The 63540-nt window shown below is 36.1% G+C and overlaps 2 protein-coding genes across 2 annotated transcripts in view; both read left to right on the forward strand.

Annotated features, from left to right (window-relative positions):
• The first annotated feature begins 37264 nt into the window (after nucleotides 1-37264).
• On the forward strand, nucleotides 37265-37939 carry LOC131034135 (aldehyde oxidase GLOX1-like). The gene has a single exon (XM_057965530.2). It carries the CDS (start codon nucleotides 37265-37267, stop codon nucleotides 37937-37939), a length of 675 nt encoding a protein of 224 aa, XP_057821513.2.
• Nucleotides 37940-63214: 25275 nt separating this feature from the next.
• LOC131034134 (aldehyde oxidase GLOX-like) overlaps nucleotides 63215-63540 on the forward strand; it is a 7343-nt gene continuing 7017 nt past the window's right edge. Inside the window, exon 1 of the mRNA XM_059209446.1 lies at nucleotides 63215-63540. This exon is cut by the window's right edge and continues 370 nt beyond it. Within this exon, the coding sequence (XP_059065429.1) occupies nucleotides 63374-63540 (167 nt within the window). The 5' untranslated portion in view covers nucleotides 63215-63373.

The raw sequence follows: 63540 nt of genomic DNA on the forward strand, positions 1-63540 counted from the left end.
GTATCATCTGATTATGGGTAAGGTTTCCCATCGTGGTTTTTCCCCTTACAGGGTTTCCACGTATAAATATTGGTATTATGTGTTGTGGATGTTATTGTCTGTCTATTTCATGCATTAATCTTTATCGGTACTGTAATTAACTGATAAAACTGTCAACCAACATAAAAGATTGATTTACTAGTATTAAGCATTAAAGTTGGTTAATTTGTTTTTGGTTTGAATTTGTTGGACAACTGATTAAACCCCTGCCCCCCCCACTCTCAATTGTCTCCGGAACCTAGCAATTGGTATCAGAGCCTAGTCCTATTTTTGTAGAAGTTTAACAGCTTGAGGAGATCCAATGTCTACTAACTATTTCAGGAAGGACAGTCCTAAACTTGATGGAACCAATTATGGCATATGGAAGATCATAATGGAGACACATCTGAATTGCATTGGAAAGGACATCTGGGATGTTACAAAGAATGACTATACTACTCCTACTCAGAATCAGCCTAATCCACCTAACTTGGCTAAAGATGAGGAAAATGATTGCAAAGAAAGAGAAGCACTTTTGAGCGCATTATTAGATCAACAAATCATGGGATTATCAGATAGATCAACTACTAAAGCTATTTGGGATCATTTGGAAACACTAAATGAAGGAGATTCCACAGTCAAAATTGCAAAACTTTAAAGCTACCGGGTCAGGTATGAAAATCTTAAAATGGAAGAAGATGAAAGGATTTCTTCTTTTATGGAAAGAGTTAATGAAATTGTTTTGGGTATTAAATATTGTGGAGGAACCTTAAGTGAAGATGGAATTGTTTCAAAAGTTTTAAGAGGATTGCCACTGGCATACAAAATGAAGGATACTGCTATAAATGAGTTAATAACAATGCCTAATACATCAGTAACTAGGGATACATTGATTGGAAAACTTTCAACTTTTGAAATTGAGGAATTTGGTCCTATTGCTACTATAAAGACAGATTTAGCTTTTAAAGCATCAACATCATCTGCACCATCATTTGACAAGTCTAATTGGAAAGCCTTCTATGCAAGAGAACTTGAGGAAAGAAGGAAAGAAAATGAAGAACTTGAAAAACTTGAAGCACTATTTGCAAGGAAAATGCCTAAAGGTCCAGTTGGAAGTAAGTATGAAGGTAAAGCACCCTTTAAATGTTTCAACTGTAATAAGATTGGTCATATGACTTCTAGATGCCCTGATAGACATGATAGACTAAGAGAAGAAGCTAGGAGAACATACAAGCCTAATCCTAAATATTAGAGATACAGATTTAAGAAAAATAAAGATAAATCTTGTTATCTTGTTGATGAAGGAATCACTGATGATTCTGATGAAGATCTGACAGACAATGGATGGGTTTTTGTTGCTATAATAGAAGATCAACTGGCACCTACTATTCAACCGGTAGAATAGACCTTGGTAGCTAAAATTGAAGTTAAGGACGAATGGATCATTGATTCAGGGTGCTCACATCATATGACTGGTGATAAAAGAAAATTCTTGAACTTTTAGGAATATAATGGAGGCTTAGTAAGATTTGGAGATGATAAAGCTTGTTTGATCGAAGGTAAAGGTACATTATTTCTTGATGGTAAGCATAATACTAATAATGTTTACTATGTGGAAAGTTTAAAGCATAATCTTTTGAGTGTTGGTCAATTTGTTGAGAAAGGATTTCAGTTACAATTCAAGAATGGAAAATGCAAAATTATGAATAGAACTGGTTTGGAAATTGCAACCAGTAATCAAACTAGAGGTAATATCTTTCATTTGAATAACAGTGAAAAGACATACTTGATTGCACATATTGATGAAAGTTGGCTATGGCATAAGAGACTCTGTCATGTAAATTTTGATTGCATGGTAAAAGTCAATACTACAAAGGTAGTTAGAGATTTACCTAAGATTGTCAAACCTCACAATCCAGTATGTAAGGCATGTCAATTTGGAAAACAAGTTAGAGCTACTTTTAAAAGTATTCCAGAAAAATCAAACAATGCTCTTGACTTAATTCATACTGATTTATGTGGTCCAACTAAAGCTAAAAGTTAACAAGGTGATAAATATTTCATGCTAATCATTGATGACTACTCTAGAATGTGTTGGGTTACTTTCATAAGCACTTGGGAAGTTCAAATTGTTCAAAGAAATGGTAGAGAATGAAAACGGTAAGAAAATCAAATGTCTGAGATCATATCAAGGAGGAGAATTCACATATAAGGAATTTAATGCATTCTGTGAAGTGAATGGAATCAGAAGACAACTATCAGCACCCCGGAAACCATAACAAAATGGAGTTGTAGAGAGGAAAAATACAACTACCTTGGATGCAGCTAGAAGTATGTTATCAGAAGAAAATCTACCACATGTGTATTGGAGAGAGGCAGTAAGCACTGCGGTCTATACACTCAACAAAGCTCACATCAAAGGAGAAACTGGTAAAACCCCTCATGAACTATGGTTTGGTATTACTCCTACTCTTAAATATTTCAGAATATTTGGAAGCAAATGCTATATTAGAAAAGATGAGTATATAGGCAAATTTGATCCTAGAAGTGATGAAGGAATATTTTTTGGTTATTCATCTAAGAGTAAGGCATATAGATGTTTTAACAAAAGATTGCAGAAAATTGTTGAGAGTACAAATGTAAAGATTGATGAACAATTCAGAGGAACTTCAAGGTATATAGACTTTGAACCGGAAACAAAAGTTCTGACAAATAAATCTACATTGAATCTACTAGTACAGAATGAAGATCCAGTTACACCGACATCATCTGAAAATTCCACTGTAACTAAGGAACAACAGCAAACAAAGACACCTCAGTATGTAAGACTGAATCACTCTGAAGATCAAATAATTGGAAACAAGTATAAAGGAGTTATGACAAGTGGAAGACTAACAAATGAAGATTTATGTCTTATTTCTCAAATTGAACCATCATCAATTAATGAGGCATGTGAAGATAAACATCGGATTAAAGCTATGGAAGAGGAACTAGAACAAATTGAGAAAAACAACACTTGGACATTTGTTCCCCGGCCTAAAGATAAAAATGTGATTGGAACCAAATGGGTATTTAGAAACAAACTTAATGAAGATGGTAAGGTAATCAGAAATAAAGCAAGACTAGTGTGTAAGGGATATTCTTAGAAAGAAGGAATTGATTATAATGAGACCTTTGTACCGGTAGCTAGAATTGAGGTAGTTAGATTATTCTTGGCTTTTGCAGTACACAAGAACTACAAAGTATATCAAATGAATATTAAATGTGTATTTTTCAATGGAGATCTTGAAGAAGAAGTTTACATTGAACAACCTGATGGATTTTATTTGATAGATAACAAAGATATGGTTTGCAGGTTAGGGAAAGCTTTGTATGGGTTGAAACAAGCTCCAAGAGCTTGGTATGCAAGATTGGATAAGTATCTTTTGAAGATTGGATTTTCTAAAGGTAATGCTAACAACAACTTATATTACAAAGTGACTAATGATGACATCTTGGTTATAGAAGTTTTTTTTGATGATATAATCTTTGGAGGAGAAGATGGATTATGTAAAGACTTCTCTATTGAAATGCAACAAGAATTTGAAATGTCTATGATTGGAGAAATAAAATTCTTTTTAGGATTGCAGATTTCATAGACTGATAAAGGTATATTCTTGAGTCAATCCAAGTACTTGAAGGAGTTATTAAAGAAATTTGGGATGGAGAACTCTAAACTGGTAAGCACGCCTATGACTACAAATAACAAATTATCACTAAGGGATGAATCTAAACCCGTTAATCTGACTAGGTACAAATCTATGATAGGAGTTTTACTGTATTTGACACAAACAAGACCTGATATCATGAATGCAGTATGTATTGTTTCAAGATTTCAGAGTAATCCTAGAGAAAATCATGAATCAGCAGTAAAAAGGATTTTTTGGTACTTACAAGGCACTACAAATCTTGGATTGTGGTATCCTAGAGATGAAAACTTTGAATTATGTGCATACACAGATGCAAATTAGGTAGGAGATGTGGATGATAGAAAAAGCACCACCGGTCGAGCATTTTTTCTTGGAAGCGGATTAATTTCTTGGTTGAGTAAGAAACAAAGTTGCACATCTTTATCAACAGCAGAATCAGAAAATGTTGCAGCAGCAACTAACTGTACACAAGTACTATGGCTTAAGCAAATGTTGAAGGATATAAAGGTAAAATACAAGGAACCATACATGTTTCTATCAAACTGAATTTTCCAAGGGAAAATGTTGAAGCAAAAGAAATAAAACTGGTTTATGTGAATACTAAAGAGTAGATTGCAGATATTTTCACTAAACTTCTACCTAAGGAGACTTTTGAATATCTCAGAGGCTAGCTTGGGGTCATACCCCCACCGGTAGAAACTTAGACAGTTGATGATAGTCATCAAGCAACAGAATTAATGGAGAAATCTTTTACTCTGAATTTGATGAGAAAGCTACTTCTTAGGGGGAGTAGTTGGTATAGTGAATTGGTTGGTATTTTGTATCTAAAAAATTGTCTTTATATTGCTTTGGCATTTGATGTCAAAGGGGGAGAGATTGGTATGGAAAACACAAGAAAAACATGTCACTCCCATGGGGAGAGATTGTTACTTTGGGGAGATTGTTGGTTTTTGGTATTTCACATTTTTGTTTTGGCACTTTGATGGTTTTTCCATCTTGTGTTGCCATCAATGCCAAAGGGGGAGATTGTTGGTATTTTGGTATGGTTTTGTCATTGATGTCAACACCTACTAACACTTATCAACTCTAGCACTTCAGAGAATTAGCAACATTCATCGGCAAGCAAGTGACTTATGCATAGTCACTGGTATCTTGTATATCGGCACTTGGAATGGTATGGAAAACACCTGGTTATGTTGAAGACATCGTTCGGACACTTTGTCTTGGATATTTGTTCATTGGCATATTCCTATTTGCATATTTATTGTTACTAGCAAATAGATCCAAGTTACACACCGGCGGGTTTATCTTTTCCAGATGAGCACGACACGCTATGGAGATGTCTTTATTATTGTTTTAAATGCATCAAGATGACATTTTGAATCGGTTATTGCATCAGACATTGTTTTATTTGTAAATTGATTTTATTGTAATATCTTTTAGAGCTAACCTACTAAAATTGGTCTTAGGTTATGATATAAATGTAAGATCTTATTTGTAAGATCGAATGAGGAATGTGAAAAAGAATTGTGTGAGGGTATATGTGAGAGTAAGCAGAGCTATACACGCAAACATCATTTGAAGGTTGAAGGAGGTTTTTTTGTAAAGATAATCAAAACTACACCTGTACTGAATCTAGCATAGTAAGATGCTAATTTGAGCAGTACATCCTTATTGGATTTCATTATCCAATTGTAGTCAGTGTGACTCCTATTTGTGTTTGACTAGTGAGCTCTAGGTGCTTTGCCTTTCTGCATGTGCAGACCCCATTTCTATACACATACTATCTGTAGTAGTATCATCTGATTGTGGGTAAGGTTTCCCACCGTGGTTTTTCCCCTTACAGGGTTTCCATGTACAAATATTGGTGTTATGTGTTGTGTATGTTATTGTCTTTCCATTTCATGCATTAATCTTTGCCGGTACTGTAATTATCTGATAAAACTGTCAACCGGCATAAAAAATTGATTTACTGGTATTAAGAATTAAAGTTGGTTAAGTTGTTTTTGGTTTGAATTTGTTGGACAACTGATTCACCCCCGTGCCCCTTTCAGTTGTCTCTGGGACCTAACAGCTTAAAGGTCAAGTGGAGATCACTTCTATGTCCAAAGGGGCATTGTCAATGGATTTGTCTTGTAAGGAAGACATGTCAAGGGTTCCTTGTGATGGCCCTTGGCTGATAAGAAAATCAATGCTCGCTTTTCAAAAATGGACACCTAAGATGGACCTAAATGAATCCTTTTTTGTACAAGCTCCAGTTTAGGTTAGACTGTCGGGCGTTCCCCTAGAGTTCTGGGTTGAATATGTCTTTAAAGTAATTTCTAGTTCCTTTGGGGAACTCTTATCTATGGATCCTATCACAACTGCTAGAAGAAGACTTACATTTGCTAGGATATATGTGGGAGTTATGCAATGCATAGATATGCCCTTATCCATCAAGATTAACTCTAGATTGGGAAAATGGAACCAACCAATGGAATATGATATTGTCCCTTTCGCTTGTTTTCAATGCAAAAAATTGCGGCATACTGCTAGGAAATGCCCTCTTTAGGTTGTCAAAGAGAAAGAAAAGAAAGAAAAGACAATGCAATGGAAAACAAAAAACCCTGTTAAGCAACCTGAGATCTCTGAAAAAAGAGAAAATGATTGAAGAGGCCCAAAGTGTCATCATCCCTAACATGGTAGAACAGCAAGAGAATATTAATGTGGAAAACTAAGAAAACCTTTACTTGAAGATGGTAAAGAGGATCAAATAGGCAAAGATGAGAGAGAACGACAAGATATCAATCAGGAGGATCGTTGAATTGATAACTTGTAATATGGAGAAATATAGGTGGTGTTACATGAAAAGGAGGACGTAGATTCAAATCACATTATGGAAAACACCACCAAAGATGGCCCTAGAATTGACCATGAGGAAGCCCAAAAGTGTTTGATCCTTGGAGGAATCTCATTGTCAAAATCACAACAATCAGTGGAGATGGTGAAATCCACCTTCTAGCAGTCCCCAACAACCTCACTGCTTAAGATAAGTGCTAAGTGGGCTGATATTGAAGATGTTGCCCAGAAGATAACCACCCAGAATATCTAAGAGGAAGATTGCTAGACAAGTGAAGTAGCAAATCGAAAGAGGAGGGGAAAAAAAGGGCCAAAATCTAACCCTCAGGCTACTCCAGTTAAGACAAGAGACCAGACCAAAGCCAACATGGGTATTAACCCCTGTCCTCCTAAGAGGAAAAAAGAAAACCAGATCAGAGATGAAGAGGCAAGCAAGAATATAGCAGATGGCACTCAATTGACCATCTATGAGGTATGTTTCGTAGTTAGAAAATGAAAATTATTTCATAGAATATACTTGGATTGAATAGTCCACATAAACGTGATGTTCTCAGAAATGTAGTCAGATAAAATCAACTAGACATTTTTGTTATCCAAGATACTAAAATAACAAAAGAGAAGGTAGAGAAGATAAATTGTTTTAAGGATGGGGAGCTCTTGGTGGTAGCTCTGATGGTGCTTATGGGGCATTGCCATGTTTTGGAATCTAAGGCAGGTTTAAGGGGAGCTTGTCAAGCAAGATAGCAATTTGGATTTTATCAGGTTTCATTACATTGGGGATGGCACCTCTTTTCTCCTGACCAATATTCATGCCTCAAATAATAGACTAGGTAGAAGTAAATTCTGCAAGAAGCTCAAAGCTATTCGGGCTCTTTACAAGGATGATATGTGGATAGTTATAGGGGAATTCAACACCCCTATCCATGACAACAAGAAGTTTGGAGGCGTCCCTTCTCAGTTAGATAGCAGAATGGATCTTTTGGAATTTATCAGCAACCAGGGTCTGCATGATATTGATCTCAAAGGGGCTAATTTTACCTAGATGAATAGGAGGACGGGGGAAGAACTTATTCAAGTCAAGCTTGACAGGGCCCTTATTTCTAATGAGTGGTTTAACCATTATCAGTTCTCCCTATCAACCATCTCTAGGATTGGTTCTAACCATTTTCGTGTGGTTTTTGTTGCTGAGAATAAAAGAAACTTCCCATTTAGATTTGAAAGGATGTGGCTGGACCATCTTAACCTTGAGAAGGCCATTAAGATGTGGTGGTCTATTGATGTCAAAGGTACTGTTATGTATAGAATGTCTAAAAAAAAAGGTACGTGAAAGATAATATTAAAAAATAGAACAAGGAGGTTTTTGGGGATCTATTTGCTGCCAAGTCTAAAACCCGGCTGGAGCTCAAGGAAATGCAGGATAAAATCCAAACTAGTGGATACAATGAAGTATCAATTAGGGTGGAAAATGAAGTGCTTGTGAAGTACCATAAGATTATTAGAAGAGAAGAAGAATTATGGAAACAAAGGTCTAGATTTCTATGGGTTAAAGCTGGGGACAAAAACACCAGATTATTCCATATGACTGCATTGAAACCCAAGGCTACAAATAGGATCTCTAAGATAAGAATTGGGGGAATTGAAACTAGGACGGTTGATGAGATTGAGAAGGAAGTCAAGAACTTTTTCATTTCCCTTCTCTTTGTGGATAGTGATCTTCATGGTCATTCTCAGAGGGCCCTCTTAGAGAACATTCCTTCTATCATTAATGAGGTTCAAAATAAGGGTTTGGTGGCCATCCCTTTTGAGGAGGAAGTTAAAAAAGAGGTCTTTTCTTTTGATGGCAATAAAGCCTCGAGCCGGAATGGCTTTCCATTTTCCTTCTTTCAAGCCTTTTGGGACATCCTCAAAAGTGATGTGGTTAAAGGTGTACAAGAGTTTTGTGGAGCTAGAATTATCTTAAAAGATCTCAATGCTACTTTCTTGGTTTTTGATCCCCAAATGCCCTGGGGATAATTCTATGGATAAGTTTTGTCCGATAAGCTTATGCAATTCTTTCTATAAAATCATCTCTAAGGTGGTGACTAGTATACTGCTAAGGATCGTTCCTTTGATTATTTCACCCCAACAGAGTGGATTTGTTTCTAATAGACAAATCCTTGACTCTATCATTGCTATCCATGAAAATATTCATTCGCTAGTGGATTCAAGGAAACAAGGCTTTCTAATAAAGTTAGACCTGTCAAAAGCCTATGACCATGTTGACTGGAGCTTCTTGGGTAAGGTGGTTGGTGCTTTTGACTTTGGTGCTAGGTTTATTCAGTTAATTAATCAACTTATCTCGACCTCTTCTTTATCTATTATTGTGAATGGTGTGCCTTCCCCCTTTTCTAGGGGCATCAGGTGGGGGGATTCCATATCCCCTATTCTCTTCATAATTTTGACTGAATATCTAGGTAGATTTATTAGCAAATCTGTTTCTCAAGGGCTGAATCTCCCCCTCTTATGGTTTTAGAGCTTGTACCCACCAACAATTTGTAGATGATACCATCTTAATGGGTACTTCTTCTATCAAAGAAGAGTCCAATTTTAAGAACCTTCTGAATACTTATAGTTCAGCCTCGACTCAAACGATCAATTGGGAGAAAAGTTATTGTAGACACCTAAAATTGTCCAGTCTAATTAAATAAATATTTTATTTATTTAATTATCTAAGCTTAATTCTTCTATTAATTAAATAAATCTTTATTTATTTAATTAATTCATTTATCCTCTTCTAGCCTTATTTCTCATTTAAATAAATACATTTATTTATTTAAATTATCATTTTCCTAAATTAAATAAATATTCTTATTTATTTAATTGATCCCACTTCTTCTATTAATTAAATAAATCTTTATTTATTTAATTAATTCATTAGCCTTTTCTACCTATGACACATGTCATTCATCTCTTAATTCATACACTACCTACCCCTTTCATTATTTTATTATTTCTTTTACCTACCCTCTAATCATAGCCGACCTCCTTTTACACCTCTCAATCTTATCCCTCCATTTCATATAGTGTCTTCTATATAAGGAGATGCTTCCTTCATTATCAAACCCTAATGACCTAATAAGCTAACTACTTGATCAATCGACTACACTACGATCCTACTTGCAACCACATTCCGTTCTTTGTTGACCTCTTGTGCACATAAAATCTGAGAGAAAATATATCAAGCAAGATCAATGGAGATAGGAAGAATGGAGATCAAAACCCTATTGGACATGTGATGGTATAATCTTTGTGATTTCGTTTGATTTGCATTGTCTTAGGTAATCTTCATATGTTATGGTGGATCTTTGTTGATTGTTAGGCTAGGGTTTTGTGGTTGAATTCATTTAGCCTTTCAATATCGTTATTATTGTTATCCATTTTCACCATATACATTTTGGCATGCTTGGTGGGACTCTTGTCCCTTTTGCATTTAACCTTTGGTTGCAGATTTTGTGTTTGAAGTTGCAGATTTGGCATTTCTGACAACATTTTCAACATTTTCGCGTCTGCATACTTTTGGATCGCGTTTTTGATTTTCTGGCGCGTCTGCGACATCTGGAATCGCGTCCATGTTTTCGACAAAATTTTGTTTTGCAGGTTTCCGAAAGGCACGTCTGTGTTACTGAAACGTGTCTGTGTCATTTTTATCCGTGTCTGTGTCCTGGAAACACGTCTGTGTTATTTGGGAGCATCTGTGCTTCACAGAACAGCGTCTGTGTAATAGAGGCCCGTCTGTGTAGAGGGTAACCGCGTCTGTGTTCACCAGTTTTGAAATTTTGCATTTTTCATTGATTTAGTTTTTGGATTTTGCATTTAGGGTTTCAGAGCTGGTTTATTTTTGGACTAACATTTTTAGATCTAGCTAACAAAATTGGTGTAGCTTGTCTTGGAAGCAAAATTGTTTGGTTGAAGGCCCCTATTTTCACAAAGTCTTTTGGGTTTTAAAATTTACCTAACTTGTGTGCATGCAAGAAGGGGTGATTATTTCAAACAAATCCAAACTACTAACAACTCTTTGTTGCAAATCCTTGGCGAGGGTTTTTGGATTTTTATTGTGTGCCTTGTTTTCATAGACTAGCAAACACTTCCATTGGTGCACTAAAATTGAATCATTGTCTTTTGTGTCTTGAGCAATAGGCTCTTTTTGTTTAATCTTTAGAGGGCCTGTCTTCCCGTGTGGTCATTAGGACTATTAGTGAGAAGATAACGACCCAAGTGGTAGCGAGGAAAACCCACCTCATCCGAACCACTATAATCAAATGTATTCATGGTGAAAACTATGAATAACATGTGCTGATTAGTTCATACCGACACTATGTCTCCCCATAAACCCGTTTGATCAAATTTATTTGATCAATTGTAAGGCGTAACCCCTACCGGCTGGGAGCCTTCTACATTTACAGAGCTGAAAGTGCCGCAAGTATGGCCACATGAGCGGATGCCCTTACTAGCACCTTTTTGTTTTAGAAGCCCAAATCCTTCTAGTTGTTGGGGCACGAGGTCGGACCTCTGGTAGCGGCCCATACACATACGGTTCTTAGTGGAGATACAAAGTTCGCCATGGGGAGTTTTCATGGGGACTAATGCTTGGCTGACCCGAGAAGTGAGTGCCGAGGGTGGAGCCAGTGAGGTCAAGCATCTAAGTATCCACTCTGAATAGCGTAGCCTCGGGGGTAAAACCCCATGTGGGATCAACAACTATTGTCTTGGCCAGCCATAAGAATTGTGCTTGACTTATTTTAAACATTCAAAACATTCAAGACCAAACAGCAAAACATTGTGTCTTTTCTGTCTTCAAGTGTATGCAAAACATTTTTACATCAAACAACACACTTTTCTTGGAGTTATTTTGGAGTCTAGACACTTGCAAACATTGAGTCTTTATCAATATTGTGTCCTCTTGTCACGAAAATCAGTCAAACAGTCAGATTTGGTCACAACAAAACAACTTCACAGATTGGAAAAATTGCACAAAATTTGCAGAAACGCGTCTGTGTTGGGCATAATAGCATCTGTGTTGTATAGCTGCGTCTGTGAAAGACAGAATCGCGTCTGTGTTCCAATAGTCAACATTGCATTTGACAAGCAAAAAATCTCATAAGCGCGTCTATGTTAAACAGAGAAGCGTCTGTGTCGGGAAACCGCGTCTGGGAAGTATACAAGCACGTCTGTGTCCAGAATTGAAAAACTGTTACAGTTTCAGCAAACAAATAGTCAGTTTCAGAATTCTTGAGCTTCCTAGGTCATTTCTCCAAGGTTTCATTTAGCATTCAACCTGTCTTTGAGTCTCACAAAGTCCATCATTGCTTTACATCTCACATTACATTCACATTTGTCTAAACTTGAGTCAAAAGGTCACTTACTTGTCCTCATCATACTTTGTCAACACACTACATACAACAACACTTTGCTAAGTGGTCCCTCATCAAGGTTTCTTACCTTTGGGTCTCATTTGGTCTTACTTAGAGTCAAGGTCAACTTACCTCATCAAGAGAAACTATCCTCTCTTTGAAAGTCACACCTACTCTACTACATACATACTTGGCCTTACACTTTGGGCATTGCAAGTACACTTCAGATTCATTTACATTCCATCCAACTCTTGGTCTTCCATACTCTTTCCATTTTTCATCTAGTCTCTCACATCTTGGTCAATGCCTAGTTCATGGTTGAAACCCATCTTCAAAAATCTAGGAGAGAAACTAAAGAGGCTCAAGAGTCCGCAAACATGAGTTCTTATGAGTATGACAATGATATCTTTTTCAATTCTGACCATACTACATTACTTGACATGGATGTCTATAGAAACATTCCAAATGTTGAGAACATGGACACTATAAACAACAATGCTACACAAAATGACAATGTGGACAACTTTTCAATACATTCAGCAGATGTGGAAGAATCCATCATGAATCCCCATTTCAATCGATTGGTTGAGGAAATAATGAGGAGGGATAGACAATACTTCTTACAAATGATGGCACAAAGTGGAGCCAAGATACCTCATGATTTTGACATGTCTCAAATAATGGAAAATTGACCTTTGCAACAACCTCACCCCAATATGGATCAAAGGAGACCTAATAGTGGAGGAAATAGAGGACCACACATGGTACCTGAATCACCATCAGCTTTGCTTCAAAAACTAGAGGTCCCACATACACATGGTCAAACATATGATACTCACCTTCGCAGACCATTATGGAAGTCTTATGGAGAAAAATATGCTCAATCACATATCAATGCTAAGGATCAACCACCAAAGCAATTGGATGTTCAAAGGCATGCTCAAAATTTGGACACAAGGAAACCTCATGTCAAATTTGGGGGAAACACAATGGAACATGACATGCCTGTAGAATATGGTATACATGCACAAAATAGATATGGTGTTCCTCAACATGAATCTATACCAAGTGGTCCATATATGAAGCATCATTATAGACCTCCTCCATATGAACATGTGTATGATCAATATCATCCATATATGCAACATGCTCCTCCTCCAATTGGTGCCTCAAGCATGGGATATGGTCCAAGAAGTCGATCTCCACCTAAGCAATTTGGAGCAACAAATCATGGACTTACAAAAGAAAATGGAGGACATAAATACACCAAAGCCAACATACACAATGAGAGACATATGTCCTTATCCATTTGACAAGAGCATTCCAATGCCTCCTTTTCCTACACACTTTGTGATGCCTAAATTTGATAAGTATAGAGGAAAAGGGGATCCTAAGGCACACATAAGACAATTTTTCATAGCTTGCATTGAGGTAGCAGCAGAAGAGACATATTTGATGAGATTATTCCCACAAAGCTTAGGTGATCAAGCTATGGAATGGTTCTCCCAACTTCCACCTAGAATTAAGTCATGGGGTGACTTAGCAGAGGCATTTATTCAACATTTCTCCTACAACATAGAGACAGACATATCAGTCACTACTTTGTGCAATACTAAGCAAAAAGAGGGAGAATCTTTTGCATCATTTTTACAAAGATGGAGAAATCTAGCTAGCAGATGCTCTTGTGAAATTCCACAAAAACAAATGGTAGAGATGTTCACCCAAAATGTTAACAAAGACATTGGCTATGATCTAAGAAAAACTTGTTTGTCCACCTTTAAGGATGTCATTGAAAAAGGCTTAGCAACAAAAAAGGTCCTTATTGAACAAGGAGTCATTAAGATATTCAAGGAAAACAAAGATGACTTTACAGGAAAAGACAAGCCAAGATTTTGGAATAAAAACAAGAACACAGTCAATGATGGTGTTGTTGATGCCAACACAGTGCGACCCAAATTCATTTTTTCTGGATCAGGTTCTACAACAATCAAGTGAATACTCAAACAAATTCTAGATCATGAAGGAAGTACACCCCATTGGGAGAACCACTTGAGTCAGTTTTCAAGAAGTTACTGGCAAACAAGGTGATCACAATTCTAGATTTCCCACCATATGATCCAAAGGTCAAACCAAATTGGTGGAACAATGATGAGTATTGTGAATTTCATAAGAGCAAGGGTCATAAGACAGGAAATTGTCATCGACTGAAGAACATCATACAAGATCTCATTGATAGAGGTGATATTGAGATTGAGGGACATTCATCCAATCAAGAACATGAGGTGTTTAAGGAACCATTCCCAAAACATGACAAAGGAAAAGCTAAAGCCATAGATGACCAAACCAACTATACTAGAGCATCCTACAACTATGATTCAACTATCAATCACATCTCGATGGACAATTATGTCTCTACTATTATCATCAAGGACAAAGCGCCTGGGAATTTTGCTCAGAGACCCAAGATTGTCCTAAAAGGTGTTGGATCTTCTTCTGAACCTACCTCTGAATGTCATGTTACAACCCATCGAGGTAAAATCACTTTGCAAGGTGCTCCAACTAAAAACACTGCTTCTTCATCAACCAAACCTGAGTATGACCTTGTAGAACAGCTAGGGAAGACACCCGCACTCATCTCCATTCTTGAGCTCCTACGCATATCTCCTGCACATAAAGCCATTCTTGACAAAATCTTGAGAGATACTGTTGTTCCTACTGATCTGAACGTGGACCAGTTTCAAGCCATGGTGGGATATCTTTCCATTCCACACTCCCTTACTTTCACAGAAGTTGATGACGCCTCTGTAAGTCAGCCGCATAATGCGCCATTACACATTGAAGCCTTCATACACAAACATTGAATAAAACGAGTCCTGACAGATGGAGGAGCAGGTCTGAACATTTGTACATTAAGCACTATCACCCAATTGGGATATTCTGATAAAGCTATGAATTCTACAAACAAAATCACCATTAAGGCATATGATGATGAAGAGCGTTCATCCAAGGGTACAGTCATCTTACCTCTCAGAGTTGGGCCAGTTACAAAGGATGTGGTCTATCAAGTCCTGGATTTAAATCTCACTTATAACATATTGTTAGGACATCCTTGGATCCATGAAATGAGGGCAGTTCCATCCACATATCACCAATGCATTAAGTTTCCTCATAATGGAGTGGAGGTAACAGTTAACGGCGATCCTAATCCATTCATATATTGCAATAACCTGAAATCAAAGACTGAGACCATCATTCCTAGTAATCGGGAGGTTGTTCCTTCGTCGGCATACATTGATCTTGAGTCATTAAAACCTTCAACATCCAAACAAGGTGAGCTTAGAGGCAAGTTTCGGGACAAAGGCATGGGGGAATATACTTTCAATCAGACCATGTACTTAAGACAAGTCATGAGTTCCCCAAAAGAATATGGAAGACCACATCCTAACAAGCAAATCTCCATCATGATGCTCAAATGGGACCCTACTATCTTTCAAAGATGGGGTGAACTAGAAGAGGAAGGTTTATACCAAATGCTTTTTAGAGATACTGAAGAGGAAACACAAGATCACGTCAACCTACCCTGTGAGAAATATGGCAAAGGCTTCAAAATTCAACAAAAATTCGGGTATGGTGGAAAAATCCCTCTGGGGTTACGAAAGGAAGGCATCATTGAACCTTTACAACCTGAATTGACTTTCAAGAAGGAACGCTCGAAAGGACTTGGTTTCTTAACTTCCAAGGTTCACACCCAAAGGACAGAAGAAGCCTTACAAATCAAAGCTGCCAAAATTCAACAAGAGAATTGCTATTCCACAGATTCCAATGAATGGGAATGGGGTTCCGACAAGTCTTCCAGTGACTACGAACTCACCGAGACATTCAGAGAGCCAGATGAACCCACAGAAGAAGAGGAATTTTATAACAAATTCAGAGTTGGTCAAGAAACAACCCATGAGGAGTCTACGCAGTCCTTGTCTCAAGGTTCTAGGTTGAAATCACATAGGATGAGAACACCTGTCCCAGAATGCGTTACTAGTGATGATAATTGGGATTCGCTCGTGATCGAGACTGATGAGGAGAGTGCCATCGATTTCCTCGATAATTACCTTGACATACCTGAATATAACCACATCTTCACTCTTAGCCCCGCTAACCTCGAAGACATTAACGACCTTCCCCTTGTTCACCACGAACTCATTGACTGGGATCATGAAGGACCTGCACAGTTGGATACATTCCAAAACGATGAAGCTTTTATTGACTATCTAGGCATACGGGATAATCTTCCCCCTGGAGACCATAAAGCAGGATACACTATAGAACTCAATAGCGTGGCATATTTTGGTGAGGGTGTCAGACCTTCCAGTCGCAAAAATGTGAAAATAAGAACAAATCAAGGGTCTTATGGCGAAAACCACACTGTGGCGCTATCTGACCCCAAAAAAGTAAAAAGAAAGGACGTATCTAAAGGTGAAAACCTCTATGAGGCACCTGAAGATGGAAGGCTCGACATTCTCCCATCATCATATGAGGAAAAGTCATCCCTGTTGGTAGAGGAGACTATCAAAATGAACATCGGTACAAAAGAGGTTCCACACAACATATTCCTAGCTCAATCACTAACAGAGTCTGAAAGGTCAAAATTCATAAGTTTCTTCAAAAAGTGACAAATCAACTTCACCTGGTCATACGTTGATATGCCTGGATTGGATCCGGATTTGGTAATGCATCCTCTGACAGTCAAACCGGGGGCAAAACTAGTAAAACATAAATTAAGAAAAATGCATCCACAAGTGGCATTACTAGTCAAAACAAAACTTGAGAAATTACTCGATGTCGGATTCATACGCCCAATTGATTATCCTGAATGGATCTCCAACTTGGTACCTGTCAGTAAACCAGATCATAGCATCACAATTTGCACAGATTTCAGAGACATCAACAAAGCTTGTCCAAAGGATGACTTTCCATTACCAAACATTGACTTGATTATTGATCTCACAGTAGGTCATGAAATGCTATCATTAATGGATGGATTCTTTGGCTATAATTAGATAAGAATCGCACCTGAGGATCAACACAAAACATCATTTACTTGTCCATGGGGAACTTTCTGCTGGAATGTCATGCCTTTCGGGTTAAAGAATGCAGGTGCTACATATCAAAGAGCCATGACTACTATCTTTCATGATCTCATGCATGTAACTGTGGAAGATTATGTTGACGACCTCTTGGTCAAATCAATAGACAGAAATACACATTTGGACATACTTTCAGTTGCCTTTGATCGGTTGGAAAAATACAAAGTAAGATTAAACCCTAAGAAATGTGTCTTTGGAGTAACCTCTGGGAAGCTCCTAGGATTCATTGTATCCAAAAGAGGAATTGAAGTGGATCCAGCAAAAGTCAAAGCTATCTTGGAAATGCCACCACCAAGAAATATCAGTCAACTGCGATCCTTACAAGGCAGACTCCAGTCCATCCGAAGATTTATAGCACAGCTGGCAGATAAGTGTAATCCGTTTCAACACCTGCTACATAAAAACATCAAATTCAAATGGGATGACAACTGTCAATAGGCTTTCCAGACACTCAAATATTATCTTCTAAATCCGCCAGTTCTGATGCCACCAGTTCCAGATCAACCTCTGTTACTATACATATCAGCTACTTCAACAGCACTGGGGGCACTCTTAGTGCAACAAATTGCTGAAGGCAAGGAAAAAGCAGTATATTATATCAGTCACACATTGGTGGGATACAAGCTAAACTACACACCAATTGAGCGCGCATGCCTCGCTGTGGTCTTTGCTTCACAGAAATTACGACATTACATGCTTATAAGACAAGGTTAGTTGCAGGGATAGATCCATTGAAATACCTTCTCAATAAGGAAACACTTACTGGGCGACTGGCCAAATGGGTTATGATACTGAGTGAATTCGACATCGAGTATGTGGACAGAAAAGCAATAAAAGGACAAGCCATTGCAGATCAATTAGCAGATGCTCCCATGATCGATGATGTTCCACTAAGTTCAGAATTTCCAGATGAATCCATTTTGACAATATCACATGCAAAGCCATGGCAACTCTACTTTGACGGCTCATATACACAGCATGGGGTAGGAGCTGGCATCCTCTTTATAACTCCTCAAGGGGATTCTATACCAAAATCATACCGCTTATCATTTCCTTGCACTAATAATATAGCGGAATATGAAGCATTAACAACAGGATTACGAATTGCATTTCAATGGAAGATCCAAGAACTTCGTGTTTTTGGGGACTCCCAACTTGTTATCTGTCAAACAACTGGTGATTATCAAATGAAAGATGAAAAGTTAATGCCTTATAAACAAATGGTGGATGGTCTGAAACAACATTTCGCAAAGATAGACTTTGAGCAGATACCAAGAGAGCAGAATCACGCCGCAGATGCCATGGCTACAATTGCTTCACTGATCGATCTACCTCCAAGTGAGACTCGCTATGAGTTCTTGGTGGATAACCTTTTGGTCCCTTCATATGAAATCATGCCTACTGAGATGCTATGCATTGTCGGTCCTGAATCTCAGTTATATGGTTCCATTTTCACATACCTATGAGACAATACTTTACCTCCTGATCTATCAAATAACCAACGTCGCACTTTCATTCACCAATCCTCTCGATATGTCATTTTAGCTAATATCCTATACCGGCGAGGTCTAGATGGCACTCTTCTTAGATGTTTAGAAAGCGACGAAGCTCAGATTGCATTACGAGAAGTGCATGAAGGGATATGTGGTCCACATGCTAGTGGTCCTACCTTGGCCAAGAAACTCATCAGGACTGGATATTACTGGCCCAATATGGAGAAAAACTCATATCAGTTTGTCAAGAAATGTAAGCAATGTCAAATTCATGGAGACCTCATACATGCGCCAACACAAGAACTTCAACCACTTGCGTCTCCTTGGCTCTTTTGTCAATGGGGACTCGATCTCATAGGCAAGATTCACCCTCCTTCTTCCAATGGTCACAAATTCATTATCACTGCCACAGAGTATTTTACAAAATGGATTGAAGCCGTGCCTCTCACACAAGTTACTGGAAAACAGATTGCTACATTCATCCTTAACTATATCATTTGCCGATACGGTATTCCTGTTTCCATTATCACTAATAACGGGCATCCCTTCAAAAATTAGGATGTTCCCGAATTCTATGACCGCTTCCATATCTCCCATCGTTTCTCCACACCATATTACCTCCAAGGTAATGGCCAAGCTGAGGCATCTAACAAAACAATCCTTAAAATCCTAAAGAAGATAGTTGACGATGCTGGTCGTAATTGGCATATCCAACTTAATCTTGCACTTTGGGCCTACCGCACAAGTGTCCATACACCTACAGGAGCTACACCCTATTCACTAGTCTATGGTGTTGAAGCCATCTTGCCTATTAAGGTCGAGCTACCCTCTTTACGGGTCTCTTTGCAAAATATCATCTGTGAAGAAGACTACAGGGTCTCTCACTTACAAGAGCTGGAACTATTGGATGAATGAAAACAAACTGCTTTTAATCATCTCAAGGCTTACCAACAATGAAAGAGTCGCAGCTACAATCACAAGGTCAAGCCTCGCACATTTGAGGTAGGTGACTCAGTTCTCAGAGAAAATCCTAAAAATCAACAAAACAGAGAGAAGAAGGGCAAGTTCGAACCAAATTGTCTTGGTCCTTACATCATTACAGCAGCATATGGATCTAGTGCATATCAGCTCTCAACTACAGAAGGTGAACCTTTGGAGCATCCTATCAATAGCATGCACCTTCGCAGGTTCTACACATAGCTCTTTAGGGTATCCTAATTCAAAAATACAAAAAAATAAAAAAATTCAAAAATTCAAAAAAAAATTATAAAACAATACGTTACTTGGTGAAAACCTGGCAAACAGGCACCTTGTGACACAAAAAAAAAAAAAAAAAAACATTGAAAAATTGAAAAAAGTAAAGAGAAATAATTTCATCCAAAGGTGAAAACCACTTCGGTGGTGCCCTGGGAAAGTACCATGGTGAAAACTGAGTCACCAGCGCCATGCGTAGAGACATTGCTCCTCCCTCCTTCAGGATTCTCTTTCATCCTTTCACTTTGCACACACTCACAACCTATTCATCCATAATAAACTTACCCATTCCCATCATGGCTTGTTATTGATCTACCCAAGTTTGGTTAACCATTCATAATAAACCATCCCTTTTCCTCCCTTTCCATCCATAATAAATTAGATCCTATCTATGGCTAAGGCAAATCCTACGTCTAGTAATGGGTGTGGAACTGAGAACATCACATGTTTTGAGGAGTATAGTTTCTTCCAGCTTCCTTCAGTCTATCCACACACAATCCGCAATAAAGCAGCATTTGCATCACAGATCTGCAATAAAGTTCTGTCTTCTCTGCAATAAAGTATCGGTTTCATGGATTTAGTCAGTTTCAGATGAGACACAATAGCAACAATGGGCTTCAACAAATCAAATCTTTCAACAGACTCAGACAACATTATGGTTCAGTGCTATCTATCCTTTTTGTGAAAGTAAACATTGTGACCACAATCAACTAAGACTTATACAAGTGACAAGAGACACTAAACTTGAGGACTACAGTGGGTGTTGGTGTCAAGTCTTGGTTTTCTTTTGATTTTATCTTTCTGGTGACATGCCTTTTAGCTTTTCCAGGATGTCTTTGACTAGAATGGCGAGGATGGGGTATCGTCACCTATTTGTATTTGCTGTCTGTGGATTGTCTCTTAGTAATGCTATGACTTGTCCAAGGATATGAGGACACTGTGAGTCTAGTGTGAACTGGGGCATTCCTTGTTTGTGACTGTCTTATCTCCATGCAAATAGGTACAATGACTTTCTGGGTCGAACATATGCCTCGATTGTCATAACCTATTTTGCCATAATAAAGCTCAATGATGATAATGCACAAGAAGCTCTTTCACTTTCATATCTTCTGTCTTCCATCCCCTTTTCTTGATTGACTTCCATCGTCCTTCTCGAGTCTGCGTAGCCTGCTATCACATGACTGAGTATAATGACACACCAAAAACATTTGCATTTCATGTAGTTTCACCTGCATTACCACATATAAGCATTTCATACATACATATAGATATCACAACTGCATCACATCCTGCACACAACACCTGTTAGCACAATAATCATTTGCATTATCATATTCATCTGCACTTCATACATTTACATTTGCATCATGCATAACATTTTAAAATATAAAAAGAACAAAAATATATCGCATTGCATCATATACATATTTGCATCCATATCATAAGCATCACATAAGAACATCTCATCACATAGGTACACATGCATATAGCTACCGCAAAGATGCATCATTTCATATATATATATAAAGTGTCATAATACAATGATGTCAAAATCATATGGCTACAATCACCCGCAGGTGTCTACAATACAAACATGGTACAAAACTGATACATAGGGAGCCCTCTAAGGCTATGATGAACTCCCTCCCTCGGAGCCGCCTGGCCTCGGTGGAATCTGAGCCCCTGAAGGACCCGCCCCAGGATCATCCCTCCTGTCTCCTCTATCTGGTGGTGGTGGAGGACCTATGACCCCACCACTTGATGCCTGTCTCCTCCGGCTCCCTCCCGTAGTTGTCGCTATACGCGACGGTCTATGGAATCTCCTCGCCTGCTGATCTGCTGGCACTACACCATAGTAGAGGTCCCTCCAGTAGGCTATCTCCTCTCCTGCCCGTAGGACATAGGCATATCTGGCCCTTATGTCCTCTGCTGCCTACCTCCCAGCCCTCAGTGCTGTCTCAGCCTCTGTGTAGTGTTGGATAGCCTGATCCTTCTCTCGCTTAGTATCCTTGAGCCTAGTCCTGAGCCGATCCCTCTCCCTCTCCAGATCCTGAATCTCATCTGCCTGGCCCTAGCAGATCTCCCTCAGAACTAGCAGCTCAGCCTCCACTGAGTCAACCCCCTCTGCCTCTGCCCTTGCCTGTGGCTCCTTCTCTGTGGGTGCCTGCCCCTGTACCTGCCCCTGTGCCTGTACTGGAACCTGTCTCTATCCCTGTCCCTATATCTGCACCTGCCTGGGTCCCTGTGCTACTAGCACCTATAAAGGCAATCCACCGTGACCCCTCACCACCAGAGGCTGCCTCTCCTCTCCACCCTCCCTCCGAGGTGCAACTTGCCTCTCTCCAACTACTCCTCTCCTCCTCCATCAGCCTCGACCCCCCTCGCCTCCACCATCATCCTCGTCACCACCACCATCTCCCTCCAGTGCCTCTCCTGGATCTGTCAATCGGGAGAATGGATTCTCTGCCCAATATGCTGTATACTCAGCATCCATCCCGGCGTCCTTGATCTCAGGCCACATGTCCCAAGGTAGAGGTATCATCTCCACCAGCTGAGTCACTGCCTGATCATATGACAGTAGCGGCCCAAATTGTGCCTGATCTCTAACTGTGCGGGCATACATGCCTGATCCTCGGGGCATCCTTTGAATCCGACCAAACTATTGGCCAATCCTGTCTACCAACTACCTCTCTAGCACATAGGGCATCTGCCCAATCAAATACCTGCTCCAGAAGGTGTACGGTAGCTCAACTGCGTCATCCTCCCACTGCTCGCAGCCTAGATAGGGTCGCCATATGACCTCATCAATGTCATCAATCACTCGCCGCCAGTACTCTAGCCTGCCAATCCATGGCTGTGATGTGATCATGTCATATAAATGTACAAAGCTGCGTCCATGACCCCTACCCCTGAAGTGTATCAGTCACGTAACTGACAGATGCTCGTAGGCCCATACCTGCAGTAGTGTTACTCCGCAGCCCAATCCCACTGATCCATGATAAACAAACTAATGCAGCTCGTAATACAAGTGTGCAAACACACATGGTCCCCAGGCATATCTGGTATGTTGTGTTATCAGTGTCTCTAGTGCTCCCCCTAGCCCACAGCCAATCCCCATGTCGCCCTATCCGGACATAGGAACCCATTGATCACTCCTCCGATCACTGCCAACAATGCTAACCCTGTGGCTGTTATGGTGTCCCATGCCACGTGTCCTGCCCTCATCTCTAATCCAGGGTCCTGAAATACCCATCTCAATGCCTCCTTGTCTCCATCTCGATCGTATGGGATCAGCTCCCCATTGATCAGTATCCTCATAATCCTATATACATCCTCAAAGGTGACTATCATCTCACCCATCGGCAGATGAAATGTGCACGTCTCAAAGTGCCATCTCTCAGCTAGCGCAGTCAGCAAACCCATGTTTGCCTAGAACTGAGGCACATACAGTACATGTCTCAGACCCATCTCATCGATAGTAGCTCTATCCTTGGCTGTCAACTCAGGTCACAACCTCTGCATCGACGGGAATCTCTCCCATGACTCTAGCATCGGCAAATACTCCTATAGTCAAACAACTCAATCATGTCAGTTATAGTGGCATTCACTGTTTATCACAAAATGCTACTTGCTATCTAAATGCATATGGTTATCTATCCTAGTGACACTCACTGTTCATCACAAAGTGTTACTTCTACCCTAGTGACACTCACTGTTCATCACAAAGTGTTGCTATTTATCCTAGTGGTACTCACTGTTCATCACAAAGTACTACGTGTGTGACACTCCATGTTCGTCACAAAGTGTTACTCACATTTGCACTCCCTGTTCATCACAAAGTGCTGCTCATATTTCAGTACTTCCTATTCATCACAAAGTACTCTATCTTGGTACTCACTGATCATCACAAAGTGCCTTGATCTATCCTAGTCTTCCTATAGGACCTGCTTGAGTGTATCCCCTCAACAGCTTATCCAATCGACAGTGTATGTTCATCACAGAACTGCCGATTTGACCTAGAAGATGCAAATTCATACTTTTCAAACGCAAATGCGCTTACATGACATAAACGCGCTCAAAGACTGCATAGACGCGCCTGAACAACACAGATGCGCTTGCTTGGCACAAACGTGCCTATGCTCTGCATAGATGCGCCTAGTTGACATAGACATGCCTTCTTGGCACAAACGCCCCTGAACAACATAGACGCTGCCGCATTTGACATAGACGCGCCTGGCACAAACACAGATGCGCCTTCTTGACCCAGACGTGCCTGGCACCAACGCAGATGCGCCTGGACATTTTTTGACACTTTTTGGACCCTAGTCTAAGCGCATTTATTACCCTATTCGACATGCATTAATGACAAAATTAAATGCGTCAAAGTACGAGGAGGTTTTGTGGTACTCACTGGCTCTCCTGCCTCTGCTGGCCTCTGAAATCGGCGAACGCGGTCGAATCTGTGAGTGAAAGCCATCGCTACTGACTACTCCTGCTCTATTTTTTCTCTACAATATGCTCTTGTGGATGTGTAGATGACAATGAGGATGTATTTTCCCCCGTGGTCTATCTTATAGACTACCCCTAGCCCTCGTCTCCCGAGTCAGTCTTCTTTATCCCGTGACTTTGTCACTTTATCCGGTCAATCCATTCTAGCCTCTCTTTCTTATCGAGAGATTGTCTGCAATCTTTTCAGACATTTTCATCCAATCTCTCGAGGGGGCATATCATTCCCATTCTGGGGCAACTCTGTATCAGTTCATCTTATCTTCTTTGAAACAACACGACAAGTCACATTGTCTCAAAGAGGGGCAAAATGTAGACACCTAAAATTGTCCAGTCTAATTAAATAAATATTTTATTTATTTAATTATCTAAGCTTAATTCTTCTATTAATTAAATAAATCTTTATTTATTTAATTAATTCATTTATCCTCTTCTAGCCTTATTTCTCATTTAAATAAATACATTTATTTATTTAAATTATCATTTTCCTAAATTAAATAAATATTCTTATTTATTTAATTGATCCCACTTCTTCTATTAATTAAATAAATCTTTATTTATTTAATTAATTCATTAGCCTTTTCTACCTATGACACATGTCATTCATCTCTTAATTCATACACTACCTACCCATTTCATTATTTTATTATTTCTTTTACCTACCCTCTAATCATAGCCGACCTCCTTTTACACCTCTCAATCTTATCCCTCCATTTCATATAGTGTCTTCTATATAAGGAGATGCTTCCTTTATTATCAAACCCTAATGACCTAATAAGCTAACTACTTGATCAATCGACTACACTACGATCCTACTTGCAACCACATTCCGTTCTTTGTTGAGCTCTTGTGCACATAAAATTTGAGAGCAAATATATGAAGCAAGATCAATGGAAATCAAAACCCTATTGGACATGTGATGGTATAATCTTTGTGATTTCATTTGATTTGCATTGTCCTAGGTAATCTTCATATGTTATGGTGGATCTTTGTTGATTGTTAGGCTAGGGTTTTGTGGTTGAATTCATTTAGCCTTTCAATATTGTTATTATTGTTATCCATTTTCACCATATACAGTTATGTTTTCTTCTTCAACACCCTAGAGGACAGACATATTACAATGGCCCAGATCTTTGGGTGCCAAATTGGTAAGCCTCCTTCTATTTACCTTGGTCTACCTTTGGGTATGAAACCTTTGGAGTTGTTATAGAATAGTCTTGTTGATAGATTCAGTAGGAAGATAACTGGTTGGAAAGGTACCCTTCTTTGTCAAGCTAGAAAAATCCAAATTTTAAAATCATCTCTCCAGAGTCTTTCGGTCTATGCTTTAAGCCTCTTCAAAATCCCTAGAAAATTTGCTGAAGCTATTGCAAAAATTCAGAAATCCTTCCTATGGTCTGAGGTTGAGGAGAATAAGAGAATGGTCTTGTTGCCAAACAAATCTATAGAACCTATCAAGGAAATGGAGAATGGAATGATATCTGGAAGGCTAAGTACTTACAGGAGGTTCCCACCATAGAATATTTCCTTGCCTCTAATAAGATACCAAGTGGCCCTTTTATTTGGAACAGTGTTATCCAGGATAAAGGTATTGTTAGTTTAGGGAATGTCTAGGCCATAGCTAATGGTGGGAAGGCAGATTTTTGGGATGATGCTTGGATTGGAGGAGCCCCTCTTAATAAGTGTGCCAATCAGATGCTCATCCAGAATTGTAAGGAGAAGTTTGGTGCTAAAGTGGCTAATTACTGGAAAGATCAAAAGTGGGTGGATGTCAGCTCTATTGATCCCAACCTAAAGCAGGTAAACTTAATGATGAACCATGCAATCTTAAAAACCAGAAGAGAAGACCATATGGTGTGGAGCGAGACCTCTTCATGGATTTCTTCTGTTTCATCTACTGTCTTTTTTCTGGCTCAGTCCCAAGACCCGACTCCTTGCTGTGATTAGGCATGGTATCTAGGTTTGACTCCTAAAATCAATATCTTTTTATGGATTCTTTTGCAAAATAAAATTCTAACTACATATAATTTAAGAAAGAGGGATTTATGCATCCGCAACAGATGCTATCTTTGTCTCAATAATGAGGAATTAGTGAACCATATTTTTATACACGCATCCTTTTGTCCTTCCTATATGGGGGATGTTTTTTGAACTTTGGGGTTTGAATTGGGCTTTCCTAGAGGACATTCAAGACAGTTTCAAGAGCTGACACTACACTACTAATAATCCGACCATAAAAATTTTATGGAAGTTTTCCTTTGCTCATATCCTTTGGGGTATATGGAAAGAGAGGAATAAAAAAATCTTCAGGAATGATATTAACACCTCTGAAGTGGTGTGGGCCAAGAAAAAATATAATTGTGTTGAGAATGTGATGGCCAGGGGAGAGCATTGTTATAATAATGAGGAGGACTTTGATGTTCTCAAGAGCTAGAATATCCCAGCCTACATGGGCACCAATATCAACCAAATCAAAAGAAGTATGTGTAGCTGGTCTTTTCCCCCTACTGATTGATTTAAGGTTAACTTTGATGGTGCTGCTAAAGGTAATCCAGGACCTATTGGTTGTGGTGGTGTTATCTGGAATGGTGTTGGCTTTTGTACTGGGATGGTTGCCTTTCCCTTAGGGATTCAGACTAATCATCTGGCTAAAGCTATGGGCGCCCTCCAAACTATTAAATTAGCTTATAATTTGGGTGTCAAAATGTTATGGTTGGAAGGTGATTCTAAAAACATTAATAATTGCCCCCTTGGTAAACACCAACCCTCATGGATGATTAAATATCTTTGATTTTGCCAGGGAGTTGTTTGAGGGGTTTGATAAGTGCCACATTTCCCATGATTACAGAGAGGCCAACAGGTGTGCTGATTGGGTTGCCAATGAGGCAATACAGAGTGAGAAATTCAAGATCTGTAATTGCGAGGGGGAGATCCCTCATGTGGCATGTGATATCTTAACTTATGAAAGATTTCATGGTAAGCAATGTCAGATTTGAAATCATTTCTCGAGATGATAGGGGAGGTCATGGTAGCAGGAGTCAGTTTTGTATGTAGATGAGAAGGAGGTAAATTAATAATTGCAGGATCACTTCACATGCTTTATGGGTTCGTTTTTTCCTATCAAACAAAAGTATTAGAAATTTCCATAGGCTTATAGTGGTTTCTCACAGAAAGTTCATAGCGAAGAAAGGTATTTGGAGGAAATTATAGTTGACAGACATCAATAATAATATGGGTGGAAATCGCAAGAGATGGGAGGCTACCATTATTGATAAATGGAGGAACTGTCCTCAAGTCTAGGTAGTGCTTCAAGCTGCCAAGATGATTGATTTCATGGAGAGAATGCAAGAGAAATGACCCGAAATTACAAGAATTTTGAAAAAGGGTTGGAATAAAGGCACGTTGACCATTAGCAGCAGAATGGTCAAGGTGACTGAAACTATGATCGCTGAGGCTACGGGTCTTCCGATGGAAGCCATCAAGTTCTATAGGGATAGGAATATTTCAAATGCGGTTGTGAAGAAATTTCTGAAGGATGAGGAGGATAAAACTAGATTGGTGAAGGGTAGCCTTACTTACTACTCACCAAAAGTAATTAAGTTAATTTGGCAAAGGCTTTTTCTTTCTATTATGGAATTTATCATGTTAGATGGTAGATTTACTAGGGTTTACAGCTATCATTTTGTCATTCTTAACCATTTTCGGTATAAAGAGAAAATTTCCATTCCATATTATCTTTTCTACACCCTAAACGCTGGGATAAAGGATGCAATTTTAAACCCCAATATATGTGTTATATGTGTTATTCCCTATCCTTGGATGAATTTCAATAAGGTCAATCCTATTAAGGAAGCGTAGTGAGGGTAGATCCACTATTGCTTGTCACGAGTAGTGTATTTTTTATGAACTAATGAATGTTTCATCAAGTATTGTTAGTCCACTTATCCCCATTGGAGAATGATGTAATAAGGGAGGTATTGGTAATATCACATCATTTCCATTGGTTTGTTGGTTTGTCATAAAAATATTTTTTAAGGAGTGCTTTCTTGTAATATGATTTTTTAAACAACTCATCTATTTTCCTATAGTATAGGAGATAACAATTTAATAATTGAATAGAAGTACAATATTGTTTTATGTATAAAAAATTATTTTTGACTTCTATAAGCTCAACCCAAAATCTTAAACAAACTAGCTTTTAAAGATTATATTCCACAAAATTATTAGTTTGAATATTAAAACCCCATAACAGAAAATCAATTAGTGTAAATCAATCATAATATAACCTAATTGAATCAACCTAGTTGATATTATCCTAATTGATATTAACCTTATTGATTTAACCGAATTGATTTTACCTTAATTGATATTAACTTAATATCAATTAGGTTAAATCAATTAAATTGATATTAACAATATCAATCATATTAAGTTAATACCAATTTAATTAAGTCAATATCAATTAAGTTTTATCAATTAGGTTAAATCAATTAGGTTAATATCAATTAGGTTAAATCAATTAGGCTAATAATAACTAGGTTAAATCAATTAGATTGAATATATAAGTTTTTTCTATAGAATATTAAAATATTATTCAAATTGATATCAATTATTTCATTCATCATGATTGGATGCAAAAAAATTATTGTGGAAAGTTAATGTGTATGAAGAGTTATTTTTTTAATTATTAAGTTAATATCAATTAGGTCAAATCAATCATAATATAACCTAATTGATTTAACCTAATTTATATTAACCTAATCGATTTTTTTTTAACTAACCTAATTGATTTTGACTTAATTGATATTACCTTAATATGAACTAGATTAATTGATATTAACTTCACATCAATTCCATTAATTGATATTAACTTCATATCTATTAGATTAAATCATTTAAATTGATCGTTGAACTATACTAATTAAATCCACCAAGCAATGCAGGAACATTGGATTTCAATTTAAATTAATTTTTGTCATGTGGTAGCAGTGAATTTAAGCCACCTTTTGCAGCTATGTCCGTGACCATGAGAGTGGCCCGCAAATGTTAGCCGCCTGCAAATTCTTTCTGTCAACCACAAAATGACAACATGCCTCCAGGTGACCCTGATGGTGGGTCCCAAAACGTGTCTCATCGCATCAGCCCGCAAATGTTAGCCCAACCACAAAATGGCAACATGCCTCCAGGTCAGCCCGATGTTCAGTCCGAGAACGTGGGTCGCGTCTATACTAGCTCCAAAATAACAATATGGATTAACTAACACGTGTATGAAAGGTCCATTTTGGAACCAGAATAGACACAGCCCAGAACGTGTCCCATGATGCCATGAGAGAGCATAGGAGGGATGTATGTCAATGGGCTCCGCATGCATGGCGTTTGTACGACAGTGCCATTTTGGAGTCAGAATTGTGACCATTTATTTATGCATTCTGTATGAAAGCTATTGTGTGCATGTGCTATATCATTGATCTGGATAATGTTAACCTAATTTCTGAATTTGTGGTTTCTAATCTACGCCTCTCTTCATCTTTACGATTTCTGTTATTTAGCTTTAGGATTTTTCATTTTCTTTGCATTGAGGAGCTCGATCTTTAAAGGAGAATCAAACTCCATGATGTCTAGGGTTGAGAGGAAAACTTATTTTCTTCGCCATTTCAATCAAACCAAAGAGCAACAATCGTGCGCGAAACAAGTTGTAAGGAGAGCATTTATATTATTAGGACGATGATCATATATGAACTTGACGAAGTGAACTCTCAAAAAGCTATTTTTCAGTTTTGAATCTGTAAGTATACGTAATTCTTCTAATGGTTAGTATATGTGTCTGACTGTATGGCAAAAGAGCCAAATCTCTACTCATGAGTCGTGGAAAATCTAACCTCTATGCGTGACAAAACCAAAAGTCTTTGAGTCCATCCCCTATTCTGAAAGGACAGAATCTTATTATTCAGGGTTGAGAAGTGATAGGCAATCGTGTAGTGTTTTCTATTGAGATACTGAATTTTTAATTTCTATAAGCGAACCGACTGGTATCTCAGAGTACAATAGGGCACTGGTAAAAGCAAGCAGTGTAGACATGTCCAGAATATGTATCTAAAATCATAATCTTAAGTCAATATATCTTTAATTGAATTGATTAATGAATATGAGGACATTTATTTCTAAGCATTCAGGGTTTACAACTTAGGCTGATAATTGAACCTATACAATAAATTATACCTTGTCCGTAAGTGCTAAAATATTGTAAAGATGAACTTCATAAAATGTGACAATTAATTAAATTATACCATATGATATTTTCTAATTATAATATGGTATCAATGTACTTTAACTACAAAAATTAAAGTATAATGTTAGTATTTGAAGGATTTATATTATTTTGATTAAGTTGGTTTTGAAGTGACCATAAACATTATGAATAATAGGTTTTGTTAAGAACTTAAGTTCATAAGATTTGTAAAGAAATAGTTGATCATTAATATAACAAGAACAATCTAAGCTGCTCAAATTTTTGAGGGAACTTGAGACTTAATACAATGAGAGATGATCGCTACATATAATATTTGGAGTACAGATAACAATATTCACCAAATAAAATCCACAAACTATAATGTACGGTTGAAAATTAATTAAAATCATCAACACACATAACTTGCACAATTGAATCATAGGACTTACACTTATATTGTCACCCTAAATTGAATAGTTTATAGTCATTATAATAACACTACACCACAAGAACAATTATGATCAACATAAATCTCCCTATAATGCCTTGAAGCATTGATGCACTCCCTGAGTGAGAATGCACTCCAAAAACGAATAACTTTCTAGCAATTGTTAAGAAGAAAGTCTGATCTTTAATCTTGGACACATTTATACAACTTAAATCCAGTTCCAATATTCTATAATATTTTGAAAAATGGGACAAGTATTTCCTCCCAAAGACATGTTATCCTCAAGCAATATGAATTTGGGTGCTCAATACATTCATGCTAATGAGCTGAATCATGACGTAATGTCCACATAATTTTGATCTTGTAATTTTCCAAATTTGACTTGAATGAAGCAATGAAGGCAACCAGCTACCCAATTTTTTATGGTGATGATTGAAAATATACACACTCCCATAAGACCAAAAGATGACCAATGTATTTGCAATAATGTTTTTGTTGTGCCACTCTGATCCCCAAATGATGATAACCCCTTCAAGTTATAGGGTTCCTTACCATTGTATAGTAGAAAGTAACCTTAATGATTTTGAACTAATTATCTTGTAGAAAACTACAACAACCAAAATTCCCTCCAAAATTCATCAAAAATAGTAGATGAATCGTTGCAATGATTACTTTTTATAGCTTATATGTTCAAACCATTTTATAAATTTAGCATGGTTCATGAAAGCTTTCCAAATATCTATAGTCTAGTAGCTAGGCATCATCATGAAAAGTAGTATAAAGTCAGAAAAATCCCGCAATTTAATAGTATTAAAAGGGTAGAATGGTTGTGGTACTATAAAGATCTTGCACAAATCAAGGACATAAAAATTGAAAACAACCATATAGTTAATAAGAATATCTCAACAATAGCATCACATTGAGGATAACTCAATACTATGATTGAATACCCCTGCATGGATCCTTTGGCTTTGAAATTTATCTCTATAATGTAACATTCAAGGAGATGTGATCAATTTCTAAAAATTATGATGTTCTATATTCCACTAATTGTAAGTCTCCTATTGGGGTTGATCTTGCAATGTGATGGTTAAGTTGTGGCATTGTTAATGGTGTCACCAAGGTTCAAATCCCCTTTCAATGAATTGTGAATCACCATGGTGTTAATGAAGGTTGATAGGTGTTATTAAGGCCTATGCCAAGTCCCCTTCTAGGCACTTACGGTCTATGTGCTTCTATTGGATGCTCGCGAGTCTTGGCTTTTGTTGTTGCATTAATACCAAAGACGAGGTGTCCCATTTGTGACTTCACGGATTCATAGCTCTAGTAAGAAAACATTCACTAATCAATTTTTTTTTATATTTTTCGTGCTTGTATTGACCATCTTATCACCTCCTTTGTCTCCATTGCTTGCTTTGATTATTCGAAAGTGTTGCTTAGATTCACTATTCAGGGCAACAGAGGTTGTCATCTGCCAAGGGTTTTTTCGAGGCCTAGAATAGACTAAGGAAGTTCAATAAGCTCCACGAAATTTTTATGTGGAGTGTCAATAGTTTCTAAGTCCAATGTATTGAAGTACAAAAAAGAAGATTAGGTTCTCTTATACCAATCCTATTTTTATCAAGGGATTTCAATTGAATTTTTCATTATAACATTGTATCGTACTACTTCCTAAACAATGAATGGAAAACACCCATCATGACATTATGTTGGAATAACTTCTATATAACAAATGGGAAACTAGGAAATGGAGAAAAATGTTACCTTTCCATGGTGTAAACAAGGATTTAATATCAATATGGACTTCTCTGTAAGGTTGACTGTGTTGTGCCTCAGAATGCTTGTCTTTAAGAATGCTTATTACTAAAGAGTGTTAAAAAAATTCGCATCACTTTCAATATATCACTCATTAAGAATGTTTCTAGATGGATTTTCAAAGTTTTAATGACATGGTTCTTATAGGTTTTGTCGATTACTCTAGGTCATTGTAGTTGCATAATTACTAGGCACTCCCTATGGGTTCTTCCTTGGCACCTACAATGTTTCATCATGCTCAAATCAAACTGACAACTAAAATATTTATATATGTTGAATTATAAATTATTGGATAAGAGGCCAGAGTTATCACATGTTCATTTTTACTTACAATAGTTTATCCATAAAATTTCTCACTTTCTATAAATTTTAATGTTGACTTTGAGATTCTTATCTAATTAGGGTACAAGATTTCATTTAAAAATGTACTCTTGGTATTTTTCACTTATGAAGTCAATATAGAATATTATGTTTAATATTCCTTCTTTCTGTAATTTTTGAGGTTTTAGGTCATCCAAGAAAATTTATTCAAAATGACTCAAAAAAGATTATTTCAAAGTATGCATTGAATAGGGAATGTCTAGTTTTGCTAGAAGATGTTGCAAGAGTTCCTTCTAAAGATGAGGCATTTGGAACTTGATATTCTATTGCATAGTGGATGATACATATTAGAGGTAGAAGAGTGCTTGAAAAGTTGTGTAAAATTGGTGTGGTGAATTATGTTGCTTCAAACAATTTTGATTCAGATGAATAAGATTTAGATGACAATCTTATTTTTTTAAACTTTTTATGTAGTATTTTTTTCAATTTCTTCCAAAGATAGGATTTGTAGGTGCTCAATTTTATTATATTAAAGGAAAGATTAAAATGCATGCACGATATGAATTTGTTGTTTGTTTCATTTCTTTTCCGTAACCAAACTAATGTAGTGGTAGTAAAGTGCAAAAAGATAGCCATATTAATATAGTGGCAATGAAGTATACATGTATATCTGAGAGGTTGGCAAGCATTACTTAGATGTTTTTCTTTAATTACAATAACAAATCACTAAGTACTATCCAAGTTCATGGCTCTCATTGCATGGGAATTGTCTTTCGGTTTTGAAAAGACATTAAATTGGTGGCTTTGATGAGGAGATGAAAAGTCTCATTTGAGTCTTTCATTTTTTATGTATTGTAAGTTTGAATTCTAAAAGATTTTGAAATAATTGATTTGAGTATGACAAGTCATATAACTAAAAAGATAAGACTTAAATTTCCAAGCCTCGTTTGTTAAGATAACGCGTCTTTTAAAAGGCCCACACAAAAGAAAAATATTGGCAATTTTTAAAAGTAGGTTTTCATACTTGTAATCCAAATTCTAATATAAAACTATGTTGGATCTTAAAAAACTTGCATAAAATGATGGACTTAAAGTATATAGAAAATTATTGATTTCTTATCTCATATTTAGAGAATTTTGCATTAATTATATTTTTATAGTTTTTAAATATAGAACCTTTCTAATTTCCACCAGGCTCATGAAGACAATTAAAAAAATCTTAGTAGTCCACATCCTTTTATGATAGATATATGCATCTAATATTCAAATAGTTTGTTATTTATATCAAGAAAAGATTTACATGTTATGATGGAGGATGAAGCTAACACATCAAATGCATGGGATAAGATGGAGAAGCCTGTAATGTGAGAGCAAACAAATTTTGTTCCATTAAAACCCTAGCATGTTGCTCCATCCAAGGGAACCCATAAATGCCATTGTTATCTATTATTTTGAATAAATTTTGTGAAAAATAGAAATAATACGCAATAGAGTCTAATAGTCTAATTTTAATTTTTCCAATCAATATTTATTTTCCCTTCTTTGTTGTTATCTCCAACCTATATAACATTTTTTTGTGGTTTCCGTTCATTGGGTTTTTTCCTTCTTTATTGTTCTCTCCAACCTATATGATTTTTTTTGTTGCCTTAATTCATTGTTTGTCTGCCATTTTTAATAAGAACTGAGAAATACAAATACAAGATACTTTTTGCCACATTCAAAGCATCAACAAAAGTGTTTCTTTGGAGAGGCAACTATATTGAACAGTTTAAGAGGCATTTATCATAATATTCCTATTTAAAATATTTGACTTAGATTGAACTTGTGGTTAATAACGGAATTTCAAGCGGGGCCAAGTGGATTCATTTGTCTTAGAAGGTAAGCTACATTCTACATTATGCCTGAACAGAAAATCTAGTATTATTATTATGTATTGTATTTGTAGTGGTGTAAAACAGCACTGCAGATAGAGGACGTGTGGCCATTCTTATATTGTAAACACCAAAATCAGAAGAACAGGTCGATTGCAATCGACAGTAACTGTAATTAGTTGTGCTCGTATTTTTTAAACATTTGTTAAAAAGATTATATTTTCCAGATATATAATAATATAATCTTCGAAATTGTTACAATGCTGTACTGCGCACAGTCGAAAATAACAAGCATGTGTGACAGCTTGAAGTTAGAAAGCAATTTGAAAGTGATGTTTATACTTCCATTAGTATTCCAATAAACTGGTTTTAGTTAATATAGCCACCATTACGGTTAAAATACATGAAAACTTGGAGATTTATATTGCAGTTCAACTTCTACAGCAAATAAAAAAATCATTTTGTCTTTTTAATGGGTAAACCTCCTTTTATGGTTCTACATTACGTCTACAAAAGTATAAGATTAGAAAACTGTAATAGTTTTTTCTTTTTGTAAGAACTTGACAGACCTATTTTTTACATAATTTTACAGAATTTCTTTGACAATATTAATTTCTTCTGTATCATTATTTAATATTGATTAGATAAAATATAAAATAAATAAGAGGTACAAAGGAAAGGGGAACATCATATTACTAACTCTTCTTAATATGCAACTTTATCAGGTAGAGATATGTACTAAATTTCATATTTTAGTTTATGTCGTACTCTTGGTGGATATGTTAATTGTCTATCTTTTAGTGGAGCAATAATTGGATATTAATAATCTCAAATTGATCGAGATCTCAAATGCAATTTTTATACAGTGAAAAGTGATGATGATGGAGTTATTGTAAAACCATGGAGATCGAACCACAAACAATCTAAGTCCTACAATGAAACATCCACCATACACCAATGAAAATACCTAAGATCATATAAATTATAAAAATAAAGCAATATTACCATTCACATGTCAAGTAGGTTTTCAATCTCCATTGTCTCCTATCTCCATTGAGCTTGTTTAATATATTTGCTCTTAGATTTTATGTGTACAAGAGCTCAACAAAGGACCGATTGTGATTGATATCTTGATCGCAAGAGGGCTTGATTGCATAAGATTATTAGACACATCGAGTAGGGTTGATATGATTGAAGCATCCTCTTATATAGAAGACACTTTAGGAAATGGAGGGATAAGATTAAAAGGCGAAGAGGATAAATGGCCAGCTAGGATTAAAGGGTAGATAGATGAATACGAAAATAATGGGACGGTAGGTGGTGTACAAATTAAGATATGAATGACATGTGTCATGGGTAGAAAAGACTAGTGAATTAATTAAATAAATAAAAATATATTTAATTAATAGAAAAAGTAGGTTTAATTAAATAAATACAATATTTATTTAATTTAAGAAAAAGATAATTTAAATTAAAAGAAATATTTATTTAAATTAGTAAAGTGCTAGAAGAGGTTAAATGAATTAATTAATTAATAGAAGACTTGGGATAAAATAATTAAATAAATAAGTATTTATTTAATTAGACTAGACAATTTTAGGTGTCTACACAATTGATATATTTTCCATCTGTAGAACTGGTTTTCCCTTAAGGGTTTTTCCAGGGACGATTGTCCAAAAATATTGTGTCCTTGTGTTACTTATTTCTTTCCGTATTTTTAGTAAAGTTGCAGTTGTGTTATTTTTCGATATTCAGCTGTAAATTTATTTTCAGCAGTTAAATAATTTTTATGAGATAGAAGATTAATAATCAATGACTGCAATAGAATTTCTACAGGGCTTTCTCCTACGAGTTCGTGCCGAAGAAAGCTGGAGAAAGTTATTATAATCTGCCATTTTTAATGCAGACCTTTGTTGTCAACGTGGAGAATAATCTGTATCCTTTTCTTCATCTCTCCTCTGACGGGAATTTGTTCATCTTTGCCAACAAGGACTCCATATTGCTCGACTACAAAACAAATCGTGTGGTAAAGAAGTTTCCCACGATGTTAGGAGGGGCCAGGAATTACCCCTCCTGCGGTTCGTCTGTTATGCCGCTATTGACTGCCTCTGACGGGTTCAGAAAGGTTGAAATCCTCATCTGTGGTGGTGCTCCTGACAACAGCTTCACGTCTGCAAACCAGGGAAATTTTCTCCCTGCGCTTCAGAGCTGTGGATGAATTGTCATTACAGATGCAAACCCTGGGTGGGCAATGGAGAACATGCCCAGTCCAAGGGTTTTGAGCGACATGCTCATTCTTCCCAATGGAGAGATTCTCATTATAAATGGGGCAAAACAAGGAACCGCCGGGTGGGAACTGGGAAGGGATCCAGCTCTAGCTCCGTTCCGCTATAAACCCAATTCTGTTCCCGATTATCGATTCTCCACTTTGGCGCCCTCCACCATTCCAAGAATGTATCATTCAAGTGCAAGTGTTTTGCCTGATGGATGGATTTTGGTCGGCGGATCCAATCCCCACGTTGGGTACGTTTTGTCTGGAATTCCTTATCCGACAGAGCTCCGTTTGGAAGCATACAGTCCTTATTATTTGAATAGTTCTTATGTGGTCTACAGGCCTACTATAGTCGCCTTATCTTCTTCTTCACTAATGTATGGCCAAAAGTTCACTCTGCAGTTCACTATTTTCAGTTACACTGCCTACAATATTGCGTTCCATTTGTACGCGCCTTCTTTCACAACTCTTTCGTTTTCAATGAACCAGAGGCTGGTGATTCTAGCTGCAAATTCTTCGAAATCAATGGGAGGAAACTACTTTACAGAGGTGACAGCACCTCCAAATTCCGTGACGGCCCCAGCAGGGTACTACATGCTTTTTGTGGTTAATAACGGAATTCCAAGCGTGGCGAAGTGGATTCATTTGTCTTAGAAGGCAAGCCACATTCTACATTATGCCTGAATAGAAAATCTAGTATTATTATTATGTATTGTATTTGTAGTGGCGTAAAACAGCACTGCAGATAGAGAACGTGTGGCCATTCTTATATTGTAAACACCAAAATCAGAAGAACACTGCGTTGTTTATCACCTCAGGCCGACTGTAATCAACAGTAACTATAACTAGTTGTGCTCGTATTTTCTAAACATTTCTTATAAAGATTATATTTTCCAGATATATAATAATATAATCTTCTTAATTGTTATCAAATATTTTTTCCGTTGATAACCGTTCAATTTATAATCTAACCATAGGAAACTAGGGACCACAAAACAGAAAGGCAGAGACAAAAGTTGAATTCAAATGGGGATGTTTTTCTTAGAATATCTGGTTACAATGTTGTACTGCTCACTGTCGAAAATAACAAGCATGTCTGACAGCTGGAAGGTAGAAAGCAATTTGAAAGTGATGTTTACACTTGTAGTAATATTACGATAAACTGATATTAGTTAATATAGCCAGTATCACAGTTGAAGGACACTAAAACTAGGTAATCCAAACATAAATTGAAGTTCATTATAAAATAATTATATAAAAAAATTGAGATAAAACTTTGAAAATTTATATTACAATCCAACTGTTACAGCTAACAATTTATCCATCTGTCTTTTAATGGCTAGATTAGAAATCTGTAATAGTTTGTAGTTTCTCTAAGAACTTGAAAGACCTATTTTCTAGATAATTATAGAGATTTTCTTTGACATTATTGATTTCCACTATATCCCAATTCTGTGATGGCGCCAGCGGGGTACTACATGGTTAATAATGGAATTCCAAATGTGGCCTACTGGATTCGTTTGTCTTGAAGCTAGGTTACATTCTACATTATGCCTGTACAGAAAATCTGCTATTATGTACTGTCTTTGTACTGCCCAAAGACAGAATATCTTAAAAACCAAAATCAAAAGCAACAGTTCGTTGTCTATCACCTGAGGCCGAAAGTAATCAACTATAATTGTAACGACTTGAGCTCGTTTTTTTTTTTAAATAACCTTCCGTCGAAAATTTGTATTTTCCGGAAATAATGTAGAATAAAATCATTGAAATGATGAGAAATATTTCTCTGTTGATAACCTTTAAATTTATAATCTAACCATCGGAAACTAGGGACCACAGACCACAAACGCAGAAACAAAAGTCGAATTCAAATGAGAATGTTTTCTTAGATTGTCTGGTTACAATGCTATACTACGTACAATCGAAATAACAAGCATGTGCGACAGCTTGAAGTTAGAAAGCAATTTGAAAGTGATGTTTATACTTCCATTAATATTCCAAAAAACTGGTTTTAGTTAATATAGCCACCATTACGGTTGAAATACATAAACACTAAGGACTGCCAAAAAAAATTATAGTTTAATATAAAATTTCTTTATATTAAAAAGTAAAGATAAAAATTGGAGATTTATAGATTTATATTGCAGTTCAACTTCTACAGCAAATAAAAAAATCGTTCTGTCTTTTTAAGGGGTACACCTTCTTTTATAGTTCTATATTACATCTACAAAAGTATAAGATTAGAAAACTGTAATAGTTTGTTGTTTTCCTAAGAACTTGACTGACCTATTTTTTACATAATTTTACAGAATTCCTTTGACAATATTGATTTCCTCTATATCATTTTTTAATATTGATTAGATAAAATATAAAATAAATAGGAGGTACAAAGAGAGGGGAACAACATATTACTAACTCTTCTTAATATGCAACTTTATCAGGTAGAGAAATGTACTAAATTTCATATTTTAGTTTATGTCATACTCTTGGTGGATATGTTAATTGTCTATCTATTAGGGGAGTAATAATTGGATATTAATAATCCCAAATTGATCGAGATCTCAAATGCAATTTTTATACTGTGAAAAGTGATGATGATAAAGTTATTGTAAAACCATAGAGATCCAACCACAAACAATCTAAGTCCTACAATGAAACATCCACCATACACCAATGAAAATACCTAAGATCATATAAATTATCAAAATAAAACAATATTACCATTCACATGTCAAGTAGGTTTTCAATCTCCATTGTCTCTTATCTCCATTGATCTTGTTTAATATATTTTTTCTCAGATTTTATGTGTGTACAAGAGCTCAACAAAGAAAGGATTGTGATTGATAGGTTGATCGCAAGAGGGCTTGATTGCATAAGATTACTAGACACATCAAGTAGGGTTGATAATGAAGGAAGCATCCTCTTATATAGAAGACACTTTAGGAAATGGAGGGATAAGATTAAAAGGTGAAGAGGATAAATGGTCGGCTAGGATTAAAGGGTAGATAGAAGAAATAAGAAAATAATGAGAGGGTAGGTGGTGTAGGAATTAAGAGATGAATGACATGTGTCATGGGTAGAAAAGGATAGTGAGTTAATTAAATAAATAAATATCTATTTAATTAATAGAAGAAGTGGGAGAAATTAAATAAATAAAATATTGTTTAATTTAGGAAAAGGATAATTTAAATAAATAAAAATATTTATTTAAATTAGAAAAGTGCTAGAAGAGGCTAAATAAATTAATTAAATAAATAAAGATATATTTAACTAATAGAAGACCTGAGATAAAATAATTAAATAAATAGAAGTATTTATTTAATTAGATAGGACAATTTTAGGTGTCTACACAATTGATATGAATTTTTTAAATACTTTAATATAACATGAAAAATAAAATTGTTTCCAATATGTATGAAACATGTTATTAAAATGTGGTAGTAGCATAGCAATGAGCAAGGGTAAGCTCCCATGATATATTTTGAATCCAAACTACTTATTTTCTTTCTTTAATGTTGTGTACTCAACCTCATAACAAGATAACGAAATAGGTGTTCATTTTCTAATATCCCATATATGGAGACTAGGAAAAGAATAAAAAAATAACAACCTAAAGATTTATTGCCATTAATATCACCATCTTAATTTTAATCTCTAAAGCACACAAAACAAATTGATGACTTACAATTGGAGTGTAGGCTATAGGGAATATTTCTATGGATGTACCCAAAAAATTATTTTACACCCAATGAATGTGTTTCTTTTCGCTCCTACATAAATGTAGAAGCTAGTTTGGTTGTAGAACAAATATTTGGTCTGGTATATATTTAATAAGACAAGCTACAAATAAATTTTGTATAACACATAACAATTGTTGGTTATTTATGACACAACTCAAGGGAGACAACATGTGGGACCGGGAGAAGAGAACGACTTTGAATTTGAATTCAAGGTAGGGCGCGAAACCCTATATTGGAAAGCAAACCATGGGGAGTGGGGAAAGGATGATTCCCGGGACTGCCCAGATTCCTCTGAGCCGAATGGAAAGGACCTAGTGGATGGGGAGCCACACACAGGTGACAAGCCTATTGATCCTGATGGTGAAAATGGAGAATCACGTGCTGGAGACAACCTAGGGTAGGGACCTGTTCGAAGGGACAACGCTCGGTCTTTGACTTCTCTATTCGGTGTCAAACTGAGTGGAAAGTCCTCACTCCCTCCAATTCATAATATATCAGACCTAGAAAAAGGTAGATTTTCTATTGAAATTCCAGACCCAGTTATTGAGCATAATATTAACCTTATGGCAATGACATTGGTTGGAAAGTTTTTTGGGCCTGAGGCCAAACATTGATGTTGTTAGGCTGTTTGCTAAATGCAAATGGGCACTTATGTTGGTATTTTGGTATGGTTTTGTAATTGATGTCAACACCTACTAACACTTATTAACTCTGGCACTTTGGAGAATCAGCAACATTCACCGACAAGCAAGTGACTTATGCACAGTCACCAGTATCTGGTACACCGGGAGGATATAATATTCACCGGCACTTGGAATGGTATGGAAAACACTTGGTTATGTCAAAGACATCATTTGGACACTTTGTCTTGGAGATTTGTTCATTGGCATATTCGTATTTGCATATTTGTTGTTACTGGCAAATAGGTCCAGGTTACACACTGACAGGTTTATCTTTTCCAGATGAGCATGACACACTATGAAGATGTCTTATTATTTTTGTAAATGCATAAATTGACATGTTGAATCAGTTATTGCATCAGACATTGTTTTATTCGTAAATTGATTTTATTGTAATATTTTTTAGAACTGACCTGCTAAAATTGGTCTTAGGTTATGATATAAATGTAAGATCTTATTTGTAAGATTGGATGAGGAATGTGAAAAAGAATTGTGTGAAGGTATATGTGAGAATAAGCAAAGCTATACACACAGACATCATTCGAAGGTTGAAGGAGGTTTTTTTGTGAAGAGAATCAGAACTAGAACAGTACTAAATCTAGCATAGTAAGATGCTAATTTGAGTAGTACATCCTTATTGGATTTAACCATCCAATTGTAGTCAGTGTGACTCCTATTAGTATTTGAGCAGTGAGCTCTAGGTGCTTGGCCTTTCTGCATGTGCAAACCCCATTTGTATACACATACTATCTACAATAGTATCATCTGATTGTGGGTAAGGTTTCCCATCGTGGTTTTCCTCCTTACAGGGTTTCCACGTATAAATATTGGTATTATGTGTTGTGGATGTTATTGTCTTTCTATTTCATGCATTAATCTTTACCGGTACTGTAATTAACTGATAAAACTGTCAACCGACATAAAAGATTGATTTACTAGTATTAAGCATTAAAGTTGGTTAATTTGTTTTTGGTTTGAATTTGTTGGACAACTGATTAACCCCCTCCCCCCCCCTTAGTTGTCTCTGAAACCTAACAATTGGTATTAGAGCCTAGTCCTATTTTTGCAGAAGTTTAACAGCTTGAGGAGATCCAATGTCTACTAACTATTTCAGGAAGGACAGTCCTAAACTTGATGGAACCAATTATGGCATATGGAAGATCAGAATGGAGACACATCTGAATTGCATTGGGAAGGACATCTGGGATGTTACAAAGAATGACTATACTACTCCTACTCAGAATCAGCCTAATCCACCTAACTTGGCTAAAGATGAGGAAAATGATTGCAAAGAAAGAGAAGCACTTTTGAGCACATTATTAGATCAGCAAATCATGGGATTATCAGATAGATCAACTACTAAAGCTATTTGGGATCATTTGGAAAAACTAAATGAAGGAGATTCCACAGTCAAAATTGCAAAACTTGAAAGCTTCCGGGCTAGGTATGAAAATCTGAAAATGGAAGAAGATGAAAGGATTTCTTCTTTTATGGAAAGAGTTAATGAAATTGTTTTGGGTATTAAATATTGTGGAGGAACCTTAAGTGAAGATGAAATTGTTTTAAAAGTTTTAAGAGGATTGCCACCAGCATATAAAATGAAGGATACCGCTATAAATGAGTTAATAACAATGCCTAATACAACAGTAACTAGGGATACATTGATTGGAAAACTTTCAACTTTTGAAATTGAAGAATTTGGTCCTATTGCTACTATAAAGACAGATTTAGCTTTTAAAGCATCAACATCATCTGCACCATCATTTGACAAGTCTAATTGGAAAGCCTTCTATGCAAGAGAACTTGAGGAAAGTAGGAAAGAAAATGAAGAACTTGAAAAACTTGAATCACTATTTGCAAGGAAAATGCCTAAAGGTCCAGTTGGAAGTAAGTATGTAGGTAAAGCACCCTTTAAATGTTTCAACTGTAATAAGATTGGTCATATGACTTCTAGATGCCTTGATAGACAAGATAGACTAAGAGAAGAAGCTAGGAGAACATACAAGCCTAATCCTGAATATTAGAGATACAGATTTAAGAAGAATAAAGATAAATCTTGTTATCTTGTTGATGAAGGAATCACTAATGATTTTGATGAAGATCTGATAGACAATGGATGGGTTTTTGTTGCTATAATAGAAGATCAATCGGCACCTACTATTCAACCGGTATAATAGGCCCTGGCAGCTAAAATTGAAGTTAAGGATGAATGGATCATTGATTCAGGGTGCTTGATGAGCTTAAAATATGCTCATAATTTGGATGTTATGATAAACTTTTAAATGCCTTTACTGTTGTTATTTCATGGCTGTTCAAACTTTGTTGAAACCTTTTATTGGGATATCCTGTAGCAAGATACTTTTATATTCCTGCAGCTCATTGTGTTGACTTGATTGCATTTATCGCCCCGTTGACTCCCTAAAATGACTGGTATATCATATACAGTTTTTGAATGATGAAGTAGATTTAAATGTGTGATTAATGAATAGATATCGTGTATATGCCATACGCCTTTTCTTTTGCCTGTTACCTTTTGTTGCAGGTTGTTGAAGAATGATCGAGTCAAGTGTAGCCAATCTCAGCCTTGCAGTAAAGTCCATTTCCTGCACGACTTCGAGGGAGCTCCGGCGAAGACTCTTTGACCGAAACCATGGGAAAGAATTTTAATGACAGTTAATCTGGAAAGAGTGGAGCGCTAGATTCTCTCTGGACCGAGTTGAATGCATAAATTCATTTATGAAGTTTGTTCCTTGATTCGGGGATATATTTTACTCCCACGTATTTCCTTGATGGAGTTAGTTAGTTAGTTGCTCTCCCGTTTTTAAATAAAGCTCTCCTCCTGCGAGAAAAAAAAGAGGGAGATGATAGATAGAGTAAGATAAAATTAGAGTAGTAGATATCATGTAAGAATCAATATGATAATGAAAGACAGAATCTGTTTAACCAGAGACAGAGTTTGTTGTTAGTTTCCATATCAACAAAACAATGTATGTCATTCTGTTTTTATGAATAAAGTTCAATGAAGTTCTGAGTTTAGCATCTGCATAATCAGTAGATGCTTGCTAAGGGGGCCCACTTAGTAAGTATCTGTAGCTAGTTAGTTAGTTGTTCTTTCTTGTTAAGCTTCAGTTTACTTTCATCTTTAAAGTTTTTATACAAACTCAGCCTTATATTGCTTCTGCAGCACAAGGAATCCATCACTATACCTGTTCCTGCAGCATAAGGCCAGCATAGTTTGTGTGTCAGTTGTAGTTATCATGGTTTCTATTTTAATCAAATCATGGCTGAGTTAAAGAACTTTGCATTACCTTCCTGTAGCGTAGATAGAATTTCTTTCCAGTATGTAATTCTGCTAAGATTTGACCAAAATGAGTTCCTAGTGCATATATTTTGCTGCGCCATTTAAAGTATACGTCCCCTTGTTTGACAAGTAAATGAACGTCTACAGACAGAGATATTGGTCACCTGTTGGAATGCCCAATTCCCAGGAAAGGTTTTACTGTGATTTTCATATCCTTTTGTGGGCGCGACCAGTGCTCACATCATATGACTAGTGATAAAAGCAAATTCTTGAACTTTCAGGAATATAATGGAGGCTTAGTAAGATTTGGAGATGATAAAGCTTGTTTGATTGAAGGTAAAGGTACATTATTTCTTGATGGTAAGCATAATACTGATAATCTTTACTATGTGGAAGGTTTAAAGCATAATCTTTTGAGTGTTGGTCAATTAGTTGAGAAAGGATTTCAGTTACAATTCAAGAATGGAAAATGCAAAATTATGAATAGAACTGGTTTGGAAATCGCAACCAGTAATCAAACTAGAGGTAATATCTTTCATTTGAATAATAGTGAAAAGACATACTTGATTGCACATATTGATGAAAGTTGGCTATGGCATAAGAGACTCTGTCATGTAAATTTTGATTGCATGGTAAAAATCAGTACTACAAAGGCAGTTAGAGATTTACCTAAGATTGTCAAACCTCACAATCCAGTATGTAAGGCATGTCAATTTGGAAAACAAGTTAGAGCTACTTTTAAAAGTATTCCAGAAAAATCAAATAATGCTCTTGACTTAATTCATACTGATTTATGTGGTCCAGCTAGAACTAAAAGTTAACAAGGTGATAAATATTTCATGCTAATCATTGATGACTACTCTAGAATGTGTTGGGTTACTTTCATAAGCACTTGGGAAGTTCAAATTGTTTAAAGAAATGGTAGAGAATGAAAATGGTAAGAAAATCAAATGTTTGAGATCATATCAAGGAGGAGAATTCACATCTAAGGAATTTAATGCATTCTGTGAAGTGAATGGAATCAGAAGACAGCTATCAGCACCCCGGACACCACAGCAAAATGGAGTTGTAGAGAGGAAAAATAGAACTATCTTGGATGCAGCTAGAAGTATGTTATCAGAAGAAAATCTACCACATGTGTATTGGAGAGAGGCAGTAAGCACTGCGGTCTATACATTCAACAAAGCTCACATCAACGGAGAAACTGGTAAGACCCCTCATGAACTATGGTTTGGTATTACTCCTACTCTTAAATATTTCAAAATATTTGGAAGCAAATGCTTTATTAGAAAAGATGAGTATATTGGCAAATTTGATCCTAGAAGTGATGAAGGAAATTTCTTGGTTATTCATCTAAGAGTAAGGCATATAGATGTTATAACAAAAGATTGCAGAAAATTGTTGAGAGTACAAATGTAAAGATTGATGAACAATTCAGAGGAACTTCAAGGTATATAGACTCTGAACCGGCAACAAAAATTCTGACAAATAAATCTACATTGAATCCACCAGTACAGAATGAAGATCCAGTTACACCAACATCATTTGAAAATTCCACTGTAACTAAGGAACAACAGCAAACAAAGACACCTCAGTATGTAAGACTGAATCACTCTGAAGATCAAATAATTGGAAACAAGTATAAAGGAGTTATGACAAGTGGAAGACTGACAAATGAAGATGTATGTCTTATTTCTCAAATTGAACCAACATCAATTAATGAGGCATGTGAAGATAAACATTGGATTAAAGCTATGGAAGAGGAACTAGAACAAATTGAGAAAAACAACACTTGGATATTAGTTCCCCGGCCTAAAGACAAAAATGTGATTGGAACCAAATGGGTATTCAGAAACAAACTTAATGAATATGGTAAGGTAATCAGAAATAAAGCAAGACTAGTGGGTAAGGGATATTCTCAGAAAGAAGGAATTGATTATAATGAGACCTTTGTACCGGTAGCTAGAATTGAGGCAGTCAGATTATTCTTGGCTTTTGCAGCACACAAGAACTACAAAATATATCAATTGAATATTAAATATGTATTTTTCAATGGAGATCTTGAAGAAGAAGTTTACATTGAACAACCTGATGGATTTTCTTTGATAGATAACAAAGATATGGTTTGCAGGTTAGGGAAAGGTTTGTATGGGTTGAAACAAGCTCCAAGAGCTTGGTATGCAAGATTGGATAAGTATCTTTTGAAGATTGGATTTTCTAAAGGTAATGCTGACAACAACTTATATTACAAAATGACTAATGATGACATCTTGGTTGTAGAAGTTTTTGTTGATGATATAATCTTTGGAGGAGAAGATGGATTATGTAGAGACTTTTCTAATGAAATGCAACAAGAATTTGAAATGTCTATGATTGGAGAAATAAAATTCTTTTTAGGATTGCAGATTTCATAGACTGATAAAGGTATATTCTTGAGTCAATCCAAGTACTTGAAGGATTTATTCAAGAAATTTGGGATGGAGAACTCTAAACTGGTAAGCACACCTATGACTACAAATAACAAATTATCACTAAGGGTTGAATCTAGACCTGTTAATCCGACTAGGTACAAATATATGATAGGAGTTTTACTGTATTTGACACAAACAAGACCTGATATCATGAATGTAGTATGTATTGTTTCAAGATTTCAGAGTAATCCTAGAGAAAATCATGAATCAGTAGTAAAAAGGTTTTTTCGGTACTTACAAGGCACTACAAATCTTGGATTGTGGTATCCTAGAGATGAAAACTTTGAATTATGTGCATACACAGATGTAAATTAGGTAGGAGATGTTGATGATAGATGTGGATGATAGAAAAAGCACCACTGGTGGAGCATTTTTTCTTGGAAGTAGATTAATTTCTTGGTTGAGTAAGAAACAAAGTTGCACATCTTTATCAACAACAGAATCAGAATATGTTGCAGCAGCAACTAACTGTACACAGGTACTATGGCTTAAGCAAATGTTGAAGGATATAAAGGTAAAATGCAAGGAGCCTATTACTATCTATTGTGATAACACTGCAACAATTGATATATCTAAGAATCCGGTATTACATTCTAAAACCAAACATGTTTCTATCAAACTGAATTTTCTAAGGGAAAATGTTGAAGCAAAAGAAATAAAACTGGTTTATGTGAATACTAAAGAGCAGATTGCAGATATTTTCACTAAACTTCTGCCTAAGGAGACTTTTGAATATCTCAGAGGCCATCTTGGGGTCATACCCCCACCGGTAGAAACTTAGACAGTTGATGATAGTCATCAAGCGACAAAATTAATAGAGAAATCTTTTACTCTGGCTTTGATGAGAAAGCTACTTCTTAGGGGGAGTAGCTGGTATAGTGAATTGGTTGGTATTTTGTATCTAAAAAATGGTCTTTATATTGCTTTGGCATTTGATGTCAAAGGGGGAGAGATTGGTATGGAAAACACAAGAAAAACATGTCACTCCCAGGGGGAGAGATTGTTACTTTGGGGAGATTGTTGGTTTTTGGTATTTCACAGTTTTGTTTTGGCACTTTGATGGTTTTTCCATCTTGTGTTGCCATCAATGCCAAAGGGGGAGATTGTTGGTATTTTGGTATGGTTTTGTCATTGATGTCAACACCTACTAACACTTATCAACTCTGGCACTTTGGAGAATTAGCAACATTCACCGACAAGGAAGTGACTTATGCATAGTCACTGGTATCTGGTATATTGGAACTTGGAATGGTATGGAAAACACCTGGTTATGTCGAAGACATCGTTTGGACACTTTGTCTTGGAGATTTGTTCATTGGCATATTCCTATTTGCATATTTATTGTTACCGGCAAATAGATCCAAGTTACACACCGGCGGGTTTATCTTTTCTAGATGAGCACGACACGCTATGGAGATGTCTTATTATTGTTGTAAATTCATCAAGATGACATGTTGAATCGGTTATTGCATCAGAAATTGTTTTATTTGTAAATTGATTTTATTGTAATATCTTTTAGAGCTGACCTACTAAAATTGGTCTTAGGTTATGATATAAATGTAAGATCTTATTTGTAAGATCGAATGAGGAATGTCAAAAAGAATTGTGTGAAGGTATATGCGAGAATAAGTAGAGCTATACACGCAAACATCATTTGAAGGTTGAAGGAGGGTTTTTTGTAAAGATAATCAAAACTACACCTGTACTGAATCCAGCATAGTAAGATGCTAATTTGAGCAGTACATCCTTATTCGATTTCACCATCCAATTGTAGTCAATGTGACTCCTATTTGTGCTTGAGTAGTGAGCTCTAGGCGCTTGGCCTTTCTGCATGTGCAGACCCCATTTGTATACACATACTATCTGTAGTACTATCATCTGATTGTGGGTAAGGTTTCCCACCTTGGTTTTTCCCCTTACAAGGTTTCCACGTACAAATATTGGTGTTATGTGTTGTGGATGTTATTGTCTTTCTATTTCATGCATTAATCTTTCCCGGTACTATAATTAACTTATAAAACTATCAACCAACATAAAAAATTGATTTACCGGTATTAAGCATTATAGTTGGTTAAGTTGTTTTTGGTTTGAATTTGTTGGACAACTGATTCACCCCCGCACCCCTTTCAGTTGTCTCTAGGACCTAACAGCTTAAAGGTCAAGTGGAGATCACTTCTATGTCCAAAGGGGCACTGTCAATGGATTTCTCATGTAAGGAAGACATGTCAAGGGTTCTTTGTGATGGCCCTTGGCTGATAAGAAAATCAATGCTCACTTTTCAAAAAAGGATGCCTAAGATGGACCTAAATGAATCCTTATTTGTACAAGCTCCAGTTTGGGTTAGACTGTCGGGCGTTCCCCTAGAGTTCTGGGTTGAATATGTCTTTAAAGTAATTTCTAGTTCCTTTGGGGAACTCTTATCTATGGATCCTATCACAACTGCTAGAAGAAGACTTACATTGGCTAGGATATATGTGGGATTTATGCAATGCACAGATATGCCCTTATCCATCAAGATTAACTCTAGATTGGGATAATGGAACCAACCAATGGAATATGATATTGTCCCTTTCGCTTGTTTTCATTGCAAAAAATTGGGGCATACTGCTAGAAAATGCCCTCTTTAGGTTGTCAAAGAGAAAGAATAGAAAGAAAAGACAATGCAATGGAAAACAAAAAACCCTGTTAAGCAACCTGAGATCTTTAAAAAAAGAGAAAATGGTTGAAGAGGCCCAAAGTGTCATCATCCCTAACATGGTAGAACAACAAGAGAATATTAATGTGGAAAACTAAGAAAACCTTTACTTGAAGATGGTAAAGGGGATCAAATAGGAAAAGACGAGAGAGAACGACAAGATATCAATCAGGAGGATCGATGAATTGATAACTTGGAATATGGAGAAATATAGGTGCTGTTACATGAAAAGGAGGACGTAGATTCAAATCAAATTATGGAAAACACCACCAAAGATGGCCCTAGAATTGACTATGAGGAAGTTTAGAAGTGTTTGATCCTTGGAGGAATCTCGTTGTCAGAATCACAACAATTAGTGGAGATGGTGAAATCCACCTTCCAGCAGTCCCCAACAACCTCACTGCTTAAGATAAGTGCTAAGTGGGCTGATATTGAAGATGTTGACCATAAGATAACCACCCAGAATATCTAAGAGGAAGATTGCTAGACAAGTGAACTAGCAAATCGAAAGAGGAGGGGAAAAAAAGGGCCAAAATCTAACCCTTGGGCTACTCCAGTTAAGACAAGAGACCAGACCAAAGCTAACACGGGTTTTAACCCCTCTCCTCCTAAGAGGAAAAAAGAAAACCAGATCAGAGATCAAGAGGCAAGCAAGAATATAGCAGATGGTACTCAATTGACCATCTATGAGGTATGTTTCGTAGTTAGAAAATGAAAATTATTTCATGGAATATACTTGGATTGAATAGTCCACATAAACGGGATGTTCTCAGAAATTTAGTTAGATAAAATCAACTAGACATTTTTGTTATCCAAGAAACTAAAATAACAAAAGAGAAAGTAGAGAAGATAAATTGTTTTAAGGACGGGGAGTTCTTGGTGGTAGCTCTGATGGTGCTTATGGGGCATTGCCATGTTTTGGAATCTAAGGCAGGTTTAAGGGGATCTTGTCAAGCAAGATAGCAATTTGGATTTTATCATGTTTCATCACATTGGGGATGGCACCTCTTTTCTCCTGACCAATATTCATGCCTCAAATAATAGACTAGGTAGAAGTAAATTCTGCAAGAAGCTCAAAGCTATTCGGGCTCTTTATAACGATGATATGTGGATAGTTATAGGGGAATTCAACACCCCTATCCATGACAACGAGAAGTTTGGAGGTGTCCCTTCTCAGTTAGATAGTAGAATGGATCTTTTGGAATTTATCAGCAACCAAGGTCTGCATGATATTGATCTCAAAGGGGCTAATTTTACCTGGACGAACAGGAGGACGAGGGAAGAACTTATTCAAGTCAAGCTTGATAGGGCCCTTATTTCTAATGAGTGGTTTAAAACCATTATCAGTGCTCCCCATCAACCATCTCTAGGATTGGTTCTAACCATTTCCGTGTGGTTTTTGTTGCTGAGAATAAAAGAAACTTCCCATTTAGATTTGAAAGGATGTGGCTAGACCATCCTAACCTTGAGAAGGCCATTAATATGTGGTGGTCTATTGATGTCGAAGGTATTGTTATGTATAGAATGTCTAAAAAAATAAGGTATGTGAAAGATAATATTAAAAAATAGAACAAGGAGGTTTTTGGGGATCTATTTGCTGCCAAGTCTAAAACCTAGCTGGAGCTCAAGGAAATGCAGGATAAAATCCAAACTAGTGGATACAATGAAGTATCAATTAGGGAGGAAAATGAAGTGCTTGTGAAGTACCATAAGATTATCAAAAGAGAAGAAGAATTATGGAAACAAAGGTCTAGATTTCTATGGCTTGAAGTTGGGGACAGAAACACCAGATTATTCCATATGACTGCTTTGAAACACAAGGCTACAAATAGGATCTCTAAGATAAGAATTGGGGGAATTGAAACTAGGACAGTCGATGAGATTGAGAAGGAAGTCAAGAACTTTTTCATTTCCCTTCTCATGGTGGATAGTGGTCTTCATGGTTATTCTCAGAGGGCCCTCTTAGAGAACATTCCTTCTATCATTAATGAGGTTCAAAATAAGGGTTTGGTGGCCATCCCTTTTGAGGAGGAAGTTAAAAAAGAGGTCTTTTCTTTTGATGGCAATAAAGCCTCAAGCCGGGATGGCTTTCCATTTTTCTTCTTTCAAGCCTTTTGGGACATCCTCACAAGTGATGTGGTTAAAGGTGTACAAGAGTTTTGTGGGGCTAGAATTATCTTAAAAGATCTCAATGCTACTTTCTTGGTTTTTGATCCCCAAATGCCCTGGGGCTGATTCTATGGATAAGTTCTGTCCGATAAGCTTATGCAATTCTTTCTATAAAATCATCTCTAAGGTGGTGACTAGTAGACTGCTAAGGATCGTTCCTTTGATTATTTCACCCCAACAGAGTGGATTTGTTTCTGATAGAGAAATCCTTGACTCTATCATTTCTATCCATGAAAATATTCATTCGCTAGTGGATTAATGGAAACAAGGCTTTCTAATAAAGTTAGACCTGTCAAAAGCCTATGACCATGTTGACTGGAGCTTCTTGGGTAAGGTGCTTGGTGCTTTTGACTTTGGTGCTAGGTTTATTCAGTTGATTAATCAACTTATCTCGACCCCTTCTTTATCTATTATTGTGAATGGTGTGCCTTCCCCCTTTTCTAGGGGCATCAGGCAGGGGGATTCCATATCCCCCATTATCTTCATAATTTTGGCTGAATATCTAGGTAGGTTTATTAGCAAATCTATTTCTCAAGGGCTTCTTTGTGGAATCTCCCCCTCTTATGGTTTTAGAGCTTGTACCCACCAGCAATTTGTAGATGATACCATCTTAATGGGTACTTCTTCTATCAAAGAAGAGTCCAATTTGAAGAACCTTCTCAATACTTATAGTTCAGCCTCGAGTCAAACGATCAATTGGGAGAAAAGTTATGTTTTCTTCTTCAACACCCTAGAGGACAGACATATTACAATGGCCCAGATCCTTGGGTGCCAAATTGGTAAGCCTCCTTCTATTTACCTAGGTCTGCCTTTGGGTATGAAACGTTTGGAGTTGTTATAGAATAGTCTTGTTGATAGATTCAGTAGGAAGATAACTGGTTGGAAAGGTACCCTTCTTAGTCAAGCTGGAAAAATCCAAATTTTAAAATCATCTCTCCAGAGTCTTTCGGTCTATGCTTTAAGCCTCTTCAAAATCCTCAGAAAATTTGCTTAAGCTATTGCAAAAATTCAGAAATCCTTCCTATGGTCTAGGGTTGAGGAGAATAAGAGAATGGTCTTGTTGCCAAACAAATCTGTAGAACCTATCAAGGAAATGGAGAATGGAATGATATCTGGAAGGCTAAGTACTTATGGGAGGTTCCCACCATAGAATATTTCCTTGCCTCTGATCAGATACCAAGTGGCCCTTTTATTTGGAATAGTGTTATCTAGGCTAAAGATATTGTTAGTTTAGGGAATGTCTAGGCCATAGCTAATGGTGGGAAGGCAGATTTTTGGGATGATGCTTGGATTGGAGGAGCCCCTCTTAATAAGTGTGTCAATCAGATGCTCATCCATAATTGTAAGGAGAATTTTGGTGCTAAAGTGGCTAATTATTGGAAAGATCAAAAGTGGGTGGACGTCAGCTCTATTGATCCCAACCTAAAGCAGGTAAACTTAATGATCAACCATGCAATCTTAAAAACCAGAAGAGAAGACCATATGGTGTGGAGCGAGACCTCTTCATGGATTTATTCTGTTTCATCTACTATCTTTTTTCTGGCTCAGTCCCAAGACCCGACTCCTTGCTGTGATTAGGAATGGTATCTAGGTTTGACTCCTAAAATCAATATCTTTTTATGGATTCTTTTGCAAAATAAAATTCTAACTACATATAATTTAAGAAAGAGGGATTTATGCATCCCCAACAGATGCTATCTTTGTCTCAATAATGAGGAATCAGTGAACCATATTTTTATACACCCATCCTTTTGTCCTTCCTATATGGGGGATGTTTTTTGAACTTTGGGGTTTGAATTGGGCTTTCCTAGAGGACATTCAAGACAGTTTCAAGAGCTGACACTACACTACTAATAATTCGACCATAAAAATTTTATGGAAGTTTTCCTTCACTCATATCCTTTGGGGTATATGGAAAGAGAGGAACAAAAAAATCTTCAGGAATGATATTAACACCTCTGAAGTGGTGTGGGCCAAGAAAAAATATAATTGTGTTGAGAATGTGATGGTCAGGGGAGAGCATTGTTGTAATAATGAGGAGGACTTTGATGTTCTCAAGAGCTGGAATATCCCAGCCTACATGGGCACCAATATCAACCAAATCAAAAGAAGTATGTGTAGCTGGTCTTTTCCCCCTACTGATTGGTTTAAGGTTAACTTTGATGGTGTTGCTAAAGGTAATCCAGGACCTGTTGGTTGTGGTGGAGTTATCTGGAATGGTGTTGGCTTTTGTACTGGGATGGTTGCCTTTCCCTTAGGGATTCAGACTAATCATCTAGATAAAGCTATGGGCGGCCTCCAAACTATTAAATTAGCTTATAATTTGGGTGTCAAAATGTTATGGTTGGAAGGTGATTCTAAAAACATTATTAATTGCCCCCTTGGTAAACACCAACCCTCATGGATGATTAAAAACATCTTTGATTTTGCCAGGGAGTTGTTTGAGGGGTTTGATAAGTGCCACATTTCCCATGATTACAGAGAGGCCAACAGGTGTGCTGATTGGGGTGCCAATGAGGCAATACAGAGTGAGAAATTCAAGATCTATAATTGCGAGGGGGAGATCCCTCATGTGGCATGTGATATCTTAACTTATGAAAGATTTCATGGTAAGCAACGCCAGATTTGAAATCATTTCCCAAGATGATAGGGGAGGTCGTGGTAGCAGGAGTCAGTTTTGTATGCAGATGAGAAGGAGGTAAATTAATAATTGCAGGATCACTTCACATGCTTTATGGGTGCTTTTTTTCCTATCAAACGGAAGTATTAGAAATTTCCATAGGCTTATAGTGGTTTCTCACAGAAAGTTCATAACTAAGAAAGGTATTTGGAGGAAATTATAGTTGACAGACATCAATAATAATATGGGTGGATATTGCAAGAGATGGGAGGCTACCATTATTGATAAATGGAGGAACTGTCCTCAGGTCTACGTGGTGCTTCAAGCTACAAAGATGATTGATTTCATGGAGAGAATGCAAGAGAAACGACCCGAAATTACAAGAATTTTGAAAAAGGGTTGGAATAAAGGCACATTGACCATTAGCAGTAGAAAGGTCAAGGTGAATGAAACTATGATCACTGAGGCTATGGGTCTTCCGATGGAAGGCATCAAGTTCTATAGGGATAGGAATATTTCAAATGCGGCTGTGAAGAAATTTCTGAAGGATGAGGAGGATAAAACTAGATTGGTGAAGGGTAGCCATACTTACTACTCACCAAAAGTAATTAAGTTAATTTGGCAAAGGGTTTTTCTTTCTATTATGGAATTTATCATGTTAGATGGTAGATTTACTAGGGTTTATAGCTATCATTTTGTCATTCTTAACCATTTTCGGTATAAAGAGAAAATTTTCATTCCTTATTATCTTTTCTACACCCTAAATGTTGGGATAAAGGATGCAATTTCCAACCCCAATACCAATCTAACAATGCATGAGGGTCTGATGGTGATTTCGTATAATCACATCCAGAACACTACCGTCTATCTGAACATTGCTGAGGTTTCTGAGTCGGAAGAGGATTTGGATGACTCTGATGATGAGGATGGTGATGGCTATGACACGGAAGCTAAGGCAAAGGATGACCCCCCAAATAGCTGGTTCAAGCAAGATAAAAATAAAAACAGGGCATGAGCTATAGTTGTGTTTGTTCCTAATTACAATTGGGTGTTTTTGTCCCTAATATTACAATTGGATGTGTTTGTCCCTAATATTACAATTGGACGTGTTTTTACCTAATCACATTTATTGGGTGATAATGATTGGAAGTGTTTATTATTAGTCATATTTGTTTAATATGATTGGATGTGTTTGTGTCAATCATAATTACTATGAATAGAAGTGTGTCCTATTCAAAAGAAATGATAGATAGAAGTGTTTGCTCCCATCCAAAATTTGTGTATGACCTCAAATAGATGTGTTTATCCCTATTCTAGGTTATATGATTATATGTGTTATTCCCTATCCTTGGATGAATTTCAATAAGGTCAATCCTATTGAGGAAGCGTAGTGAGGGTAGATCCACTATTGCTTGTCACGAGTAGTGTATTAGTTATGAACTAATGAATGTTTCATCAAGTATTGTTAGTCCACTTATCCCCATTGGAGAATGATGTAATAAGGGAGGTATTGGTAATATCACATCATTTCCATTGGTTTGTTGGTTTGTCATAAAAATATTTTTTAAGGAGTGCTTTCTTGTAATATGATTTTTTAAACAACTCATCTATTTTCCTATAGTATAGGAGATAACAATTTAATAATTGAATAGAAGTACAATATTGTTTTATGTATAAAAAATTATTTTTGACTTCTATAAGCTGTGTCCGTGACCATGAGAGTGGCCCGTAAATGTTAGCCGCCTGCAAATTCTTTCTGTCAACCACAAAATGACAACATGCCTCCAGGTGACCCCGATGGTGGGTCCCAGAACGTGTCTTGTCGCATCAGCCCATAAATGTTAGCCCAACCGCAAAACGGCAACATGCCTCCAGGTCAGCCCGATGTTCAGTCCAAGAACGTGGGTCGTATCTATACTAGCTCCAAAACGACAATATGGATTGACTAACATGTGTGTTAGTCACGCATTTTACACCATCGATTTTGCAATTAACGACTGCGATTGACTAACTTGTCGCTAGCACGTTGTACGAAAGGTCCATTTTGAAACCAGAATAGACACAGCCCAGAACGTGTCCCATGACGCCATGGGAGGGCACAGGAGGGATGTATGTCAATGGGCTCCGGATGCATGGCGTTTGTACGACAGTGCCGTTTTGGAGTCAGAATTGTGACCATTTATTTATACATTCTGTATGAAAGCTATTGTGTGCATGTGCTATATCATTGATCTGGATAATGTTAACCTAATTTCTGAATTTGTAGTTTCTAATCTACGTCTTTCTTCATCTTTACGATTTCTGTTATTTAGCTTTAGGATTTTTCATTTTCTTTGCATTGAGGAGCTCGATCTTTAAAGGAGAATCACCATGATGTCTAGGGTTGAGAGGAACACTTATTTTCTTCGCCATTTCAATCAAACTAAAGAGCAACAATCGTGCGCGAAACAAGTTGTAAGGAGAGCATTTATATTATTAGGACGATGATCATATATGAACTTGACGAAGTGAACTCTCAAAAAGCTATTTTTCAGTTTTGAATCTGTAAGTATACGTAATTCTTCTAAAGGTTAGTATATGTGTCTGACTGTATGGCAAAAGAGCCAAATCTCTACTCATCAGTCGTGGAAAATCGAACCTCTATGCGTGACAAAACCAAAAGTCTTTGAGTCCATCCCCTATTCTGAAAGGACAGAATCTTATTATTCAGGGTTGAGAAGTGATAGGCAATCGTCTAGTGTTTTCTATTGAGATACTGAATTTTTAATTTCTATAAGCGAACCGACTGGTAACTCAGAGTACAATAGGGCACTGGTAAAAGCAAGCAGTGTAGACATGTCCAGAATATGTATCTAAAATCATAATCTTAAGTCAATATATCTTTAATTGAATTGATTAATGAATATGAGGACATTTATTTCTAAGCATTCAGGGTTTACAACTTAGGCTAATAATTGAACCTATACAATAAATTATACCTTGTCCGTAAGTGCTAAAATAATGTAAAGATGAACTTCATAAAATGTGACAATTAATTAAATTATACCATATGATATTTTCTAACTATAATATGGTATCAATGTACTTTAACTACAAAAATTAAAGTATAATGTTAGTATTTGAAGGATTTATATTATTTTGATTAAGTTGGTTTTGAAGTGACCATAAACATTATGAATAATAGGTTTTGTTAAGAACTTAAGTTCATAAGATTTGTAAAGAAATAGTTGATCATTAATATAACAAGAACAATCTAAGCTGCTCAAATTTTTGAGGGAACTTGAGACTTAATACCATGAGAGATGATCGCTACATATAATATTTGGAGTACAAATAACAATATTCACCAAATAAAATCCACAAACTATAATGTACGGTTGAAAATTAATTAAAATCATCAACACACATAACTTGCACAATTGAATCATAGGACTTACACTTATATCGTCACCCTAAATTGAATAGTTTATAGTCATTATAATAACACTATACCACAAGAACAATTATGATCAGCATAAATCTCCCTATAATGCCTTGAAGCATTGATGCACTCCCTGAGTGAGAATGCACTCCAAAAATGAATAACTTTCTAGCAATTGTTAAGAAGAAAGTCTGATCTTTAATCTTGGACACATTTATACAACTTAAATCCAGTTCCAATATTCTATAATATTTTGAAAAATGGGACAAGTATTTCCTCCCAAAGACATGTTATCCTCAAGCAATATGAATTTGGGTGCTCAATATATTCATGCTAATGAGTTGAATCATGACGTAATGTCCACATAATTTTGATCTTGTAATTTTCCAAATTTGACTTGAATGAAGCAATGAAGGCAACCAACTACCCAATTTTTTATGGTGATGATTGAAAATATCCACACTCCCATAAGACCAAAAGATGACCGATGTATTTGCAATAATTTTTTTGTTGTGCCACTCTGATCCCCAAATGATGATAACCCCTTCAAGTTATAGGGTTCCTTACCATTGTATAGTACAAAGTAACCTTAATGATTTTGAACTAATTATCTTGTAGAAAACTACAACAACCAAAATTCCCTCCAAAATTCATCAAAAATAGTAGATGAATCATTGCAATGATTACTTTTTATAGCTTATACATTCAAACCATTTTATAAATTTAGCATGGTTCATGAAAGCTTTACAAATATCTATAGTTTGGTAGCTAGGCATCATCAAGAAAAGTAGTATAAAGTCAGAAAAATCCCACAATTTAATAGTATTAAAAGGGTAGAATGGTTGTGGTACTATAAAGATCTTGCACAAATTAAGGACATAAAAATTGAAAACAACCATATAGTTAATAAGAATATCTCAACAATAGCATCACATTGAGGATAACTCAATACTATGATTGAATACCCCTGCATGGATCCTTTGGCTTTGAAATTTATCTCTATAATGTAACATTTAAGGAGATGTGATCAATTTCTAAAAATTATGATGTTCTATATTCCACTAATTGTAAGTCTCCTATTGGGGTTGATCTTGCAATGTGATGGTTAAGTTGTGGCATTGTTAATGGTGTCACCAAGGTTCAAATCCCCTTTCAATTAATTGTGAATCACCATGGTGTTAATGAAGGTTGATAGGTGTTATTAAGGTCTATGCCAAGTCCCCTTCTAGGCACTTGCGGTCTATGTGCTTCTATTGGATGCTCGCGATTCTTAGTTTTTGTTGTTGCATTAATACCAAAGAGGAGGTGTCCCATTTGTGACTTCACGGATTCATAGCTCTAGTAAGAAAACATTCACTGATCAATTTTTTTTTATATTTTTGGTACTTGTATTGACCATCTCATCACCTCCTTTGTCTCCATTGCTCGCTTTGATGATTCAAAAGTGTTGCATAGATTTACTATTGAGTGCAACAGAGGTTGTCATCTGCCAAGGGTTTTTTCGAGGCCTAGAATAGACTAAGGAAGTTCAATAAGCTCCACGAAATTTTTATGTGGAGTGTCGATAGTTTCTAAGTCCAATGTATTCAAGTACAAAAAAGAAGATTAGGTTCTCTTATACCAATCCTAGTTTTATCAAGGGATTTCAATTGAATTTTTCATTATAACATTGTATCGTACTACTTCCTAAATAATGAATGGAAAACACCCATCATGACATTATGTTAGAATAACTTCTATATAACAAATGGGAAACTAGGAAATGGAAAAAAATGTTACCTTTCCATGGTGTAAACAAGGATTTAATGTCAATATGGACTTCTCTGTAAGGTTGACTATGTTGTGCCTCAGAATGCTTGTCTTTAAGAATGCTTATTACTAAAGAGTGTTAAAAAAATTCGCATCACTTTCAATATATTACTCATTAAGAATGTTTCTAGATGAATTTTCAAAGTTTTAATGACATGGTTCTTATATAGGTTTTGTCGATTACTCTAGGTCATTGTAGTTGCATAATTACTGGGCACTCCCTATGGGTTCTTCCTTGGCACCTACAATGTTTCATCATGCTCAAATCAAACTGACAACTAAAATATTTATATATGTTGAATTATAAATTATTGGATAAGAGGCTAGAGTTATCACATGTTCATTTTTACTTACAATAGTTTATCCGTATAATTTCTCACTTTCTATAAATTTTAATGTTGACTTTGAGATTCTTATCTAATTAGGGTACAAGATTTCATTTAAAAATGTACTCTTGGTATTTTTCACTTATGAAGTCAATATAGAATATTATGTTTAATATTCCTTCTTTCTGCAATTTTTGAGGTTTTAGGTCATCCAAGAAAATTTATTCAAAATGACTCAAAAAAGATTATTCCAAAGTATGCATTGAATAGGGAATGTCTAGTTTTGCTAGAAGATGTTGCAAGAGTTCCTCCTAAAGATGAGGCGTCTGGAACTTGGTATTCTATTGCATAGTGGATAATACATATTAGAGGTAGAAGAGTGCTTGAAAAGTTGTGTAAAATTGGTGTGGTGAATTATGTTGCTTCAAAAAAATTTGATTCAAATGAATAAGATTTAGATGCAATCTTATTTTTTTAAACTTTTTATGTAGTATTTTTTTCAATTTCTTCCAAAGATAGGATTTGTAGGTGCTCAATTTTATGATATTAAAGGAAAGATTTAATGGCATGCACGATATGAATTTGTTGTTTGTTTCATTTCTTTTTCGTAACCAAACTAATGTAGTGGTAGCAAAGTGCAAAAAGATAGCCATATTAATATAGTGGCAATGAAGTATACATGTATATCTGAGAGGTTGGCAAACATTACCTAGATGTTTTTCTTTAATTATAATAAAAAATCACTAAGTACTATCCATGTTCATGGCTCTCATTGCATGGAAATTGTCTTTTGGTTTTGAAAAGTCATTAAATTGGTGGCCTTGATGAGGAGATGAAAAGTCTCATTTGAGTCTTTCATTTTTTATGTGTTGTAAGTTTGAATTCTACAAGATTTTGAAATAATTGATTTGAGTATGACAACTCATATAACTAAAAAGATAAGACTTAAATTTCAAAGCCTCGTTTGTTAAGATAACATGTCTTTTAAAAGGCCCACACAAAAGAAAAATATTGGCAATTTTTAAAAGTAGGTTTTCATACTTGTAATCCAAATTCTAATATAAAACTATGTTGGATATTAAAAAACTTGCATAAAATGATGGACTTAAAGTATATAGAAAATTATTGATTTCTTATCTCATATTTAGAGAATTTTGCATGAAATATATTTTTACAGTTTTTAAATATAGAACCTTTCTATTTTCCACTAGGCTCATGAAGACAATTAAAAAAATCTTAGTAGTCCACATCCTTTTATGATAGATATATGCATCTAATATTCAAATAGTTTGTTATTTATATCAAGAAAAGATTTACATGTTATGATGGAGGAGGAAGATAAAACATCAAATGCATGGGATAAGATGGAGAAGCCTGTAATGTGAGAGAAAACAAATTCTGTTCCATTAACACCCTAACATGTTGCTCCATCAAAGGGAACCCAAAAATGCCATTGTTATCTATTATTTTGAATAAATTATGTGATAAATAGAAATAATACGCAATAGAGTCTAATAGTCTAATTTTAATTTTTGCAATCAATATTTATTTTCCCTTCTTTGTTGTTATCCCCAACTTATATAGCAATTTTTTGTTGTTTTCGTTCATCAAGTTTTTTCCTTTTTTATTGTTCTCTCCAACCTATATGATTTTTTTTTTGCTGCCTTAAATCATGTTTGTCTGCTATTTTTAATAGGAATTGAGAAATACAAATATAAGATAACGTTTGCCATATTCAAAGCATCTACAAAAGTGTTTCTTTTGAGAGGCAACTATATTGAACAGTTTAAGAGGTATTTATCATAATATTGCTATTAATAATATTTGATTGTGAATGTGTGTTAGTATGTATTTTTTGAGGAATATAGAATCAAAAGAATTAGAGGAATCACCATTTGTATTCATGTTCTTTTTTTTCATTTTTTAAAGAATTTTACTTTTATAATTTAATTTAATCAACAAAATTTGTTTCTATTAAATATCCCTATCAAATTGTTGAGTACTATAATGACACTTTGTGATAAGCTTCGTTACATGCATTCATCATGACTCTTTTGATTAAAATATGTGAAATGTTTCTTTTGTTACTATTGTTCTTCCCTTTTGAAACCATGTTCACTTAGTTTTTCATTATATATCTTGTAAGAAAATTTTCATAAATTTCCATAAAAATTATAAGTAATTAACATACAAAATTATTTGAAGAGTTGAATGAACTAAAAATGAATAATTATTGAAACATAAAGGATAATTGAAACCCTTCCTTTTTATCGATTAACTTTTTATTAAACCAAATATCATTCTACGAATGATATAGAAAGTTGAAAAATAGAAAAACTAAATGAGAAAATGATTCGCACATAAGAAAGAAGACCAAACAAATAATTTAAATTTGCTTGTTTTTATATATAACCTTCATAGTGCACGCAAGTCTCTGAGTACTTCTTCTTGTGGATGCCATTAAAAGCTTAAATCTCATACATTATTGTAGATGGGGACGTTTCCTAACCTTAGCTCCAGCACCAACAAGGAACCATCTACATGTGCACCATTATGTGTTCGAACGGTGCAGAATGGGCTACCAAATAACGATATTTTTGTTTCTGCCAGTTTTGGCTCTATTGCTCAGTTTAAATTGAAAACCAGCTATAAATTGGCATATGTCCAGCTCTCGCCGTCACTCAGCCTGGCAATTGGCATGTCCGTCGAGGTTAAAGTTGACACTTGATTTCGCCCCTTAAACATTCCACTATCATCGTACCTCAGAACATGTCAGCTGGCAAAATTTCTTTCCAGGCGTGTATATAAAACAACCTCAGAACATCACAGACTGAAAAGCTCAAAAGAAAGTAAATAATGGCGAGGATGATTGAACTTGTGTTGTGCGTTGTTTTCCTATGGGGTGTGTCGGTTGGGCGGGCTGTGGAAGTCAAGCCAGGCTCATGGAAGCTGGTCGTAAGCAATGGAGGCGTGTCAGCTATGCATATGACCACGACCTACAAAGATACAGTCGTTATGTTCGA

The sequence above is a fragment of the Cryptomeria japonica genome, chromosome 1 (assembly GCF_030272615.1).
Source record: "Cryptomeria japonica chromosome 1, Sugi_1.0, whole genome shotgun sequence".
NCBI lineage: Eukaryota > Viridiplantae > Streptophyta > Pinopsida > Cupressales > Cupressaceae > Cryptomeria > Cryptomeria japonica.

Excerpts from the sequence above, each read along its gene's own strand:
- LOC131034135 (XM_057965530.2), top strand. The coding sequence starts at position 37,265 with ATGGAGAACATGCCCAGTCCAAGGGTTTTGAGCGACATGCTCATTCTT.